This window comes from Tachyglossus aculeatus, chromosome 19 (assembly GCF_015852505.1).
Source record: "Tachyglossus aculeatus isolate mTacAcu1 chromosome 19, mTacAcu1.pri, whole genome shotgun sequence".
Lineage (NCBI taxonomy): Eukaryota > Metazoa > Chordata > Mammalia > Monotremata > Tachyglossidae > Tachyglossus > Tachyglossus aculeatus.
Window position 1 is genome coordinate 18,799,605 of NC_052084.1, and position 72,089 is coordinate 18,871,693.

Consider the following 72,089-nt stretch of genomic DNA (forward strand, 5'->3'; position numbering starts at 1 on the left):
CCTTCGGTCTTCCAGGCTATGCTCTATCCACTAGTCCTCATGGCTTCTTATGGTTAAGGAGAGTGTGGGTAATCTAAGAGGACTCTCTGGAGGAGGCAGGCATTTAACATCATCTGGAGGGAGGGAAGAGGTACTGAAGGGGAAAAGCCAACAGAGATTAGGGTTCCAGGGCTGACCAGGGCCCTAGTCATTTGCCCCACAGCCACAGCAACCTCCTCAATCAATTAATCAATAAATACGATTGATTGATTGAGGAGGTTGAAGAGATGTCTTCTATGCAGGTGGCTGGGCACAGCGCTTATGCCCTCCTCACCAAGGAGTTGCAAAGATGTCACTGAGGTCACGATTGTCAAGGACGCTTTCTCAGGACCCCGGATTAAATGGCCGAGAGGCCTGGCAGGGAAGTCCAATGGTTAGCCCTTACTTTGGGCCTAGAAGAAAGCATGACATAGGGAATTCAGTTCTCCAGCTAGGAAAATAAAAAAACTAGATTTGGCAACCCTGGAGCAGGCAGAATGGAAAGGGTCTAGGGAAGGACAGGAGGGATTTCTCTGTTCCTGGAGAGTACTCAGAAAAGGTGAGACCTTGACCCCACCCATCAGGGAAAATGGGGAAGGGAGAATGGAGAGACCCTGCTTGGAGGCAGGATAAGAATCTATGTTCGGTCTGGTCAGCTCTACAACCCAATCAGTTGATATTTACTGAGTACTTACTCTGTGCAGAGCACTGTACTGAACACTTGAGAGAGGACAATACAACAAAATTGGCCGACAGATTCTCCTCCCATAATGCACTTATGGTCTAGAGGGAGAGACAGGCATTAATATGAAGAAATAAGTCTTTTATGATATATCATTTAAAGATTTGTACATAAGTGCTGTGAGTTTGGGATGAATATCAAATGTCCAAAAGTCACAGATCAAAGTGATGATGACGATGGCATTTGTTAGGCGCTATGTGCTGAACATTGTTCTAAGCTCTGGGGTAGATACAAGGTAATCAGGTTGTCCCACGTGGGGCTCACAGTCTTAATCCCCATTTTACAGATGAGGTAACTGAGGCACAGAGAAGTTAAGTGACTTTTCCAAAATCACACAGCTGGTCAGTGGTGGAGTTGGGATTAGAACCCACGACTTCTGACTCTCAAGTCCATGCTTTTTCCACTATGCCATGCTGCGATGACCCAGAAGGGACAGGAAGCCAAGGAAAAGAGGGCTTAATTGGGGAACGCCTCTTCATTCATTAAATCATATTTATTGAGTGCTTATTGTGTGCAAAGTACTGTACTAAGCACTAAGGAGAGTACAATATAACAATAAATTGACAGATTCCCTGCCCACCAAGAGCTCAGTTGAAGGAGATGTGACTTTAACAAGGTTCTGAAGGTGGAGAGAGTGGTGGTGTGGTGTATATTGAGAGAGAGGCAGTTTCAGACTAGGGGAAAGAGGTGGGAAAGGGGTCGACAGCAAGATAGAAGCAATAGGGGCATGGTGAGTAAGCTGAGGCTAGAGGAGCAGAGTGTGTGGGTTAGGCTGGAGTAGGAGATCAGTGAAGTGAGGTAGGTTGGGGGTGAGGTGATCGAGTGCTTTAAAGCCGATGGTGAGGATTTTCCATTTGATGCAGAGGTAAAGTTTTTTTTTTGTTCCAAACTACTCTGCGGTTGATCCACACAGCTAGTCTTGGATTGAGGCCTAATGGCAAGAACATGGGACTGCAAATCAGGACACCTGGGCTCTAATCCCAGCTCTGCCATTAGTTTGCTCACCTTGGGCAAATCACTTAATTTCTCTGTGCCTCAGTTCCTCATCTGTAAAATGGGGCTAAGATCCTCTCTCTCCTTATCTCTGAGATGACAGGTCCGCCATGGCTCAGAGACCAGATCTATAATAATAATAATAGCAGTAATAATGGTATTTGTTAAGTGCTTAACATGTGTTGAGCACTGTTCTAAACTCTGGAGGACATACAAGGTAATCAGGTTGTCCCACTTGGGACTCACTGTCTTAATCCCCATTTTACAGATGAGGTAACTGAGGCACAGAGAAGTGACTTACCCAAAGTCATACAGCTGACAAGTGGCAGAGCCGAAATTAGAACCCACGACCTCTGACTCCCAAGCCCGTGCTCTTTCCACTATAATAATTAGGGTATTTGTTAAGTGCTTACTTTTCTATGTGCTAGGATAGTTACAAGATAATCAGGATGGACACAGTCTCTGTCCCACATGGGGCACACAGTCTTAAACCCCATTTTACAGATGAGGGAACTGAAACCCAGAGAAGTGAAGTGACTTGCCCAAGGTCACAGCAAAGACAAGTGGCAAAGCCGGGATTAGAACCCACGACCTCTGCTCCCAGGCCCATCCGCTTTCCACTAGGCCATGCTGCTTCCTGATCTGATAATCAGCTCTGATCTAATTATCCTGAAGCAACCCCAGGGCTAAACACAGTGCTTAGCACATAGTGAATGCTCAAAGAGTTCCAACTGTTAAAAACAGAGCCTGAGATTTGCTTCTGTCCCACAGAGTCAGCAGGCAGAGGACAGACTCTATCATGGTAGGGACCTGACAGAGACTTCGGCTGGTCCTAACCCAGGAGTCTCAAATCCATCATCTTCCAAAGCGCTGGGTCCTTCACAATTCAGACGGAAGCAGAGCAGGCAGAGGAGAGGCAGCATAGCCTAGCGGATTGAGCACAAGACTGGTCATGGGTTCATTCATTCATCCATTCATTCAATCGCATTTATTGAGCACTTACTGTGTGCAGAGCACTGTACTAAGCACTTGGGAAGTACAAGTTGGCAACATATAGAGACGGTCCCTACCCAACAATGGGTTCACAGTCTAGAAGGGGGAGACAGACAACAAAACAAAACATATTAACAAAATAAAATAAATAGAATAAATATGTACAAATAAAATAGAGTAATAAATATATACAAACATATATACACATATACAGGTGCTATGGGGAGGGGAAGGAGGTAAGGTGGGGGTGATGGGGAGGGTGGAGGAGGGGGAGAGGAAGGAGGGGGCTCAGTCTGGAAAGGCCTCCTTCCCAGAGGTTCTAATCGCAGCTCCACAACTCGTCTGCTGGATGACCTTGGGTAGGTCACTTCACTTCTCTGTGCCTCAGTTCCCTCATCTGTAAAATGGGGATTTGAGACCGTGAGCCTCACATGGAACAGGGACTGTGTCCAACCCAGCACTTAATACAGAGTCTGGCACATAGTAAGTGCTTAACAAATATCACAATTATTATTATTATTATTATTATTATTATTATTATTATTATTAGAAGAGGGGAGGAGGCTTCTAGGAGAGGGATGTCCTCCTTATTACCAACTCCCCAGGCTCCCTCTCCTAAGGGCATACAGTCCGCTTCCTCGTGAGCCAAGTTCTCGGCACCAATGGCCTTGGTTAAAAATCACCTTTCCCTGGAGATGTCTGAGCCGTGCTGGGAGATGGATAGATATGTGCACTCACCAGACAAAATGTCTTTCAGATTGCTCTGATTTCCCTCTTTCATACTTCATTTACTCCCAGACACACAATCGGAGTTCACGGGAATGAGACTTCTAGAAAACAACAACCCCTATCATCTCAGCCACCAATAAATACAGTAATGATCCTTCAGGGAACAATTTGGGGGTGGGGAAGAGGGCTCAGATGGAAGGTGTTTGAAAAGTGAATTACATTACGAGGCAGCGTCTGGATCAACAGAAAGCTTCATTGTATGGGAGATTTGGGCATCAGAGCAATTTGTTACATAGGGGTTTTATTGTAAATGAACCTGGGAGAAAGAAGGACAAGCAAGGGATGGAGACCAGTGGAATTCAAGAATGATTCTCCACTTTCCTCTGGCTTCTGCAGAGACCAGAATGAGTTCTGCTAGTTGGACAGCTCCAACATCCGAGGTGTTTCTGGATTTAAAATACATATTTTATTGTTGTTTTTATTACTGAAAAAGCAAACAAGTTGTGCAAAAGTCGGTGGTGGTGGTGATGATGATGATGGGAATAATGACAGTGATGTAGTCTCCTGTCAGGAATGACTGAGAAGGCTCACTCCTGAGATTTCTGGATCAAGACCCTTTGTGGAAGAATTGATAATAGTAATATTTATCAAGTACTTACCCTGTAAAAACTATAATAGTATCTGTTAAATACTTACTCTGTTCCAAGAACCAAGGTAATCAGGTTGGAAGCAGTCACTAACTTGCCTGCATCAGCAAGAAGTGAGCCTGTTAAACACCATTACTGCGGACAACCACCCTCCCTCGACAACATACCAGAATTACTATACAAGACCCCTAAAAGCCATGATCCCTCATTATCCAGTATCCCGGCATAGATACCCAAGGAATGAACTGAGAGGTCAAAGTGTCCACAGTAATGTCATTTGCTTGAGACAGATGAATTAGCTTTTGGTTAACCTACACTCTCCCCCACCCCCAAGCCAATGGGGTCTGGAGAACCCACCTGATGAGGGGAGACAACTACTATCCCCTAAATCCCCCTTTTACCCCTTCCAACATCCCCCACTCTTCCCCTGTTCTGCTCTGGAGTTTGCTTTCCTCGACCCTGACAGCACTTTGAGGTGTTCTGGGACATTTCTGAGGTGCGTCTTTGGGTCTTCCCTAGATGTGATTCTGCACAGTCCTGACAAGACATCTTCACCAGTTCAGCTGTCATGACCTCTGTGCCTGGAAAATCCTCTCATCCTATTATACAGATATTGGAGGCACCTTCTTGTCACCCCAGAATTGCTGCTTTCCATTTTCCCCTCCCACATTCCTTTTTTGTCTGCGGTTGACTCTTTCTTCAGAGATGATAATTCGTGTTTGGTCTAGTCAGTCAGTCATATTTATTAAGGTCTTACTGTGGGGCGAGCACTGTACTGTTTGGGAGAGTACAATATAGCAGACATTCCCTGCCAACAGTGAATTTGCAGTCTAGAGAGGGAGACAGACATTAACATAAATCAATTGCAGATCATCTAGTGGTCCTTGGCTGTAATAATCTCTTCATGATTCCCGGTTGCTGCCAGTAACTGACCTGATCCCATCGTCCTGCCTTTGGCATGTCATTCACTCCTGAACCTCATCCCTTATCTACCCCCTCCATCCTTCTGCACCCTTTATTCCATCCCCCCAATCCAATCTGCGCACCCCAATTCTCCTAAGCCCCCGCATCACCTGCATTACCCAGAATGCCCAGGGTTGAGACCCAACTAGCTACTTGGATGTTTTGGATAGGTGTGCTTGGTTCTCTCTTTTTTTTTTCCATCAAGATTTCATTGCATTTTTGGCTCAACACCTGTAAGGAAGATGATATATAGAATTAAAGGGCTGGAAAGTGCCGCATTGCAGACATTTCCTTGATTCCCGCAGGCTCGGCAACTGGAGGTGCAGAACTGAAATGATGGGGCTGGGTATCACCCGTCCCCTCAATGACCCTCTGCTGTTGGCTGGGGGACCCCCGACCCTAGATAGCAGGCCTAACTTGTCACTGCCATTGCAGTTCCTCCTCAGAAGTGTCTATTCTAGCTGCCTCCCTCAATATCTCTCTCCCTCTTTCTCTATTTCTCCCTCTCCCCTTACTGACTGCTTCAGCAGATGCCCATCTAGAGCACAGGTCTTCTGAGAGAGCACTCTGTGCCTGTAGAGAAATGTGCTGGAGATTCCCAGACTTCTAGCCCCACTGTTTCCTGGAAATCACTGGAGGTCAAGACTTGGCAAGTTGGAAACAGTTTTCTCACAGGAACAATGTGATAAACTGGGGAACTGGTTCCTGAACCGAGGTCGGATCCCCTATTTTGACCCAATTATCCAGTTGTTTATTCATTAAGTTACTGATGGCTAATAGAGCTGCAATTATGTGCTTAGATTTAGTCAGAGAGATTCCTCAGTAGGGTTGCCATTTTTTCCTGCATCAGAGGTAAATAAGTGTGTGAACCATCCCTGAAGACATCACCTATCTCTGCCCCCTAGACCTCTTCTATTCCACCTCACCTTTTTAATCTGTCCTCGCCTTTCTCTCCCTCTTGGTTTTTCAAATTATTTCCTGCACCCACACTGTCATATCTCTGGAGCCCCACACACACACACTCCTTGGAGCCCACAAAAATACACACATATACACATGGCACATACCTCTGAAGCACCACACAAACACACACATTAACACCCCAACCCCACACTGTCCCCCTCCCTGGAGCCCACACAAACACACACAACAATCTGCACACCACACACACTCTACCACCCCCTCCTCCCACTGCCCACATCTCTATAGCCCACACAAACACACACTTCTCTGGAGTCTGGGCCATAAAGAAAGCTACTGAATATAAGCCGAGTGCTCTGTTCTCTTTCCTAATGCTTCTCACTTGTCTCTTATTCTTAGAGCCATTCAAAGTGCTTTCCTTTGCTACCGTGACTTTATTCCAAGTCTGGTTCAGGGAAAGCTTCACAATCTAATCATTAAAAAAAAGTCTTCCAGTCTACTTAAGCAGATTTTTGAACAACTATTTCAAGAGAGAATTCGTGATTTTAGTCCATCATATTGGTGAAGGCCCTGCCTCTGTTCTGTATTTTTTCTTGACAAAAGAGAACTGGTCAGAGTGACATGATTTGTAGATATAGGCCCTCTTTCCAATTTCCCAGGGACAAGGACCTTCCCCACAATTCAGTGGCAGGGATGAGGATAGTTTCTGTTCTGGTTATTTCTCACTAGTCTGCTGTGACCTTGGGCGAATTCCTTAATTTGTCGTACCTCAGTTTCTTCATCTTTAAAAGAAGGATTAAATGCTTGCGCTGCCCCAACCACATGCCCCACCATATGGGGCAGGGACATTGTCTGATTTGATTATCCCGTGTCTACCCCAGTGCTTAGCACAGCGCTTGACAGATAGTGAGCACTTAATACGAGATTTCTTTCTTTCTAGTGCTACCAAATTCTTAAATGTAACCAATTCTTCTCTGCAGCAGGTCACCTCTCGGGATGGGTCATGTCCCTGGCATGGTCTGTTTTTAGACTCTCTCATTGGTGGAGCATGCAAGGGGTCATTGTTCTCGTTGGTGTCTGTATGAATCGACAGACTGCCCTGGGTAATTTCTGCTTCTGGCTACTCTCAGAGAAAGGCAGGTGGTTTAGTGGGCAAAGAAGCAGCAAAACCTGCTGGATAGAACATAGGCCTGGGAATCAGAAGGACCTGGTCTCTAATCCCAGCTCTGCCACTTGTCTGCTGTGTGACCTTGGACAAGTCACTTCTCTTCTCTGGGCCTCAGTTACCTCATCTGTAAAATGGGAATTAAGACTGTGAGCCCCAGGCAGAGCAGGGACTGTGTCCAACCTGATTAGCTTGTATCTACCCCAGCATTCAGTACAGTGCCTGGCACATAGTAAGAACTTAATAAATATTATTTAAAAGAAAAAAAGTGCACTGAGAGGAAAATCAGGAATTATTCTGCCCTTGACCTTCTCTGTGACCCTGAAGTAATCACTCCACTTCTCTTTGCCTCAACTATTCCATCTGTGAAATGGAGTAATAATCTACCCTCTCTCTACCTCACAGGGCTAGAGGCACATGAGAATACTGATGTTGTGGAGGAGCTTTGGGAATAATAAAAGCTCCCTGCCTAGTCACAGCTTCCAGAGAAATGAAAGGCAGTCCCAAGCTGAAAGCCAGGGTCCTGAAGATTCTGGGAGAAGCCACAGAGATGAATAACTATTTTCAGTCAGTCAGTCAATCGTATTTATTGAGCGCTTTCTGTGTGCAGAGCACTGTATTAAGTGGTCGGGAGAGCACAATATAACAGACACATTTTCTGCTCACACCAAGCTCACAGTCCAGAGGGGAGACAGAATTAAGATAAATAAATTACAATTTTAAGTTTTCCTTAAAAAGTCCTGGGCAACAAAATCTTAACATCAGTAGGCAGGCAAGGCAGGCAGAATTGGAGTGGTAGAGGCTCTTTTTGATGCTTTGAAACTTCATGAGACTAAGAGGCAGAATCCTGAGCAGTGTCAGGCTTTGCCAAGAGCCTAGGAAACTGCACAGTGAAGAATACTTGTTACAGGTGCACGGGGTAGGAGAGATTGTGCATTTGTACATTGACCTTTTCAGCAATACTTATGTTAATGGGAAAATTCTAAATCATCTTTGAAGACCGAGGACAACAACGATTCTTTCAAACTCTGCCACAGAAGACTACTGGAGAGATTGACACCCTAAATAAGTTTTAAACTCTTCTGGCTCCCAGGTGGGAGAGGAGATGATGGGGATGAGAATCAATCAATAAAAATGTTTTTAAGATCATTATTCTTCAGGATATGAATTTTACCTGGTGGAAAGAGCAGTTCGATACCAAGCACCCAGAAAGAGAAACTGAGCCTGAATTCCAGAGCAACTGATCAGTCAATCAATTGATGACATTCCTACTCCACCATGTCTGCTGTGTGATCTTGGGCAAGTCACTTCACTTCTCTGGGCTTCAGTTCCCTCATCTGTAAAATGGGGATGAAGAGTGTGAGCCCAATGTGGGACAGGGATTGTGTCCAATCTGACTAACTTGTATGTACCCCAGTGCTTAGAACAGTACTTGGCACATAGTAAGCACTTAACAAACACCATAATTAAACACCATAATTATTATTGAATGTTTTCTGGGTGTAGAGCACAGTACTAAGTGCTTGGGAGAGTACAATGCAACAGAGTTGGTAGACACGTTCCCTGCCAACAACAAGCTGATAGTTTAGAACAAACAGTGTAATGTGTACAAGGTTGGGTTCTGTAATGTGACCAAACAATTTATAAATGTTTACAAGGTTGGGTTCTGGATCAAAAGAAGGAAAACAATGGGATTGTGTGGGACAGGAACTTTGAACTCATTGTATTTGCATCTGCCCAGGGCTTAGTGCAGTGCTTGGCACATAGTAAATCCTTAACAAAAATTATTATTAGTATTATTAGGGAGTGGGGTTTACTCTTCACCAATGTTACCGGCAGGGTGGTCACTGATGGATCTTCTGAATACTAGACAAGAAGACTAATGTGTCATTATGCACCAGACAGTTTCCTTGAAGGAAACATGAAAACACTATATAGTCTTCCAATATTATGTGGAAGAATTCCAATTTTGTGTGTTTCCCCGTGTGGAACTCTGATTCCCCCCGCTTTGATCCAAAACCTCTGTATTTCCTCCCCAGTCCATTTGTACTCTTGCAACCCTTTTGCTGTAGCCCTCATCAGCAAGGGATGGGGCTGAAACTATTCCAAATGGATATCAAATGGTCTGGTTTTGCATCCGTTCCACACAGGACATAGAAAAGCAGGAAAAGAGACCGTCCATTTGAAGAGAAGCAGGATGGCCTAATTGAAGGAGCACCAGCCTGTTCTAATGCCTGCTCCTCCACTTCAATGCTGTGTGACCTTGGGCAAGTCACTTCACCTCTTTGGGCCTCGGTTTCCTCATCTGTACAAATGGGGATTCAATACCTGTCCTCCCTATTTGACTCTGAACCCTGCTGACAATCAATCAATATTTATTGGGCACTTACTGTGTGCAGAGCACTGTACTAAGTGCTTGGGAAGTACAAGTTGGCAACATATAGAGACAGTCCCTACCCAACAGTGGGCTCACAGTCTAGAAGGGGGAGACAGAGAACAAAACCAAACATATTAACAAAATAAAATAAATAGAATAGATATGTACAAGTAAAATAAATAGAGTAATAAATATGTGCAAACATATATACATATATACAGGTGCTGTGGGGAGGGGAAGAAGGTAAGACGGGGGGATGGAGAGGGGGACGAGGGGGAAAGGAAGGAGGGGGCTCAGTCTGAGAAGGCCTCCTGGAGGAGGTGAGCTCTCAGTAGGGCCTTGAAGGGAGGAAGAGAGCTAGCTTGGCAGATGGGCAGAGGGAGGGCATTCCAGGCCAGGGGGATGACGTGGGCCGGGAGTCGACGGCGGGACAGGTGAGAATGAGGCACGGTGAGGAGATTAGCGGCAGAGGAGCGGAGGGTGCAGGCTGGGCTATAGAAGGAGATAAGGGAGGTGAGGTAGGAGGGGGCGAGGTGATGGAGAGCCTTGAAGTCGAGGGTGAGGAGTTTCTGACAGGGATTGGGTCCAGCTTGTATCAACCTCAGAACTTAGAATAGTGCTCGAAACAGAATAAGTGCTTAACAAACACCAGATTAATAATAAAAGTAACTTCGGTCACAACTATAATGTGGGCTTGGTGACTGCACACAGTGTGGAAAGGATCACACACATCCCCCCAAATTATGACATCTTTCAACACTGTTTGAACATTGCTAATCAGTCCTCTTCTAGACTGAAAGTTCTTTTCAGTTGGTCAGTCAATCATATTTATTGATCTCTGTGTGAGGGACACTATACTTGGCACTGGGGAGAGTATAATCCAACAATGAACAGACACATTCCCTGCCCATAGTGAGCTTACAGTCTTAAAGTCGCCTTTAGATGGAGACTTCCAGGATCCCTATTTTCCTGTATCTCCAAAAAGTGACCCTCTTTCCCTCCCACCTTGACTGCCTTTCCATCCTACACCTCCTCCCATCTTCTCTGTGCAAGTGCCAAGAGAGAGAGCCCAATTAATGATCTTAAACAGAGAGAAGTCTCAGTAATGGAGAAGGATTCTACAAGCAAGCTAATAAGCTTCATGTAATATTAAGCCAATGAAACTCTCTAAGGTGATGCTGAGTTTTTAGTAAAGGGACAATCCATCACTGAAAGATGAGTTTTGTTTTGTTGTCTGTTTCCCCCTTCTAGACTTTGAGCCCGTTGTTGGGTAGGGACCATCTCTATATGTTGCCAACTTGTACTTCCCAAGTGCTTAGTACAGTGTTCTGCACACAGTAAGTGCTCAATAAATATGAATGAATGAATGAATGAGTTATGTTTAAGGCAAGACGTGTGTCAGAGGTATCCTGATTAACCAATAGGAAATGCCTTTACTCTTGGGGACATAATTTGGACCTTCAAGGAGCAAAACGAATGAGTTCAATGAATGAATCAGATAAAGGTGAAACATCTCTGTTCTTCTGAATTCCTCCCTCTCACATTAAAGGGCCTCTGATTTGCTTGGGAATTAATTTAAGTCTAGGACTCCCCGTCTTATCTCCAGGACACCAGTGCTGAACCGAATATCATTGAAAAACGTGTCTTCCTCTCCCGCAGACTTTCGAGTCATTAAATTATATTACATTCCCATAAATGGTCTGGGAATGACATGGGGATATTCGGCTTTGAGACTTTTAATTATCTGCCTGGAAACAAGGTGTGGGGATAAAGCTGGGGGTGAGATGTTGTCATACATCCAGAGCTGCAGGGAGACAAAATTGTGGTGGTCCCTTCAGAGCTTGTCTTTAATGGTTAACACACCTTTGTGTATCCAAACCCTAGCTCCATCTAACTCTCAACCACATAAGAGAAAGCCGTGGACTGGTGAGAAGAGAAAGCTGGACCACTCCTTGCAGAGAGAAGGAGGGAAGGAGAGTGAAAGAAAGAGGCAGAGAGAGGAGGCAGAAGAGAGAGAAGGTGAAAGAGAGAGGAAGAAACAGGGAAAGACAAAGGTAGAGGAGAGAGAAGATGAGAGAGGAAGAAAGAGAAAGAAGAGGAAAGAGAGAAGGTAGAAGATAAAAGGGAAAAAAAGTGGGAGAGGGGGAAAAGGAGGGGGAATAAAAAGTGAGAGGATGAAGAGGGAGAGAGGAGAGAGGCAAAGAGAAAAAGGAGAGAAAGAAAGGATGTGAGAGTAAAGGAGAGAGAAAAGCAGGGGGAGAAAAGGAAAGAAAGAAGAGAAAGAGGGAGGGAAGAAGAAAGAGAAAGGGAGAGGAGGATAAAAGGATGGGGTGTGAATTGAGAAAGAGAGGGGTAGGGGGAGGGTGGTTAGGAGTAGAAGAGAAAATAATCAATCTAATATTTACTGAGCATTTACTGAGTGCAGAGTACTGCACTAAGAGCTTGGGAGACTATAGAGAGATGCTTCTTCTGTCCACAACAAACTTACAGACTAGAAGGAGGGAAGATGAGACTGATAGAGTGTGAAATGCACAGGAAGGTAGGGAGAAAAGGGGGGAGAACAGAGTGAGGGGGGAAGAAATAAGGACTTTTGGTTATAATGTTGGTTGTTAGTACTAGGGCCCTGTTCTAGCTCAGCTAGGCTGTGCTGTGACTAGAAGCCAAAGGAAGACGGATGCCAGTTCTGCTGGTCACAAATGGAACCGCTAGCCCAGCCACAGATTGGCCAGAGCCCAGCCATTCAGGAAATTACAGAGACTCAGGTTCTTTGGGTGCTGTAATTCCTGTTAAGCATTGCCAAGGGTTACAACTGTCCTTGCTCACCTGGATTTATCCACTAGGCTTTTCCTTCTTGCCTCCTCCAAATATTACTTTCTCATGAAAAAGATATCTCTATTTGCCTCTAGACTGTGAACTCACCGTGGGCAGGGAACATGTCTACCAACTCTGTTATACTGTGCTTTCCCAAGGGCTTAGTACAGTGATCTGCAAACAGTAATAATAGTAGTAATGGTATTTATTGAGCACTTACTATGTGCCAAGCACTGTTCTAAGCACTGGGGTAGATGCAAGGTAATCAGGTTGCCCACATGGGGCTCACAGTTTTTAATTCTCATTTTACAGATGAGACAGAGAAGTTAAGTGATTTGCCCAAGTTCACACACCAGACAAATGGCAGAGTAGGCATTAGAACCCATGTCCTCTGACTCCCAAACCCATGCTCTTGCCACTAGGCTATTCTGCTTCCTCACACAGTGAATATGATCAATGTATTGATGGATCCATCTGTTGCCAAATTATATTTTCCAAGCATTTAGTATAGTGCTCTACACATAGTAAGCGCTCAATAAATATGATTGAATGAGTGAATCTGACTCTTCGCAATCTCAGTCTCGCGATTGGAGAAGACAGAAGGCGGCAGAGGGAAACCTGTTTAAGTGCTTCCATTTCCATATCCCATTCCTGGTTCCCACTATCATTATTGGTAAGTGGACCAATTTCCTCTCCTGACATCAGTAGCACTCACCAGTGAACATATTTGAAAAACCCTGTATGATTATTGGAAATCTTCCCTGCAATTTGACTTCTGATATTTCACTTTGCTCCACAGATGATTCTTTTAACTCATTCTTCTTCTAACCCTGGAGGTAGCTCCCTGGCTTTTCCACCAAACTATTTAAGCTCTGCACATAGAGGAGTTTGAATGGGAGCAATCTTCTTACATTCAGGTGACTGTACTGCTGTCTCCAAAGGACACCTAATTATCATACTAATGGTATTCGTTAAGTGCTTGCTATGGGCCAAGCACTGTGCTAAGCACTGGGGTAGATTCAAGATAACCAAGTCAGATGAAGCATCGTGGCCTTGTGGAAAGAACGTGGGCCTGGAAATCAGAAGACCTGGGTTCTAATCATGACTCCACCGCTTGTCTGTTGTGTGATCACAGACAAGTCACTTCACTTCTCTGTGCCTCATTTACCTCATCTGTAAAATAGGGATTGAGACTCTGAGCCCCGCATGGGACAAGGACTTTGGACAACCTGATTAACTGGTGTCTACCCCAGCCCTTAGTACAATGCCTGGAACATAGTAAGCTCTGTAGAAATACCACAATTATAATTATTATTATTGCAGCTCCCTCCTGTATACCAAAAATGAGGTGATTCCAGGGCTTGGGGCTCAGTCATTTTGCCTGCTTTCTTGACAAGTGAGGTTCCTTAAAGTGTCAAAATTGCTGTGTTCCCTTCCCTGTCTCTGTGGATTGGATCTTCATCGAAAGTTGCAGCTCAAATGCTCATTCATTCCATCATTCATTCAATTGTATTTATTGAGCACTTACTGTGTGCCGACTGTTGTACTAAGCACTTGGGAGGTACAATGCAGCAATAAAGGCACATTCTGTGCCCATAATAATAATGATGGTATTTGTGAAAAACTTACTATGTGCAAAGCACTGTTCTAAGCGCTGATGAGCTTACATTCTACAGGCCAGGAGGCAAATACAAGTGCTATGTGGCTGGGAGGGGGAATGAATAAAGAGAGCAGTTCAGGGCAACTCAGAAGAGAGAAGAGAAGAGGAAAGGAGGGGCTTAGTCTGGGAAGGCCTTTTGGAAGAGATATGTCTTCATTAAAGCTTTGAACTGGAGAAGAGTAGCTGTCTGTCAGATTTGAGAAGGGCGGGCATTCCAGGCCAGAGGCAGGATGTGGACTAGGGGTTGGTAGTGAGACAGGCAAGATCAAGACACTGTGAGAAGGTCAGCAATAGAGGAGCAAAGTGTGCAGGTTGAGTTGTAGAAGGAGAGTAGCAAGGTGAGGTAGGAGGGGGAAAGATGGTGGAGTACTTCAAAGCCAATAGTGAGGAGTTTTTGTTTGATGCAGAAGTGGATGGGCAATCACTGGAGTTTTTTGAGGAGCGGGATGACATGTCCTAAATGTTTTTGTAGAAAAATGATCCGGGTGGTAGGGCCCAGGGCTGGATATGAGACCTAAAATGGAATGACAAAATCTGTTCATCATTCATGGTGGGGAGGGAGAGAGAGAGAGAGAGAGAGAGAGAGAGAGAGAGAGAGAGAGAGAGAGAGAGAGAGAGAGAGAGAGAGAGAGAGAGAGAGAGAGAGAGAGAGAGAGAGAGAGAGAGAGAGAGAGAGAGAGAGAGAGAGCACACACACACGCACACGGGGGTGTCTGGTTGGCTCCCTAAGAATGAGTCACATATTTCTCATTTATAGGTCTCTGATACAATCAGACAGAAATCCTTTCTTTAGTGATAAATGGATACGTTTAACCCAGAATTTTAAGCAGGCCTGCTAAATTGCTATAATTAAGGGAAATAAAGCAGTAGTGAGAAGTGTTTCCTCAGGCAGGCACCCGCATGCTTTAGTCGGTCCCAGGAATACACTAACACACACACACTCACATGCATGCGCACAAACACATGATTAGCAGTGGCCACAAAATTGGGGGAGAGACAGACAGCAGACCCGCTAAGAAAGTTCGAAGTTTTTCCCTTCCATTCCACATACAGCAGACCTCAGCTCTGCCCATGTTTCAAGCTTCAAAATTCCACCTCTTCCAATAAGCCTTCCCTGATTACCTCCTAACTCTGGAGTCGTAACAGCCCAAAAGCCACCTTCAGGTCATATAGATGTATTTTTGTCCTTCCTCAGTGCTTGCATCTAGATTTACATTCAAGCACACATTTAATATTTACTCAGATGAATTGATCTATAAATTTATCCTGCTTCTGCCACTTGTCAGCTGTGTGACTTTGGACAAGTCACTTAACTTCTCTGGGCCTCAGTTCCCTCATCTGTAAAATGGGGATGAAGCCTGTGAGCCCTACGTGGGACACGCTGATTACCCTGTATCTACCCCAGCACTTAGAACAATGGTTTGCATGTAGTAAGCACTTAACAATTGCCATCATTATTATTCTTTATGGCTGTTTTCCCCATTAGGGTGTAAGCTCATCATGAGCAGGGCATTTGTCTCTTATTTCTGTTCTACATTGCCAAGAACTTAGTACAGTGCCTTGAACCCAGAGGGCAGTAAAATATTAATCAATGTCATATTTATTGAGTGCTTACTTTATGCAGAACAATCTACTAAGTGCTTAGAAGAGGACATTACAGCAGCATAAGCAAACAGGTTCCCAGCCCATAATGTGCTTACAGTCTAGAGGGGGACACAAACGTTAATACAAATGTCATTTATAATGCGTAATTTAAAAATATGAGTAGACATGCTGTGGGGTTGGGGATGGGGCAAATATCAAGTGTCCAAAGGTCACAGATTGAAATGCATCTCGGAGACAAAAGGTAGACAGAGCCGGGGAAAAGAGAGCTGAATCAGGGAAGTCCTCTTGGAGGAAATGTGCTTAGTAAGGTTTTGAAGTTGGAGAGAGTGATGGTCCGGAGCCTATGAGGGAGGAGGAGTTCCAGGCTTGGGGAAGGATGTGGGAAAGGGGTCGGCAGAGAGATAGATGAGATCAGGGCACAGAGAGAATGCTGGCCTTAGAGGAACAGAGTGTGCAAGGTGAAATAGGAGGGGGCAGGCTGACTGAGTGCTTTAAAGCTAATGGTGAGGAGTCTCTGTTTGTTGGAGAGGTGGATGGGCGGGCACTGGAGGTTTTTGAGGAGTGGTGAGGCATGGACTAAATGTTTTTGTAAATAAATGATCCATGCAGCAGAGTGAAGTTATGGGTTGGAGTGGGGAGAGACATGAGTCAGGGAGGTCAGAGAACACTAATAGTAGTAGTAATAATAATAATGAAGGCATTTTTTAGCACTTACTATGTGCAAAGCACTGTTCTAAGCGCTGGGGGGCTACAAGGTGATCAGGTTGTCCGACATGGGGCTCACAGTCTTAATCCCCATTTTACAGATGAGGTACCTGAGGCTCAGAGAAGTTAAGTGACTTGCCCAAAGTTACACAGCAAATGTGGCAGAGCCAGGATCAGAACCCATGACCTCTGACTCCCAAGCCCGTGCTCTTTCTACTGAGCCATGCTGCTTCTCTCAATAAAATGACTGAATGAATGAATGAATGAATTATGGTATTTGTTAAGCACTTTATGTGCCAGGCACTGTACTAAGCATGGGACTGGAAACCAGCAAATCTGGTTGGACACATTCCCTTTTCCTTATGAGGCTCACAATCTTAATCCCCATTTTACAGGTGAGGTAACTGAGGCACGGAAAAGTGAAGGGACTCGCCCAAGGTCACACAGCAGGCAAATAGCAGATCTGGGATTAGAATCCAGGTCCTTCCAACTTCTAGGCCCGTGCTCTATCCACCTTGACTAAGCCCTGTAAATTAGCACTGGCCCTTAGGCTTGGAGAGAGTACAATATAATAGTCTAGTAAACACATTCCTTGCCAACAACAAGCTTATACCAATCAGTCAATCAATGGTATTTACTGAGCACTTACTGCAGAGCACTGTACTAAGCACTTGGGAGAGTACAGTATAATAGAGTTGGTAGACACATCCCCTGTCCACTAGGAGCTGACAATTTAAATGCTTAATACTATAGATTGACTGATGGTACATATTATGTATATATCCATAATTTGTTTATTTATATTAATTTCTGTCCCTCTCTAGGCTGTAAAGCTCACTGTGGGCAGGGAATATGTCTGTTATATTATTGTGATGTATTCTTCCAATCCCTTAGTACATTGCTTTGCCCACAGTAAGCGCTGAAATGATTGATTGATGTTGCACAGTCAACCCCAGGCAAAACCTGTCAGTTACGTTGAACCCAGAGCTAGTCAAAACAGTTACCCAAAGCACAGTCCTATGAACAGAACACCCTGCCTGCACCTGCTCAACTTAATGCTAAATCTATTGTATCATACTCTCCCAAGCACTTAGTACAGTGTTCTGTACATAGTAAGTACTCAATAAATATCACTGATTGATTGATGATGCATTTGAGCTTAAACAGACTCATTCCATGTTCCAACCAAGTTATACATTTTGAAAATGTGGTTGCTCAGAGAAGGGTTGTATTTTTTTAAATCATATTTGTTAAGTATTTACTATGTGGCAGGAACTGTACTACGTGCTAGGATAGTGTCCCAAGGTGACCCTTGGGTACCAGCCATCTCAAGGTCAAATGCTATCTCGTGGCCACCTGAGCCAGCAGGCAGAACTTGGGAGTGAGGGTAGGATGCTGCCCCCACAACCAAAACTGCTAGACTGATAGCCCAAACTGGGAATACAGAAGGTGTCCCTCATCCCTGTGCCAATCAAATTAGGTACAGAGGAGGGGGAGGGCAGAGATTGGATAAACTAAGGCCAGAAGCTGGAATGGCCTAGGAGCACAGGTAATAAATACTTGCTGCTTCTGACCCTCTATGCAGAGGATCGAGACTTGCAGCAGATGGCTGCAGGGTGCCTCTGTCCAGAGCTTCTGCCTGCACCAAGTGAGGAGCCCTGGGATGGGGAAGTGTCCCGTCCCACTGGACGCTCGTGGGGCTGGAAGCCAGGTGCTTCACCATGGGTATGTAATGAATGAATGGATTCCTCCCAAATGGAATATCCTCGTTGGGGGGAGCTAGGGGTTTCCCCCCATGGGTGCGTAACTCAAGTGGATTCCTCCCGAGTGGGAAGTGCACATGAGAGCAAATCAACTGTAAGGGAATTCCACCTGGGTGGGACCTGGGGATTCTGCCATGCACAAGTAATGTGTGTGTGCTCCCATTAGGGAAGCTCTAATATTACTAATTGATTACATTCCTCCTGAATGTAATGTAATGCAATGAATTGCCCCTTCCTTCCTCTCCCCCTCGCCCCCCTCTCCATCCCCCCATCTTACCTCCTTTCCTTCCCCACAGCACCTGTATATATGTATATATGTTTGTACATATTTATTACTTTATTTATTTATTTTACTTGTAAATGTCTATTCTATTTATTTTACTTTGTTAGTATGTTTGGTTTTGTTCTCTGTCTCCCCCTTCTAGACTGTGAGCCCAATGTTGGGTAGGGACTGTCTCTATATGTTGCCAACTTGTACTTCCCAAGTGCTTAGTACAGTGCTCTGCACACAGTAAGTGCTCAATAAATACGATTGATTGATTGATTGAAAGTGGAGTTCAATCCATTGCGCCTAAAAAATTAAATAATTCAATTCACCTTGCGGAATAAATTTTATATAAAACTCAGGTTTCCCATCCCCCGGCCTCTCTCTTTCTCTTTCTCGCCATGCCGATTACTGAACGAACGCATCCCTGGACAACAGGTGGCAGATACATACAAGCTAATCAGGTTGGACACAGTCCCTGCCCCACATAGAGCTCACAGTCTTCATTTCACTGATGAAGAAACTGCAGCACAGAGAAGTGACTTGTCTCAGGCCACACAGCAGAGAAGTGGAGAAGGCAAGATTAGCACCCAGATCCTCTGACTCCCAGGCTTTTATTCCTTCCACTCGGGCACCCTGCTTCTTGCCTGGTGAGGCATGCTTTCTCTAGATTTCTATGTTTTCCAGTAGGACCCATTTCTGATCTTCTGTAAAAGGAATACAGAATTGTTTCTTGTACTAGATACTGTAATGATCAAAGTCAGTTGTTTAGTCTTTATTAAACCCACCACTGAGCACTTTTGAACTCTTCATCACACTTTTCTTCTTTCATCACAAATCAAATTGTTTTTTTAATTAATATAAGACTTTTTAATCCCCAAATTTTAGCTGAAGCCTGACTTTTTCTTCTTGGGTTTCAGACATATTGAATGATGTGCTACCTCATAAGCATTCGATGAGGTCTTGAGAATGAGATGTGAAGAATTCATTAGCATCTGGATTAACTATTTCTAAATTAGTGGCCTTCCCAGTCTACCAAATTTGGTTATCTGCTCAGGATTCTCTTCAGTTTCTGATAGGACATTACCCCCACTTTTTTTTTTGTGGTACTTGTTAAGCATTTATGTGCCAGGCACTAAGCACTGGGGTAGATACAAGTTAATTCGGCTGGACATAGTCCCTGTCCCACATAGGGTTCACAGTCTTTAATCCCCATTTTACAGATGAGGTAACAGACACAGAGAAGTTGAGTGACTTGTCCAAGGTCACACAGCGACTTCCAGACCTGGAGTCAATGGTATTTACTGAGTGCTTACTGTGTGCAGAGCACTGTAGTAACTGCCTAAGTGCCTTGAGGACACTGTTTCATTCTTTCTCTCTTTCTCTCCTCCTCTCCCTCACATATACACATATGTTCTCTCTTTCCTCACCCACCCCCTCCCTCCAAGTTTGGTGTGGGGAGAGAATCTGGGGGTGCTTGCTGCCAAAATCTGTAGGGAGCCCCTGAAGAGGGCTACATTGAACTTCCTCTCTTACACCTGCTGAAGGTCATTCAACACGATGTTTTTTATGTGTTCTTGTTCAGTCCAGCCTCCCTAAACCTTCCAGCACATACCGTCCTCACTCTCCTCATCATCCTCTAATTACCTCTCTCCAGTGACTCCTTCATGTCCCCCTTCCACTTCCTAACCAAGTTGCAGACAGACTTCAGAGATTTGGTGGGGACGGCGCTAGCCGGGGGAGAGGGAGGAGGTGATGGGAGCAAGGCCTGAGTCAAAAAGAATAAAACAAGGCTTTGCCAGACCACAGAAGGCAAGGTCACATTGAGTCATGCTCACCAGGGGTGTGAGAGAAAGTGAAAGATTCCCAGTTGTCATGGACCAGGAGGAGAGATCCAGATCTGGAGATAGAGCACTGGGGAAGTGTGATAGGACAGTTCCCATTCTGTTACTGGTATACACTTCAGAGTAGGAATAGGGGTCCCTGGATGGGTATTTTAATCACCATCCTACAGGGAGAGAGCCCCCCTCTCAGGGTCACACCTGAGAGCTTCCAATAGGCTACCAGTCTTGATTACAGGAGGGAAAGTCAAGCAGAGGCCTACGCATTCCATTCCTAGCTCGGCCAGTGGCTAGAGAGTGGAAGGCAATCAGCTACAAGTCAAAACTCCCCCGTGCTGGGCAGCAGCAGCAGGGGAGATAGTCGATGGCGGAGACTCAAGTTGACTGCGCAGAAGGAGGCAATGGTAAACCATTTCGTATTTTTACCAAGAAAACTACCCATCAGAACTATTGCAGATGGAGATGGGGTGTTCGGGGAGAGACGTGTCCATGATGTCACTACGGGTCGAAGATGACTCGATAGCATAAGACAAGACAGGGAGAAGCATTAAAGACATGAATTCCAGGATGGAAAGAAGCAGACATACGTCACAGCTGGGACGAGACGGCACGGCTCGTACGTCTTCCCGGAACTGCTTTCTTTCATTTTTGTAATGCTTTCCTTCATTCCTCCTTTCCTCTCTCTCCTTTCCAGAAATAGAAGCCATGGCAAACATTTATCAGAAAGGCTTTAATTAAAACGTTAAATACTCAGCCGTAGAGAAATCTCCTTTTCCAGCAATAAGTCCTCGTGGCAGTTAATTATTTAAAGTAATGTGTTTGCCTCTCTCTTCCTGTATATGAGAGATTAACATATTAATGGGAATGTAATGATGTTGTAACATTCTGGTTTATGTGCTCTGTATTTCAGGACTCCGTGTTTCCACGAAACCAGCTTTGTAGGTGTCTATTCTCAACTCATTGCCGAAAGTGACGTTTCCATCCATCACTGTTTCTGCAGAAATGTAAACGCCCCTGGGATCAGAGAAGCCCTTCTGCTCATAGCTCTCCTTAAGAGACAGGGAATGGACTTTGTTCCCATCAGCGCAAACTCCTGACCATCAATTTTGAGGGGTTTGATAAGCTCTCTTCCTCCTGCCACCCCTCACTCTGTTGATATTGCAACCAAGTCTGCAAACTTTGCTCCTCAACCTACTTTCTCTAATCAATCTTGTCTATCTCACCATTGACCCCCTTTCCTCACTATCCCCCTTCCTCCAGGAACTCCCTCCCCCTCATATCCAACAGCCCACCCTTCTCCCCATCTTCAAAACCCTCCTAAAATTATATAATAATAATGGTATTTGTTAATTGCTTATGATGTGTCAAGCACTGTTCTAAGAGCTGGTGTAGCTACAAGCTAATCAGGTTGGACACAGTCCCTGTCTCACATAGGGCTCACAGTCTTAATTCCCATTTAACAGGTGATGTCACTGAGACACAGAGAAATTAGGTGATTTGCCCAAGGCCACATTACAGACAAGCAGCAGAGCTGGGATTAGAACCCAAATCCTCTGATTGCCAGACCCATGCTCTATCACCTAAAGCCACACTACTTCCCTTCTGCATATATGTAGGCCCACAAGTCTACTTGAAGCCCTTCAGCACTTAGTGCACTTCCCCCTCCCTGTAATTTATTTAAATGTCCCTCTCCCCTGCTAAAATCCTAGGGAGAAAGGAAGGGATTGCATCTACTATCTCCACTGTATTCTCCCAGGCATTTAGTACAGTGACCTGAACAGAGGAAGCTCCCAATAAATAGCATTGATTGATAGCTTCTACCTACTGGATCTGAAAATAATCTTCAGGTTACCATTGGGAAATATTTATTCTGAAGGCAGGGCACTGCCTGGAGGATGGATTAGGGGCAGGAAGGAGGATTTGGAGACTATATTTTTCAGTTACAGATTTTTATCTTTAAGTGGATGAAGACACTGCGGATGTTTTAATTTCTGGATCCATCGCAAACTCCTGTCTCCCGAGTTTTAAATCAGACCAAAGCTGACTGGGGGGTTGAATCTGTTAAGCCAGGTTTTCCTGGTCCTAAGAAAGTAGGGTGTGGGAAGATTCCTAAATCTTGCTTAAGTGCTTAACAAAACTTTCAGAATCACTATTATTAACATTGCTTTTGAAAGGACCTTGAATGAGAGTCTCAGACTTCAATTTCAATCAGTTGGTGGTATTTTATGTCTCCTCCTCTAGACTCTAAGCTCATTGTGGGCAGGTAACATGCACTGTACTCTTCCAAGTACTTAGAACAGTTCTCTGCATACAGTAAGCACTTAAAAAATACGAATGATTGATCTGCAAAACAGGAATTCAGTGCCTATTCTCTTCTTAGACTGTAAGCCCATGTACGATCTGATTATTTTGTATCTACCCCAGTGCTTAGTACAGTGCTTGGCACATAGTAAGCACACTATAATTAATAATAATAATAAATTCTACCACTGCCACAGGTTCCAGTTTCTTTCATTGCTCTCTTTCTTTCCAATTTCAGAAGAGTAAGTAAGTGAGGGTTTGTGGAGGAAGAGGGAGAACCAGGCTAGGGAGTCAGTCATGGGGATTGATGAAAATCAAATTGAACCTCTGGCAGGTGGGGAAAAAAAAAGGTGTAGTTACTTTATACCTTTATTGTCAGAAAGGTAGTGCCTTGCTCTATTCAGGAACAATGCTGGCTAACACGTGAAGCAAATAGTTACAGGCCAGTCAATGCACAATTAGTATTCTAAACATGAAATTAATTTGTCCAGCGAATATAGGAACCTTGTAATTTGCTTCACTTTTATTTTAGTGTCAGATACGATTCATTTTCTCCATGATTTTATGGTTGGATAGGATTCATTAGAAATTTTCCACAAACTACCTCGATTAAAAAAAAAAAAAGCTCCAGATCCTCCTCATTGAGGATATTGTGATGTCTTTCCTTTGGAAAATGAACCCCTTCACATAGTGCACATCAACATAGCCTCAGGTCTTGTTATGTAGTATGTCTAATTTTCAGCTCTAGAGAGAATATTCCCAGTCAGGTATTTGGATGGAGATAAATCTTTCTAGAAGCTTGATGTTTTGACTCTTCATAATAGACAGGCTGCATTCCTTTTGTGTTGCTCAAATTCTCCTTGTTGTGAGCTGATTAGCCCCTGCTCCTTATATATGCCATTAAGTCTGTGAACCCATGGTTCATTGATCAAGGATATCATGCTTGTTTAGTGTAGTTGTCTACTTTTTTTCCCTCCTTTGCAAAGTGGTTGCCCCCGTTCTGGTTCGCTCTGCCTCCACATCTAAGTACGAATCGAATCTTCCCATCCAGTACCCTGCCTCCAGGCAAGACTGTTCTCAATCCAATACTGGCAGAGATTCATTCAATCGTATTTATTGAGTGCTTACTGTGTGCAGAGCACTGTACTAAGCACTTAGCACTGCACTAAGAGATGTGTCCCCCTTGCCTCGACTTTCAGAGTTCTGTAAGTCTTCCCAGCACTTAATGCACCAGGACCTGTTACTAATGAAAGTGGCATTTGTTAAGTCCTTATTATGCTCCAATACCAAGGTAAATACAATTGTGGATTTTTTTAAGGGCTTACTAGCTTACTAAGCGCCAAGCAGTGTTGACTAGTAGATACAGCACAGGCCCAGAAGTCAGGAGGACCTGGTTTCTAATCCCAGCTCCGCCACTTTTCTGCTATGTGATCTTGGGCAAGTCACTTCACTTCTCTGGGCCTGTTACCTCATCTGTAAAACAGGGATTAAGACTGTGAGCCCCATGAGAGACATGGATGGTGTCCAGCCTAATTAGCTTGTACCAGAATGACTGCAGATGGAGGTGGGGCGTTCTGGGGGAGATGTTTCCACGGAGTCACTATGGGTTGGAAACAGCATAAGAAAAGACAAGACCCAGCCTAGCTCATAGTGAGCACTTAAATACCACAAAAGAAAACAAAACAAAACAACAAAAACCCCACCACTGTACTAAACACTAGGGTAGATGCAAGATAATCAGGTTCAACATAGGGCTTCCAGCCTATGTAGGAGGGAAAACTGGTATTGGAGCCCTCATTTTGCAGATAAGTGTACTGAGGCACAGAGAGGCTAAGTGGCTTGTCCAAGGTCACACAGCAGGTAAACGGAGGAGCTGGCATTAGAACCCAGGCCCCCTGACTCTTGGAACCATGGTCTTTCCACTAGGCCATGCTGCTTCTCAGGTACAATCCTTGTCCCACATGGATCTCAGAGTCTAATGGGAGAGGGAGAACAAGTACTGAATTCCCATCTTAGAGGTGATGAAACTAATGCACAGAGAAGTTAAAAATCACTTGCCTAAGGTCACACAGTGGGCAAGAGGTGGAGCTAGGATTAGAACCCAGGTCCCCTGGCTCTCATTATTATTATGGTTCTTGTTAAACACTTACCCTGTGTGAAGCACTGTTCTAAGCCCTGGGGTAGGTACAAACTAATCACGTTGGACACAGTACCTATCCCACATGGGGCTCAGAGTCTTAATCCCCATTTTTTACAGATGAGGTAACAGGCACAGAGAAGTTAGGTAACTTGCTCAAAGTCACACAGAAGACATTTGGCAGAGCTGGGATTAGAACCCATGACCTTCGGACTTCCAGGCCCATGCTCTATCCATTATGCCATGCTGCTTCCCATGCTTGGGTTCTTTCAAATAGGCAGCACTGACTCTCTGGGAAGAGAAAGGAATTACTTCAGTCAGTTGTATTAACTGAGCACTTACTGTGTACAGGACACTGTACTAAGTGTTTGGCACAGTACTTAGAACAGTGCGCGGAACATAGTAAGTGCTTAACAAATACCGTCATTACCCTAACAGTGTAACAGACATATTCCTAGTCCACAGTGAGTTTACATTCCCTTATCCAGCCTCCTCCAATCTCCCACATTTGAACCATCCCTACCGTATTATTTCCCCAAAACTGGTTCATCCCCATTCATTCATCCAATAGTTACTGAGCACCTACTGGGTATAAAGCACTGTATCAAGACACAGTGGAGGATAAATTAGACACTGTTCTTAGCCCACAAAGGGGCTCACAATTGGAAAATACAACAGAAGGAGAGTGAGGGATAAAAGCAACAGGTAGACAGAGAAGGATGGAAGCAAAATAACAGAAGAAAGTCAAGGTAACAACAAATAATAGCAATAATAATAATAATAATAATAATGGTATTTATTAAGCACTTACTATGTGCAAAGCACTGGTCTAAGTGCTGGGGAGGTTACAAGGGGATCAGGTTGTCCCACAGGGGGCTCACAGTCTTAATCTCCATTTTACAGATGATGTAACCAAAGCCCAGAGAAATGAAGTGACTTGCCCAAGGTCACACAGCTGACAATTGGCAGAGCCAGAATTTGAAACCATGACCTCTGACTCCAAAGCCCATGCTCTTTCCATTGAGCCACGCTGCTTCTGGAGCTAAAGAAAGCTAATGTAAAAATGCAGAGAAGCAGCATGGCCTAGTGGATAGAAGACGGGCCTAAGAGTCAGAAGAACCTGGGTTCTAATCCTAGTTCCGCCACTTGTTTGCTATATGACCTTGGACAAGTCACTTCACTGCTCTGGGCCACCTCCTCTGAAAATGGGGATTAGGACTGAGAGCTCCATTTGGGACAGGGACTGTGTCCAACCTGATTACCTTGTATCCACCTCAGCGCTTAGAATAGTGTTCCTGGCATAAGTGCTTAACAAAATACCATTAAAAAAAAAAAAGATGAGAACGTTTTCAGGCGTCTTACTGCTATGACAGGTCAGTCCACTGGTCACTCAGAGGCAACAGTGCTCTGCGCTTAGTAAGTGCTCAATAAATACGATTGACTGATTGACTCATTTCTATGGAAGGAGGTATCAGTCAAAGATTAATGATGGCATTTATTAAGCACTTACTATGTGCAAAGCACTGTTCTAAGCACTGGGGAGGTTACAAGCTGATCAGGTTGTCCCACAGGGGGCTCACAGTCTTAATCCCCATTTTACAGATGGGGGAACTGAGGCCCAGAGAAGTGAAGTAACTTGCCCAAAGTCACACAGCTGACACTTGGCGGAGTTGGATTTGAACCCATGACCTCTGACTCCAAAGCCCGTGCTCTTTCCACTGAGCCACGCTGCTTCTCGGTCACGTTTTAAGTCTCCACTGTGGTGAATGAGGCATCTTTCTCTAGGACAGGATTTCCCCTCAGCTGGGCAAAAAGAACCGGTGTCCCTTTAATCTGCAGATTACATAATGCATGTATCCACTGGGTGATGATTATCTCTTATTGGAGATGTCTCTAAATAATCTATTATTAATATGGACCGTGGCCTTTCTCCACAGAAAAAGCAATATAAATGAAAGACTATATTCCAGGAAATGGAAGTGAGAGGCCCGATCCACCCAAATTTGGAAAGTCAAAGCCATTTGAAAGCTTCTGAGATTCGCAGCCGCTGCCCTAATGGAAACTTGAAGTGAACTTGAGTCGCAATCGTGTCAAGGAAGGGAGTGTTTTCACTAAGTCTCAGGCCCAAGTGACAGAGATTTTTTTTGTCAGCTCTGAGCTCATTATGGTCAGAACCCTGTTCATTCAATCAAATTTACTGAGGGCTTACTGTGTGCAGAGCTCTGTACTAAGCACTTGGGAGAGTGTAATACAATAATAAACAGACACATTCCCTGCTCACAGTGAGCTCACAATCTAGAGGGTGACAGGCAATGGACAGAGGAGATGGAGACAATGCTTTCCTGGCCATAATGGACCTGACAGAAATATGACATCACTGCACCCAGTTTTAATTTTTAGGTGAATTAGAATTGCCTCTGCTGCATCAGCCTCCTTGCTGACCTCCCTGCCTCCAGCCTCTCCCCACTCCAGTCCATGTGTCATTGGGCTGCCCAGATTGTTTTTCTGAAAAATCATTCTATGAAGATCTCCCTACTCATCAAAAACCTCCAGTGGCTACCCATCCATCTCTGCACTGAACAAAGACTCCGCACTAACGGATTTTAGGCAAGCAATCAACTCTCTCCCTCTTAAATTATACGTTATAATTAATTTATATTAATGTCTGTGTCCCTCTCTAGACTGTAAGCTAGCTGTTTATAGGGAACATGTCTGTCAACTCAGTTGTACTCTCCCAAGTGCTTAGTACAGTGCTCTATACACAGTAATTCCTCATTAAATACTACTGATGGATTGACTGATTACTTAACCTTGCATATTGCTGATCTGATTATTTGGTATCTTCCCCATTGCTCAGACTAGTGATTGACACATAGCAAGCACTTAAATATCACAGATGCTATTATCATTATTATTACTGTTATTGTAATTACTTATTTCCCATTACAACCCAACCCACATACTTCACTCTTCTAACCCCAACATATTTATTTGAATCAAGATCACATTCCATCATCATCAACCCTTGTTCACTGCCTTCCTCTTTTCTGGATCTCCTACCCACTGACCAACCACCACTCTTCCCATCCTCAGAGCCATAGTAAAGTCATATCTCCTCCAGGAAGCCTTCCCTGCTTCTCCCCAGTTCTTCATGACATCATGGCTGGATGGTCAGAAGCAGCCTGGCATAGTGCAGTATGGCATAGAGCGTGGGGAGTAAGAAGGTCAGAAGGTCATGGTTTCTAATCCCAGCTCTACCATTTATCGGCTGTGTGATCTTGGGCAAGTCACTTCACTTCTCTGGCCTTCAGTTCCCTCATCTGTAAAATGGGGATAAGAGTGTGAGCCCCATGTGGGACAGGGACTATGTCCAAACTGATTAACCTTTATCTACCCTGTGCTTAGAACAGTGCTACACCTCTCAATCACTGAATTTCACCCACTGTGGAGTCTTAGAAAACAAATACACAGTATGTGATAACTTCCAGAGCACAGGCTTTGGAGTCAGAGGTCATGGGTTCAAATCCTGCCTCTGCCAACTGCCAGCTGTGTGACTTTGGGCAAATCACTTAACTTCTCTGTGCCTCAGTTACCTCATCTGTAAAATGGGAATTGAAATTGTGAGCCCCCCATGGGACAACCTGATCATCTTGTAACCTCCCCAGTGCATAGAACAGTGCTTTTCACATAGAAAGCACTTAATAAATGCCATCATTATTATTATTATTCCATGGAGGAAGAAACCCTCAGGCAGATTTCGAGGGAGGGAAAGGGTGCGGCTTGAAGAAACTCCAGTCGGAGGAATAACAGAAGCAATGCCCAAGAGAACACAAAATTGTACATTAGGGCTTGTGTACAACAATTGTGTGCAGGCTTTTTGGCTGGAAGGGAGAGCATAACAGAGATGGAGTGAGTTCAATCAATCGAAAGTATTTGTGGAGTACTTACTGTATTCAGAGCACAGGACAAAGAGCTTGGGTGAGTACCTTAGAGATAGCTGACATGATTCCTACCCTCAAGGAACATATAGCAAGGGGAGAGAGATGGTGGATGGGATTTTGAAGTTTAAAATTTGACTTTAGAATCAACTGGGAAGCAGGCTAAGTTTATAATAATAATAAAAAAATAATAATAATAGTAGTATTCATAAGTATTCATTAAGCACCTACTAAGCCCTGGGGTGTAGATACGGTGAGTGTACCTACCCCAAAAGGCTCACAGTCTAAGCAGGAGTGGAGAATGGGTATTGAATCCCCATTTTGAAGATGAAAGAACTGGAACACAGAGAAGAGAAGTGACTTGCCCAAGGTCACAGAACAGAAAAGAGGCAGAGTCAGGATTAGAACACAGGTCTTCTGACTCCCAGGCCTGTGCTCTTTCCACTAGGCCACATCGCTTCTCACCTCTCATCAGGCCTGCAAGGAGATGTGTGGGAGAATTTGTCAAGCACCACTGAGATCCCATTTTACAAGCAGTCAACAGGCCGGCCTATTCTACCCTTTGCCCAAGGAACAGAGCCGATCCTCTTGCCCAGATCCCCAACCTCATGACTTTTGCAGGACACAGAGGGCTAGGTAAGAAGGAGATAGGGTTAGAATTTCTGAGGAAAGGGAGAGCTGCAATAACTCCATCTCCTCTCTCCTGATTGCTCCAGACATTCAATCAGAGCCTAGTAAAGCCTCCTGCCGGGCATCAAAAACCTTGCAAGATGAAAGTCACTTTTTGTTGCATAATTCAGAAAGCTGCTGAGCTACAGCTTTCTTTGCCCATTCGATTGGAGTGAATGTCCCCAGGCAGACAGGAGTATTGGCCACACCTCAGCTTCTCCACAGCCTGCACCACAGGAATTGTTCCTACTAATACTGAAGCAGCATGGCTTAGTGGAAAGAGCCCAGGTTTGGGAGTCAGATGTCATGTATTCTAATCCTGCCTCCGCCACTTATCAGCTGGGTGACTTTAGGCAAGTCACAACTTCTCTGTGCCTCAGTTACCTCATATGTAAAATGGGGATTATGACTGTGAGCACCACTTGGGACAACCTGATGACCTTGCATCTACCCCAGTGCTTAGAACAGTGCTTTTCACATAGTAAGCACTTAACAAATGCCATCATTATCATTATTACTGAAGCTCTCCCTCCTCTGCTGCCCACTGATCTAATGATAATAAGAACAATAATAATGGTATTTGTTAAGCACTTACTATGTGCCAAGCACTGTTCTAAGTGCTGGGGTAGATACAAGGTAATCCAACATGGGACTCATAGTCTTCATTTTGATTTTACAGATGAGGTAATTGAGGCACAGAGAAGTTAAGCAATTGCCCAAAGTCACACAGCTGGAAAGTGGTGGACCTGAGATTAGAACCCATGACCTCTGACTCCCAAGCCCGTGCTCTTTCCACTAAGCCATGCAGCTTCTCTTATGCTTACGTTATTTCTGCCCCAGAGCTTAGTACAGTGTTGGACACATAGTAAGCATGTAATCCCTTAATTTTTATTGTTATTAATTCTTATTCCACTGACCTTTCAAGTTCTTCAATCTAGATATCTGATCCCCCACCAAGAGAATCATCCAGCAATCAGGATCCACACCTGACAGTATCTAACAGGAAGACCAGAGAGGAATGGAAAGGGAGGAAAGAGGTACAACTCCAAGTTGAGAGAACTTTCCACACACCCAGTAGGCCCTATCTCTAAAGCAGCCTGGCCCAGCTGGACCCCTGGGATTCCCCCTCTAGACTGTAAACTCGTTGCTGGCAAGGAATGTGTCTATTTATTCTTATACTCTAATCTCCCAAGCGCTTAGTACCGTGCTCTGCACACCGTAAGTGCTCAGTAAATATGTTTATTATGAAATATGATTGAATAAATCTCAGCAGCACAAGCAGCAAGAGTTCTAGGTTGGGGGAGGAGGCGCAGTGACAGATGAATGAGGCTGGGGTTTGGCTAGCCAGATGTTTACCTTCTCTCTGGTCTCTAATCTCTGTTCATGTTTCAATCAGCTTCTGAGCATCTCTGGAAGGGGCTAGGGATGGGATGCACAGATGGGCAGCATCCTGACTTGCTGATCCAGGCTGGGTAAGCTGACTGGAAATAAAAATGGGGCTAATACCCAGAACCCAGCTGGAAATGTGAGCAACTCCATTGACAAATACAGGAGCAATAAATAACTTTCAGCAGTCTGGGTGGTGGCTGGAATGCAAAAGGGAATGGTGGACTCTAGCACATGAATGTATAATAATAATAATAATAATAATGAGGAATAGTTGTTTTTATTATACGTCAAGCATTTACTATGCATCAAGCACTGTATTCTATTTATTTTGTTAATAATGTGCATCTAGCTTTAATTCTATTTGTTCTGTCGACTTGACACCTGTCCACATGTTTTGTTTTGTTGTCTGTCTCCCCCTCCTAGACTGTGAGCCCGCTGTTGGGTAGGGACCGTCTCTGTATGTTGCCAACTTGTACTTCCCAAGTGCTTAGTGCAGTGCTTTGCATACATTAAGTGCTCAATAAATACGATTGAATGAATGAATGAATTTTCTAAACACTTGGATAGATACAAGTTTATCAGGTTGGACACAGTTCCTGTCCCACATAAGGCTCAGCATCTAAAAGGAGGGAAAACAGGCATTGAATCTCCATTCTTTTTATGGTATGTGTTAAAAGCGCTTTCTATGTAACAAGCTGTGTAGTAGATACAAGTTAATCAGGTTGGACACAATCCCTGATCCATGTAGGATCAGGGTCTAAGTAGGAGGGAAAACAGGCATTGAATCCCAATTATTTTATGGCACTCGTTAAGAGCTTGCTATGTGACAGGCACAGTACTAAGCGCTAGGGTAGATACAAGTTCGTCAGGCTGGATGCCATCTGAGTCCCACATAGGACTAGCGGTCTTAATCCCCATTTTACAAATGAGGAAACTGAGTGATAGAGAAGTCTAATGACGACCAAGGTTACACAGTAGGTAAGTGGCAGAACCCAGGTCGTTCTGACTCTCAGGCCCATGCAATTCCTCACTATAGAACCACAGGACCCCTTCTCCAGAGGTGAACTTGGCAATTCTTCTTCCTCTTGGCCGATTTAACCTCCTCTGCCCACAGCAGGGGTCCATCTGGTACTGAAAGACCTCCAGCAGACAAGGCCCCCCTCCAGCCTTTGTTGTAAGTCCAAACCCAGTGTCCTCCAGATCCCATTGCTGCTTGGTATCAGAGAACCTCTAGGAACAGTAAGACCCTATCTGTCCCCTCTGACCATTATCTTTCTTGTATGGTTGTGGACTCTGAGGAGTTCCATGCTATTTTCAGGGCTCTGATGTAAGTGGAGGAGAGGATGTTGCTGACTTGTACTTCTCAAGCTCTTAGTATAGTGTTCTGCATACAGTAAGCGCTCAATAAATACAACTGAATTAATGAATTTGGAAAAGGAGAGGAGGAGTTCGGTTTGGGACATGTTGGACTTGAGAAAATAATAATAATTATGATATTTGTGAAGTGCTTACAATGTGCCAAGCACCATACTGAGCACTGGGATAGATACAAGATAATCAGGTTAAACACAGTCCCTATCCCACATGGGGCTCACAGTCATAATCCCCATTTTACAGATAAGGTAAATGAGGCCCAGATAAGTGTCTTGCCCAAGGTCACACAGCAGACAAGTGGTGGAGCAAGGATTAAAACCCACATCCTCTGGATCCCAGGCCCGTGCTTTTGCTACTAGGCCATGCAGAGGTGTCCCGAGTATTTACTGAGCACTTATTGCAATAATAATAATGATGATGGTATTTGTTAAGCACTTACTATGTGCAAAGCACTGTTCTAAGTGCTGGGGTAGATACAAGGTGAACAGGTTGTCCCATGTGGGGCTTGCAGTCTCAATCCCCATTTTACAAATGAGGGAACCGAGGCCCCAGAGAAGTTAAGTGACTTTGCCCAAAGTCACACAGCTGACAAGTGGTGGAGTCAGAATTCAAACTCATGACCCTTCAAAGCCCTACTGAGAGCTCACCTCCTCTAGGAGGCCTTCCCAGACTGAGCCCCCTCCTTCCTTTACCCCTCCTTCCCCTCCCCATCCCCCCCACCTTAACTCTTTCCCCTCCCCACAGCACCTGTATATATGTATATATGTTTGTACATATCATACTCTACTTTACTTGTACATATTTATTCTATTCATTTTATTTATTAACATGTTTTGTTTTGTTGTCTGTCTCCGCCTTCTAGACTGTGAGCCCATTGTTGGGTAGGGACCGTCTCTATATGTTGCCAACTTGTACTTCCCAAGCACTTAGTACAGTGCTCTGCACACAGTAAGCACTCAATAAATATGATTGAATGAAAAAAAATGAATGAGGCAGGAGAAAATGGGAGACTGCAGAGAACAAAAGGTCCCGGGGGCGGGGGAGGTCCGGTGCTAGTGATGAAGATTTGGAAGTCAACAGTGCCTGGATGGCATTTGAAGTAGATGCCATCTACTTCTGAGGGAGTGAGGGGACATTACTAAGGCAAGGGGACTCCGGACACTGACAGTTAGACAGATTTTTCTCTGCCTCTAAAGCCTGGAATCTTGGCATTATCATCAATTGTATTTATTGAATGCTTACTGTGTATAGAGCACTGTATTAAAGACTTGGCAGAGTACAGTACAGCAGAGTTGATAGAGGCCATCCCTGCCCACAATGAGCTTACATTATCCTTGACTTCTCTCTTTCACATTCATTCTGTCACCAAATCCTGTTCGTTTTTCCTCCATACCATTCCCAGGATTCACCTCTTCCTGTCCATTCAACGGCAACCACGCTGATCCAGGAACTTGCCATATGCCATCTTGGCAATGGTATCAGCCTCCTTGCTGATCTCCCTGCGTCAATCTCCCCTGTCCAGTCCAGACTTCACTTTACTGACCAGATCATCCTTCTAAAATGTTCAAGATCTCCCCACTCCTCAAAACCCTCCAATGGTTGCCCACTTCACTCTACAGCCAATAGAAACCCCTGATTATGGGCTTTAAAGAACTTCATCAGCTCTCTCCAGCCTTCTTATTCATTGAATCGTATATATTGAGTGCTTACTGTGTGCAGAGCACTGTACTAAGTGCTTGCTTATACCCTCTCTTCTACCACTACAGCTCTGGTTTCTCTCAAGCTAACTGCTCTCAATCAATCGATCCATCAGTGGTAATTTTTGAATGAGGAACACAATAGCAAGCATGGTGGAGAGTACAATACAATAGAATTGGTAGCCATAACTCCTGCTCACAAGAAATTTACAGTCTACAGGGGGAAACAGATATTAATAATTATGATGGTGTTTGTTAAGTGCTTATAATGTGCCAGGCACTATACTAAGCACTGGGGTGGATACAAGCAAATTGAGATGGACACAGTCCCTGCCCCATGTGGCGCTCACAATCTCAATCCCTATTTTACAGGTGAGGGAACTGAGGCTCAGAGAATTCATTCATTCATTCAAGCGTATTTATTGAGCGCTTACTGTGTGCAGAGCACTGTACTAAGCGCTTGGGAAGTACAAGTTGGCAACATATAGAGACGGTCCCTACCCAACAGTGGGCTCACAGTCTAGAAGGGAGAGACAAATTAACAAAATAAAATAAATAGAAGAAATATGTACAAGTAAAATAGAGTAATATGTACAAACATATATACATATATACAGGTGCTGTGGGGAGGGGAAGGAGGTAAGGTGGGGGTGATGGGTAGGGGAAGGGGGGAGAGGAAGGAGGGGGCTCAGTCTGGGAAGGCCTTCTGGAGGAGGTGAGCTCTCAGTAGGGCTTTGAAGGGAGGAAGAGAGCTAGCTTGGTGGATGTGCGAAGGGAGGGCATTTCAGGTCAGGGGGAGGACGTGGGCCGGGGGTTGACAGTGTGACAGGTGAAAACGAGGCACAGCGAGGTTAGTGGCAGAGGAGCAGAGGGAGTGGGCTGGACTGTAGAAGGAGAGAAGGGAGGTGAGGTAGGAGGGGGCTAGGTGATGGAGAGAAGTGAAGTGACTTACCCAAGGTAGACAAAAGGCAGAGCCAGGATTAGAATCCATGACCTTTTGACTCCCAGGCCTGTGCTCTATCCACTATGCCATGCTGCTTCTCTAAATTACCATCAGGGGAAATTGCAGTATAAGGATACGGACACAAGTGTTGTAGGGCTGAGAGTGGGGTGAATATCAAGTGGTTAAGAGGTACAGACCCAAGGGCATAGAAAGCACAGAATTGAGAGTTAGAGGAAAAGAGAGCTTAGTTGGGGAAGGCTTTTTGGAGGAGATTTTAGAAGGGCTTTGAAGGTGGGGAGATTGGTATTTTTATGAGGGGGAGGGAGTTCCAGGCCAGAGAGAGGACGTGGACAAGGAGTCAGTGGCAAGATGGATGAGATCAAGGTTCAGAGACTAGGTGGCTATTAGAGAAGCAAAATGTGTGGGCCAGATTGTAGTAGATCAGCGAGGTAAGGTAGGAGTGGAGTGAGGAGAGCTGGTTAAGTGCTTTAAAGCCATTGGCGAGGAGTTTCTCTTTGATGTGGAGGTGGATGGGCAACCCTTGGAGGCTTTTGACATTTTTGAGCAGTGGAAAGTCGTGAGCTGAACCAATTTTTCAAAAAATAATCCTGGCAGCAGTGATGAGCAAGCCAGAGTGGGGAGACGCAAGTTGGAAGGAGGTCAGCTTGGAGGCTGATGCGATAATCAAGATGGGATATAAAAAGTTTGGATCGGTGCGATAGTTTGGATGGAAAGGAAAAGACAGATTCTAGGATGTGTTGTGAAGGTAGAACCGACAGGATTTGGTGACAGTTTGAATATTTGGGTTGAATGAAAGAGTTGAGTCATCATCATCAGACAGGTGCAAGACAAGGATCAGACTTCACGGGATCAAATAGCCCCATGGGTACAGTGGAATTGTCCTTAGTGGGCTCACTGAGAGTCAGAAGGTCATGGGTTCTAATCCCGGCCCTGCCATTTGTCTGCTATGTGACCTTGGGCAAGTCACTTCACTGGGCCTCAGTTACCTCATCTGTAAAATGGGGATTGAGACTGTGAGCCCCACAAGGGACAGGGGCTGTGTTCAACTCGATTTGCTTGCATCCACCCCAGTGCTTAGTACAGTGCCTGGCACATAGTAAGCACCTAACAAATACTACTGTGTTGGATGGACCCCATGGTCTGTCATTTACTGTGCAGAGCAGTGGAGTGAGCACGATTTCATATAAGGGGCATTTGATGAGCTCATTTGTCTGCTAAACTCTGGCGAAGATTCAGCAGAGACAAGACACTATCACTGCTCTTCAGGAGTTCACAATTTGACACAGGACAGTGCTCTGCACACAGCCAGTGCTCAGTAAGTACCATCGATTGATTTGGATGGAGATGAGTGGTAAATTCCTTACAACTAGCTGGGAGAGGAAGGAGTGAGAAGCGAGAAAAAGCAGGAAGCAGCTCCCTGAGGAAGAGAGACAGAGCTCATCGGACACTGCCCTGCAGGGGTAGGTAGAAGCAGTGGGCTGAGGCCTGCAGCAGCAGGGGTGGCCCCTCCCTGACTTGACCAGGATCACTGGACACCAAGCACTGCACTGAGCTCTCCTGGGAGGGGGGATCAGAGAGATGGAGAGGACACTGTCCTGGCTCTTGAACTCGTGGAAGCAAGAGACACCCAGAGACAAACACACACTCACACACAGACATAGAGATAGAGCCAGAGCCTGCCCCACCTGACATACACCCAACCCATCCCATGCATCATCAGTGCAGTGTCATCTGTCTACATGTTTTGTCTTGTTATAATAATAATAATGATGATATCTGTTAAGTGCTTACTATGTGCGAAGCACTGTTCTAAGTACTGGGGAGGTTACAAGTTGATCAGGTTGTCCCACGGGGGGCTCAAAGTCTTAATCCCCATTTTACAGATGAAGTAACTAAGGCCCAGAGAAGTGAAGTGATTTGCCCAAGGTCACACAGCTGACAGTTGGTGGAGGTGGGATTTGAACCCATGACCTGACTCCAAAGCCTGTGCTCTTTCCACTGAGCCACACTGCCTTTGCTTTTGTTGTCTGTCTCCCCTTCTAGACTGCGAGCCCATTGTTGGGTAGGGACCGTCTCTATATGTTGCCAACTTGTACTTCACAAGCGCTTAGTACAGTGCTCTGCACACAGTAAGTGCTCAATAAATACAATTGAATGAATGAATCTGTCTCGGCCCCCCAGGACCCTCAAGCCCAGGTCCGGCAGTCACTTCTAAAGCAAGCCTGACCTTCCGTAAGACCGAGGCCAGATGATCCCAAAGTCTTCCCCCAAGCCCTCCCCACCTGCTTATTATGCCCTCCACCCCCAGCCTGAATAAACCAGGGCAGTTCTCAGCCTCCACCCCTTCTTCCCTCAGATCTCCCCCCAGCTCATCCAGCAGCGCTATCAGAAACATAATCAAATCTACAACAGAATCATTACCTCAACCCTTCCCCACTTTCCCTAGTGCCCCCCAACCAGGCAATGCACAATATAGAGAAGCAGCATGGCTCAGTGGAAAGAGTGCGGGCTTGGGAGTCAGATGTCATGGGTTTGAATCCCAGCTCAGCCACTTGTCAGCTGTGTGACCTTGGACAAGCCACTTAAGTTCTCTGTGCCTCAGTTAAATCCCCATCTGTAAAATGGGGATTAAGACTGTGAGCCCCACGTGGGATAACCTGATCAACTTGTATCCCCTCAGTGCTTAGAACAGTGCTTCACACATAGTAAGTGCTTAACAAATACCATCATTATTATTATTGTTTATACACATTAATTAATGACGGTATTTGTTAAGTGCTATGTGCCAGGCACTGTACTAAGCGCTTAGGTGGACACAGGCAAATCAAATTGGACATGGTCCCTGTCCAATGTGGGGCTCACGATCTCAATCCCCATTTTACCAGTAAGGTCACTGAGGCACAGAGAAGTGAAGTGACTGTCCCAAGGTCACACAGCAGACTAGTGACAGAGCCAGGATTAGAACCCATGACCTTCTGACTCCCAAGCCCATGCTTTAGCCACTAAGCCATGCTGCTTCACACATTATTATCAGTGTCACAGCCCATCAGTGTCAAGCACCCCAACACCTCACCCTTTCTCCCCAACCTGCCCCAATGACCACAGTTCAACAACATGTACCCCTAAATCATTTCTGAAACCCTGGAATAACACTGCCTCCATCCCCCTCTCCACCCACCCAGCCCAACCCTGACAACCTTGACTCCCCCAACCTCACATCATCATCACCAATACACTAGACATCAACAATCCCAGCAACCCCAGTCCCAGACCCACCCTAAAAAAAAAGAGGAGGGGAGATAGCTGAAGCAGCCAAAGCCCCCTACTCACCCCAGCCCTGGGCCAGCCATGCTCTGTCTCCTTTCCACTTGCAAACTCAGGTGATCAGGGCTCAGGAGGCTTATATAGGGAAGGGAAGACCCAGCAGTCTCTGGGGCTTTAAAGGGGCAGTTCTTCATGACCCCACTCAAAGACACCCTTTGGGTCCACTTGAAATTGAGCGACTGAAGAATGTGATCAGGGAGTGAAAAAGGGAGAGGGCAAGTGTTTCTATAAGTGTAAAGCAATGACATCACCACCAAAGGCCTGCCCTGACTAAGCCCTAATTTCCCCTTCTGTGTCACACACCTAGATCTGTATCCTTTATGCACTTTAACCCCACCTCAGTCCCACAGCACAGCACATATCCATAATTTCTTTATTTATATCCATGTTTGTCTCCCCATCTAGACTTTAAGCTCCTTTGGGGCAGAGACTGCATCTACCAATTCTGTTGTATTGTTCTCCCAAGCGTTTAGCGTGCAGCGCATTCAATAATAAATAAATCATTGATTGATTGTAGTAGCTGAAATAGAAGTAATAATAGTAGTAGTAGTAGCAGCAGTGGGAGTTGTATTAGTAGTAGCAGCAGAGTAGTCATAGCAATAGTAGAATGCTCAATAAACGCAGTTGAATTAATTAATTAATTGATAGCGGTGGTACTAGTAATTTTGCAGCCGGTTCGGCCACTTGTCTGTTGTGTGATCTTGGGCAAGTCACTTCACTTCTCTGGGACTCAGTTACCTCATCTATAAAATGGGGATTGAGACTGTGAGCCCCACGTGGGACAGGGACTGTGTCCAACCTGATTTGCTTGTCTCCACCCCAGCACTTAGTACAGAGCCTGGCACAGAGTAAGCGCTTAACAAATGTCCTCAAACCCAGGAAGTCTCCAAGTCTCAGCCAGAGAACTCTGGTGCTCCCGGTGAGTATGGCAATAGAACCAAAGGCAGTTAATTTGTTAATGCACCATGAATGACAGGAAGTGTGATCACAAATAATTTGAATTTAAGCAAGTTCGTTGAGATCAACAGAATCCATTTGGTGCTGCAACCCCCTGAATTCATGGCCCGTGTTCGATTACTAAATCATCTGTCAACATTTAGCCGAGTGCCGGACCCCAGTCCCAGCAGCCCCTGGGGCAGTTGTAGCAATACCAAATTCCCAGAATCCATCAGAGCATCTGGGGCTCCAGGTCTGGTTGTGAGTCTCAGTGACAAGTGTCGCATCATGAGCAGCAGACTCCCTCTGAATCGCTCGTCTCTCTATCCAAGCCAGTGTGCACAAAGATGCATCCATCTCAAGAGGGGACAGGAACTGTTGACTCTTGCATCGCTCTTAAACCTTGCCATCTATCATCGGCAATGGCTCCCATGCCAACTACCAGTTACGTAACAACATATCGTATGCCATCATTCCACCCCACATAGTTTCCTCTCCATGATACATCCTCACATTTCCTGATGTGTGACTGAGTCGCAGAGGGTGAGAACAGGTGGAAAATGAAAGCTTGAGAACCGAGAAGCTGGGTTCTTTTGTGAAAGCCAATGGCCGGGATGGGTTAAGTCTCCACAGGGATCTGGAAATCCGGAGATCGGAACGGATACCTGAACTTTAAATCACCTTGTCCAAACCTGCAACCTTTAATAAATATGTCGTAGGGCGATTTCTCACTCGCTCCTGGCAAAGAAAAGGGCAGCATTCCCGATAAGCGGTAATATGCCAGAGCACAAAGAAATCACTTCTTCCTCTGTCTTATCAGACTCTATTATCATTCCTTTAAGCAATAAGGCACTGTTTTTTTTCTCTCTGCGAACACTATTAACTCGATACCGCATTAAAAACATCAAAAGAACTTGATACGTGCACTCCCTAGCAAGTTTCTCAGCAGCCAGTTTGCCCAAGAAGCCCGGCCAAACAATAAAATATGCTGAATTCATTTTTGGAGGGAAAATCTGGACCAACTTCACCACAGGAGGATATTTGATGCTGCTCAGCTCATCTCAATGAATGAGGGATTCGGACATGGGACATGGACTGTGTCCAACCTGATTATCTTGTATCTACTCAGCACTCAATGCAATGCCTGCCACATAGTAAGCACTTTTTTATATTTATATATAATGATGATGGTATTTGTTAAGCGCTTACTGTGTGACAGGCACTGTACTAAGCACTGGGTTAGATACTAGCAAATCAAGTTGGATACAGCACCTGTCCCTTGTGAGGCTCGCAGTCTCAATCCCCATTTTACAGGCAAGGTAATTGAGGCCCAAAGAAGTGAAATGAGTTGCCCAAGATAACACAGCAGACAAGTAGTGGAGTCAGGATTAGAACACATGATGTTCTGACTCCTATGCCTGTGCTCTATCCACTATGCCGTATCTAGGTTTGTCAATGCTGCAGCTGTTTACACAAAAGACTAACTAACCAAGGATAGGAATTCACAGCTTCCCTGTAATAAATACATCTGTAACATATTCCACCACCTTTCCTACACCCTTTCTTTCCCAGTTATTCCGGGAAAGATTCTCTCCATCCAGGGATGCCCCGTTCCCCCCCACCACTGCCCCCCCAGTGAGGGTTAATTCTGATTTGGGGTGATGAAAGACAGTAATGGCAAAGGGGCTGAGATATAGGACCATAGACAGGAATTCCAAATTCATTCATTCATTCAATCGTATTTATTGAGCACTTACTGTGTGCAGAGCACTGTACTAAGCACTTGGGAAGTACATATTGGCAACATATAGAGATGGTCCCTACCCAACAGTGGGCTCACAGTCTAGAATAATGAATAATAATAATAACATATATTAAAAGCTTTACTATGTGCCAAGTACTGCCCTAGGTTCTGGGGCATATATCCATCTAAAGAGATAGGTAGATAAGTAGATAGATATAGATATAGATCTATATAGATTGATAGATAGATATACATCTATATAGATCAATAGATAGATATAAAGAGAGAGAGAGAGAGAGAGTAAAGCAGATCAGCCGTGGTCCCCATCCCACATGGAACCCACTCTCTAAAGGGGAGGGAGAACAGGTATTCCATCCCCATAGCCACAGATGAAAACACCTTGCACAGAAAAGTTAAGTGACTTGTCCAAGGTCTCGCCGCAGGGAAGTAGCAGAGCTGGGATCAGAATCCAGGTCCCTTGACTCCCAGTCCCAGGCCAGTTCCACAAGGAAAGGAGTGAGGCTCAGAATCACGATGATAGAAGCTATAGGTCCTCCACAGGTCAGATAAGGCCCTGCTGAGCAGTTTGCTTTATATGGAAACCCGAGTGTTTCTGCTGCTTACTTGAAATCCTTTTTAGCCTCACCTGCTCCCTCCAGGGGCCACAGCTGTCTTGTTTAGACTGCGTTTCCCCTCTCACCTGTCTTCTGACACATGGATTTTTCTGTCCTGAAATATGTCTTCAGTCCCCTAGAGCCACAGTAGGTGTGGGCCTGAACTGCGTTGTGCCTTTATTTCCCTGACAGACAGATTCAGCCCCAAGTGGCTGAAAAATCAACAGCCTGTCAAATCCACTCCTCTTCCCATGCCTGGTTATTAACGAGGAAGCTTTCTCCTCACCGGTTCTCCAGGTTTGTCAATGCTGCAGCTGTTTACACAGAAGATTAACCAACCAGGAATGGGAAATTCATGATTCTACTGAAACAAACACATCTGTAACCTCTTCCACCTCCTTTCCACCCCCTTCCCCAGTTACCCCAAGAAAGGTTAGGGACCTATTTCCAACCAGACCCCTGCCACACCCCAGAGCAGGGCTAATTCTGATTTGGGGTGGTGAAAGGAGGAAAAGCCAAGGGGGCTGCGATATTAGGACACAGGCAGGAATTCCAAATGAATTATTATTATTCATTCATTCATTCAATCATATTTACTGAGCGCTTACTGTGTGCAGAGCACTGTACCAAGTGCTTGGGAAGTACAATTTGGCAACATATAGTGACGGTCCCTACCCAACAACGGGCATTATTATTATATGATTGCTATGTGCTAAGCACAGTATTAAGAGCTCAGGTAAGCACAAAGCCAAGGAGGCTGAGATACCAGGCTACAGGCAGGAATTTCAGAATAATAATAATTATTATTATGTGCTTACTATGTGCTAAGCACTGCATTAAGAGCTGGAGTAGATACAATATAATCAGGTCAGATGCAGTATCCTGCATGAGGCTCACAGTCTAAGTAGGAAGGAGAACAGGTACAGATGAGGAAACTGAGGCCTAGAGAAGTGAACCGATTTGTCCAAAGTCACAGAGCAGGCAAATGGCAGAGCAGCCTGGACAGCCTAGGTAGCAGAATTGAGTGGTGCTTTAATCGTATTGTAGTGTTCAGGATAGTGATTGGGATACTCAGAGGAGTCACTGCAAAACCTTTCCAGATTCAGTCCAGTAAGGGCTCAGTTTTCCCATCTTTAAAATGGGGCTAGTTATTTGCTAATCTTCACTGTGGGCAGGGAACGTGTCTACCAACTCTATTATATTGTACTCTACCAAGTGCTTAGTACAGTGCACTGCACACAGCAAACGCTCAGTAAATATGATTGATTGATATTAAAGTGAGTGTGTGCAGGGGCTTTGAGTTGGTGGAATTGAAGAGCTGAGTCCCAACTACTGAAGAAGAAGAAAAATGTTACACCTCTGGCTAAGTCGGTCTTAATTTCACCCAACACCAACCAGAGCTGAAAAGATTCTTAGAAAAAATACATTTTTTCAGATTTTAAAGTTTGCGAGGAGTCTTGGAAGGTTTAGGTAGGTGCTTGCAAACTGCAGCCACAGTGTGAGAAGCTGGTAGCAGAGTGAGAGGAATGATTAAGGGATCAGAGGGAATGACTTCCAAAGGTAGAAAGTGCTGAGGCCACAGATTGGGGCTGAACAAATATCGAAAAGCAACACGTCAGCAAATGCTTCACGTTATCTGAGGAAGGCTGAAGAGCTCTGGATGGGAATGAGAGAATCGGCAATGGAAAATGAATTTGAAGGGAAGCCTTAAGGGGAATGAGTGGGGGAAAAGTTTCTCCCAAGGGAGCCTGAAAATTCCAATATTGAAGGTGACGCAGCTAAATGACTTTGCCAAGGAATGCTGAAGGAAGCAGAGATGTGAACATGGCTTCCACTCGGCTTTGGTGATGGTGTCTAAATGTGGCGGAGGAAGAAAGACCCCCCCCTCCTGCCCGCCCCAACCTGGGGCTTAATCCAGGATGACTTCCTGAAGAAAGTGAATTTTCATTAGCCTTTTGGAGGATTAGAGAGTCACAGTTCATAGATGTGATGACGTGGCTTGAAGAATAATGTTCTTCTACTCTGGGTTCATCTGTCCCTCTGCATCCATGTTTGTGGCTGACTTTGTTCTCTGTTGGTTTTGACTCAGAATCTGGTGTGTAGGTGACTGTACTTGGCTTATGTGTGTGTGTGTGTGTGTGTGTGTGCGCGCACACATGTTTGCATGTATGTGGGTGTGTGTTCATGTTTCCTATCTTTGCTGGTAGCCCTGAATGAGAAAATTGATTCAAGCTGTGAGGGTCCTTGATTACACAAAATACATTCCTTTTTCCAACAGGGAAGGAGCATGGCCTAGTGGATAAAGTACAGACCTGGGGGTCAGAAGAACCTGGGTTCTATCTGGCTCTGCCTCATGTCTGTTGTGTGACCTTGGTTAAGTCACTTTGCTTCTGTGTGCCTCAGGTACCTCATCTATAAAATGGGGATTAAGACCGTCAGCCCCATGTGGGACATGGATTGTATCCAAGTTGATTAGCGTATATCTACCCCAGGGCATAGTACAGTGCCTGGCACATAATAAGTGCTTAACAAATATGATTAAAAAAACAAAAAACAAAAAAACACCTTTCTGGTCATTTCCTCTACAACTCATTTCGAGGTGTGGGGCAGAATCTATTTCGTAAAAGTAGTGTGGTGTCTGCCACAGACCAGAAGTGAGGGAGGATGGTACATCAATGACCTCCTGAAAGGTAACAGTTATTTTCCAGAAGGGGCTGGAGCACTGGACAGAAAATCAGATAACCTGCATCTTCCCCTGACCTTGTGTCTTTTCACTTTCTCACCCTTATTTTTCCTCTTTCTACATCTTTCATTGTCTAGACTGTCAGTTCCTTATTGGGCAGGGAACATATCTACCACCTCTATTATATTATATTCTCCCAAGGGCTTAGAACAGTGCTCTGCACACAGTAAATGCTCAATAAATACCACTGATTGATTGGCTGATTGTCTTGAACGATATTATGAGTGCCAAATACTCAGAGCCCTGCAGAGAAAGATGTTTTGTACTGCTCTAAACCATTTTTTTTCCCAGAAGACTACCCTCATACAGCCTCCCTACCCCACCTCCTATTCACCCCCTCCCCATATGAGAGAGTGGCCAAGTGGATAGAGCACGGACCTGAGAAACAGGAGGACCTAGATTCTAATCCCAGCTCTGCCACTTGTCTGCTGTGTGACCTTGGACAAATCACTTCACTTCTCTGTGCCTCAGTTCCCTCATCTGTAAAATGGGGATTAAGACTTTGAGCCCATGTGGGACAGGGACTGTGTCTGACCTGACTAGCTTGTATCTACCCCAGCGCTGAGGATAGCACTTGACACATACCATCATCATCATCATCACTCCCTTTCCTGCCAACCCATTGTCTTTCACTCTTACTCCTTCTTCAAATCTTCTTCTTTGTCCAGTTCTGGACCTGGGTATTGGGAGTGAATGTGTGACTTTGCCAAGTTCTCTACCCATATTACAGATGGGATAAATGAGGATACTTTTTAGGGCATTTGTTAAGCACCTATTATGTTCTAGGCACTGTATTAAGTGCTAGGGTAGATAGAAGCTAATCAGGTTGAACACATTTCACGTCCCACATAGGGCTCATGATCTTAATCTCCATTTTACAAATGAGGAAGTGAAGAACAGAGAAGTTAAGTGACTTGCCCAAAATCAAACATCAGACATGGTGGAGCTGGGATTTGAATCCTGGTCGTACTTGGCTTCCGGAGTCAGAGGGGTTGGGAGGAGCTGTGAGTCCCTGGAGACCTTTTCCCCTGATCTCTGTGTCCACCAAGTTATTCCTTTCTTGCATTCTTGACTCATATATCTGAGGAGCACACTTCTAGCCCCTGTAGCTTGTTTGTTTTACAGTACTTGTTCAGTGCTTACTATGTGTTAAACATTGCTGGGATAGATACAAGTTTATCAGGTTGGACACAGTCCCTGTCCCATACAGGGTTAACAGTTGAAGTAGGAGTGAGTAGGATTTAAGCCCCATTTTAGAGTTGAGGAAACTGAGGCACAGAAAAGTTAGGTGACTTGCCCAGAGTCACACTGAAAGCAGTTAGCAGAGTCAGAATTGGAACCAGGTCCTCCAACTCCTAGGCACATGCTCTGTCCTCTAGGCCATGCTGCTTTTTTTCTCCCTGGATTTATTTTGTGAACTAAATCAATTTATGATCACTCCAATAGTCTTCCCCTCTCCAACCCTTCCTCTCCATGTCTCCTCTCACTCTGCTTGTTCTCCTTTTCTCTTACCTACCATCTTCTTCTCTCTCCTTACTCCTCTCCCTTCCTTCTCTTCCTATCCTTCCCTCTCTTCCAACTCCTCTTTTGCCTCCTCCATTTTCCTCTTCTTTCCTTGCTCTTTTTCCTTTTCTTTGCCCATCATCCTCCCCACTCTTTCTCCTTCCCCTCTGTTCCTCTTTCTTCCCTCTGTTTCTCTCTCTCCTTGCCTCCTTCCCATCATCTGACCTTCCCTCTGTTCACCACCCCGGACACTTATCTCACCCTCAGCCCACCTGGAGGCTGTCCTTAAGAAGGACCAGAGCAGCCTCCTGTTCCACTGAACTGCTGGTGAGCAGAGAACTCTCTGGAAGCTGCAGAATTCAGCTCAGTTCTTCTATATCAACTTGTCAGAGATCTCTCTCCCCTAGAGAGTTCTTTTCTTCCTCAGAGACAGAGGAGATATTCCCTGTGACTAATCCACAGCTCTTAGAGCTCATAAAAAGCAGAGATTAAGCATCCACTGAGTCAAAAAGCCAAACACAACTCCAAGCCTTTGACTCTGCACTCAATCACTCTGCCCTTGTTTAATGCCATTGTGGCTTGTGCTGAATTCTCCAACTCTCATTTTCACAGAAACACACTATTCAATCCTATTTATCAAGTGCTTGCTGTGTGCAGAGCACTGTACTGAGCGCTTGGGAGAGTACGATACAGCAACAGATACATTCCCTGCCCACAGCAAGCTTATACTCTTCAGCTGTGGCACAGGGAAAATAGTATTTCTTCTCCCTCTCATTTTCTTCTTCACCAAGAAGAGAGAGTGAAGGAGAGAAGGAGATAGAAGCAGGGAGCAGGAAGGAAGGACAACAGGATGGATGTGTTGGAGCAGGCCTGCCTTCCATCCTGTCAGCCTTCTGTCCTTTAAAATACAGCAGGAAGAGGATGAAACAGAAGAAGCAGGTCTTGATCCTCACTGACAAGGAGCTGAGAGCTATCACTGAACTCTCTTTAGGGGATGGGATTATCCCTGGACTCCCAGGCACCTGGAGGGAGGACTTGGAAGGATCCTGGATGAGGCCACAGCTGGGATAGAATCACCCAGGGAAGAAATAAGCCTGGGCTTTAAAGCCCAGTTTCCACAGCAGAAATGCCCATTTATTGATTACCGAAGCAGGGGTCGGGGGCCAGGGGCTTCTGATCATGAGTCTAGGGTCTCTGACCAGTAAGGCCAGGGGCCAGAAACACAGTGCAGGTTAGGGAAGCAGTGTGGCTTTGTGGACAGGGCACAGGCTTGGGAGTGAAACTCCTCACCCTCGGCTTCAAGGCTCTCCATCACCTCACCCTCTCCTACCTCACCTCCCCTCTCTCCTTCTACAGCCCAGCCCGCACCCTCTGCTCCTCTGCCACTAATCTCCTCACCGTGCCTCATTCTCGCCTGTCCCGCCATCGACCCCCGGCCCACGTCATCCCCCTGGCCTGGAATGCCCTCCCTCCCCACATCCGCCACATCCTCCCTTCAAGGCCCTACTGAGAGCTCACCTCCTCCAGGAGGCCTTCCCAGACTGAGCCCCTTCCTTTCGCTCCCCCTCTTCCCCCTTTCCATCCCCCCCGCCTTACCTCCTTCCCTTCCCCACAGCACCTGTATATATGTTTGCAGGTATTTATTACTCTATTTTTTACTTGTACATATTTATTCCATTTATTTTATTTTGTTAATATGTTTTGTTTTGTTCTCTGCCTCCCCCTTCTAGACTGTGAGATCACTGTTGGGTGGGGACCGTCTCTATATGTTGTCAACTTGTACTTCCCAGGTGCTTAGTATAGTGCTCTGCACACAGTAAGTGCTCAATAAATATGATTGATTGATTATTATTATTACATACATATCTGTCATTTATTTACTTAGATTAATGTCAGTCTCCCGCTCAAGACTGTAAGCTCATTGTGGGCAGGGATTCTATCTGTTGTATTGTTATATTGTACTCTCCCAAGCACTTAGTACAGTGCTTTGCACACAGTAAGCACTTAATAAATACAACTGACTGACGCCTACTTCAAACTGTGAGCCCCATGAGGCATCAGAGTCTGTGTCCAATATGATTCACTGTAACTCCCCCAGCACTTCATTCATTCAACCGTATTTATTGAGCGCTTACTGTGTGCAGAGCACTGTACTAAGCGCTTGGGAAGGACAAGTTGGCAACATGTAGAGACGGTCCCTACCCAACAGCAGGATCACAGTCTAGAGGAGGGAGACAGACAACAAAACAAAACATATTAACAAAATAAAATAAATAGAATAGTAAATATGTACAAGTAAAATAAATAGTGTAATAAATCTGTACAAAAATATATACAGGTGCTATGGGGAGGGGAAGGATGTAGGGCGGGGGGGATGGGGGGGAGAGGAATGGGGGGGCTCAGTCTGCTCACTTAGAACAGAACAGTGCTTGACACATAGTAAGTGCTAAACAAATGTAATACTACTACTACTACTCATAATAATAATACTGGCACCAGTAATAATAATAATAATGATAACCCATGACTCACTGTGGCCTCCAATCCAAAGAGGAACTTTTGTTTAATCAAGAATCCAATTTGTGTCTGTTGGAGAAGGCTCCATTCCTTCTCATCATTGCTGACAGGGTCTCAAGCAGAGAGCCGTTGATCCTCTCCTGTCTACCTAGAAGCAGCACGGCCCTAGAGCATGGAGCATGGGCCTGGGAGTCAGAGGACCTGGGTGCTAATCCTGACTCTGCTACTTGTCTGCTGTGTGACCTTGAGCAAGTCACTTCGCTTCTCTTAGTTCCCCAGTGACCTCATCTGTAAAATGAGGATTAAGACTGTGAGCCCCATGTGGCACAGGATCTGTGTCCAACCTGATTATCTTGTATCAACCCCACCACTTAGTACAGTGCCTGGAACATGGTAAACACATAACTAATACCACAATTATTACTACTTCGAACCAGTTTGGCAAGGGTTTTCATGCACAGTGTTTGTCCATGAAAGGTAGCGTGGCATAACTGATAGAGCTCAGGGCTGGGAGCCAAAAGGACCTGGATTCTAATCCTAGTTCTGCCACTCATCTGTTATGTGACCTTGGGCAAATCACTTCACTTCTCTGGGCCTCAGTTACTTCATCTGTAAAATGGGGATTGAGACTGTGTCCAACCTGAGAACCTTATAGCTACCCCAGAGCTTCCGTCTCCCACTCTAGACACATTCTGCCTGACACCTAGTAAGCGATTAACAAATACCATAATCATTATTATTATTATTGTGCTGCCAAACTCCAAGGTCAAGCCAACCCAGTAGCCCAGGGGTTGAGCAAACATAACAGGAGATGGAGACATGCCCAGCTCTAGCTTCTCTGGTGAAGTTACAGGTCTCTGCAAACAAGCCTTAGTCATAGATATAATGAGAAATAATCACTATCTTATAGAAAGGCAGAATGGCTCAGTGGAAAGAGGATGGGCTTGGGAGTCAGAGGTTCTAATCCTGGCTTCACTACTTATCAGCTATGTGACTTTGGGCAAGTCACTTATCTTCTCTGTGCCTCAGTTCCTTCACCTGTAAAATGGGGGTGAAGACTGTGAGCCCCACGTGGGACAACCTGATCACCTTGTATCCTCCCCAGCACTTAGAACAGTGCTTTGCACATAGTAAGTGCTTAACAAATACCATTATTATTATTACTATTATTACATAGGGCTCAGAATCTAAGGGGTAGGGAGGAGGCACATAGTAAGAGCTCCCCATCCCCCCCGCCTTACCTCCTTTCCCTCCCCACAGCACCTGTATATATGTTTGTATATATTTATTACTCTATTTACTTTACTTCTACATATTTACTATTCTATTTATTTTATTTTGTTAATATGTTTTGCTTTGTTGTCCGTCTCCCCCTTCTAGACTGTGAGCCCGCTGTTGGGTAGGGACCGTCGTTATATGTTGCCAACTTGTACTTCCCAAGTGCTTAGTACAGTGCTCTGCACACAGTAAGCGCTCAATAAATACGATTGAATGAATGAATGAATGAATGAATGAAGCCTGCATTGTACCAGACCAGCCCTTGAAATAGGGTGACATCCCCTTGAACTTTCCCGGAGCCTTCAGGTCACAATTCCCCTGTCATGGTAATTGAGAATTTTCTCAAAGACCTCTGAGGTCCTTTGTTCCTTAGCAGCAAAATCAATTCCAACCTTGGTGTCAGTGCGATGGAGCAGAGATTTTGAGCAGTGGAGTCTGTTGCAGTTTATATGAATTGTCTGATGTCTGTTTTGCGTTGTCTATATACCCAGGATGCTTTGGGCCAAAGTTGTGTATGCATCCTGGCTGATCCTCTCTGGCTTAATGGAAAAGGACAGATCTGGGAAGCAAGGTACCTGGGTTCCTCCCTCCTCAAATCTGACAGTTACACTCCCTCTTTTCAAAGTCTTACTGAAGGCATATATCCTCCAGAAGGCCTTCCCTGATTAAGCCTTCCACTTTCCTCTTCTCCTACTCCTTCTGCATCATTCTGACATAATAATAATAATAATAATAATAATAATAATAATAATGGCATTTGTTAAGCGCTTACTATGTGCAAAGCACTGTTCTAAGTGCCAAATTGCTTGACTTGCTCCCAGCCCCACAGAACGTATTCATTCAATCATATTTATTGAGCATTTACTGCTCTGTGTGCAGAGCACTGTACTAAACACTTGGAAAGTACAATTCAGCAACAGAGACAGTCCCTACCCAACAACAGGCTCACAGTCTAGAACTTATGTACATATCTGTAATTTTTTTATATATTAATATCTGTCTCCCCCCAACTAGACTGTAAGCTCATTGTGGGCAGGGAACATGTCTGTTTATTGTTGTACTCTCCCAAGTGCCTAGTACAGTGCTCTGAAAACAGTAAGGGCTAAATAAATATGATTGAATGAATGAATGAATGAATGGTGCTAATTCCTGGCTCTGCCACTTGCCTATCATGTGCCCTTAGGCAAGTCATTTAATTTCTCTGGACTTTAGTCTCCTTGTGTAAGCTTGTTATGGGAAGGGAACATTTCTGCTAATTCTGTTTGAATTGTACTCTCCCAAGTGCTGAGGACAGTGTTCCATAAATGCAATTGATTGATGAAGATAAAATACCTGTTCTCCCTCCTCTTTAGGCTATGAGCCTCGTATGACACAGGTGGCGCTTCTGATCAGACTGAATTGTTTCTACACAAGTGTGGAGCACAGTGCTTGGCACATAGTAAGTGCATAACAAATACCATAGCTATTATTATTTCCCCAACTAAACCCTAATTTCCTTTTCTAATCTACCTTAATTTAGCCCAGCACTTAATACAGTGCCTAGCACATAGTAAGCACTTATGTACATAGCTTTAAACTATATATTATACATTACTCACTTATTTATATTAATGTCTGTCTCCCCCTCTAGACTGTAGGCTTGTTATAAGCCGGAAAATTGTCTGCTAATTTTGTGGAATTGCATTCTTCCATTCATTCATTCATTCATTCAATTGTATTTATTGAGCACTTACTGTGTGCAGAGCACTGTACTAAGCGCTTGGGAAGTACAAGTTGTCAACAGATAGAGACAGTCCCTACCCAACAACAGGCTCACAGTCTAGAAGGAGGAGACCAACAGCAAAGCAAAATAAGTAGACAGGTGTCAATAGTAAGTGCTCAATAAATACCATTGACTAAATACCATTGATTGATTAATAAATATCATTAAAAAAACCCAGTCCCTTTCCCACATGGGGCTCCCAGTTTAAGAGGGAGAGCAGGCACTTTATATCCATCCATAAGGTTGAGGAAACTGAGGCACAGAGAAGTGAAGTGACTTGCCCAAGGTCACATTCATTCATTCGTTCATTCAATCATATTTATTGAATGCTTACCGTGTGCCGAGCACTATACTAAGCCCTTGGAAAGTACAATGCAGCGATAAAAAGAGACAATCTCTGCCAACACCGATCTTACAGTCACAAAGGCAGGAGACAGAGCCTGGATAAGAACCCAGACCTCCTGATTCCCAGGACCGTGCTCTTTGAGTTGGGTGTAAGTTAGAGAAGCAGCATGCTCTAGTGGATGGAGCATGGGCCTAGGAGTCAGAAGGACCTGAGTTCTAATCCCAGCTCCACCCCTTTCCTGTTGTGTGACTTTGGGCAAGTCACTTAACTTTTCTGTACTTCAGTTCCTTCATCTGTAAAATGGGGATTACGACTATGAGCGCTTTGTGGGACAGGGACTATGTCCAACCTGATTATCTTAACTCTGCTCCAGCACTTAGAACAGTGCCTGGCACAAAGTGCTTAACAAATACCATTATTATGTTAGCCCCAACTGAACACTGGCACCCAGGAGACTGAAGATTCCAGATTGAGAGGCTTTCCCAGGTTTGTGTCAATTTCACAAGGGTCAAGAAGATGAAAATGCTGCTTTTGTAGGAACGAGTGAGAAACAGCTTTCCAACAGTTCTGGGTTTTTGCTGATGCAGACCAGAGATCTGAGGATCATCCTCAGACCAGATCTGAGCTGGGAGATCCAGAAGACTACAGATCTGAACATCTCTCTCCTCCTCTGCAATACAGACAGAGGGATCCACAGTCCCTCTTTACCTTGAATACCATTTTTTTTAGTACACCAAACCCTGTGCCACAGAAGCAGTAATTGGAAAAGCTTTGTTCCACAAGGCTCTGACAAGCATTCCCATGATGCCTGAGCTGACTCCACTTTCCTCCCTGAAAGAACATTTATCTTCAAAAAGAGAGAGATGGAAGCAGAGACAGAAGCGGGCAGGGGAGAGGTTTCCAGGGAAAAGGGAAGAGTGAGAGAGAGAGATAGAGAGAGAGAGAGAGAGAGAGAGAGAGAGAGAGAGAGAGAGAGAGGGCAAGGGAGAGAGAGAGAGGGCAAGGGAGAGGTGCACGATGCAGAGAAGGGGAGAGAGAAAGTGAAAAAGGAGAAAAATCTCTGGCAGCATGCACACCTACCCTCCCAGAATGCTAATTCCCTCCATTACTTCATGGTTCTACTCCTCTTGGATCAGTGGCATTCCTGAAACAGGGATTGTTCCACCACAGCCAGGGCTCTGAGATCCTAGAGAACTTGTCTGCTGTGTGACCTCTGGCAAGTCACTTAACTTCTCTGTGCCTCAGTTACCTCATCTGTAAAATGAGGATTAAGACTATGAGACCCATGTGGGGCAGGGACTGTGTCTGACCCGATTTGATTGTATCCACCCTAGCACTTAGTATAGTGTCTGGCACATAGTGAGCGCTTAACAAATGCCTCAATTATTATCAGTAGTAGTAGCAGTAAGCGCTTGGGAGAGTACAGTATAACAGAGTTCGTAGTCATTGTCTCTGGGGTGGCATAGAAGGCTAGCCCTGATTTCCATCTTGTTGGTTCAGGATGTGAAGGATGCAAGAGGCATCAACTAAGGAGACTGTGATCTCCCCTATAGATTGCAAGCTCCTTGTGGCCAGGGAACTGTGTCTACCAATTCTGCTCTATTGTACTCTCCCAAGGGCTTAGCACAGTGCTCTGCACATATAAGCACTCGATCAATACCACTGATTGATGGATTGGTCACTATTTTCTTCTATGCCTTCTTCTAGAGCTAGGAATCTAGTTTCAGAATGAGAATGGGGCTTGATTGTGCAAATATGCACACCAGAGTTTAGAACACCATCTCAGACATAGTAAGCATTCAGCAAAGGCCATAATAATAATTATTATTATTAGGAAAAGAGGCCGGTTGCAGAAATATATCCATTTTCCCACGTCTGGTGGATCTGAAAGGAACTGAAAGTGCCTGATGAAACCCGCTCTCCCCTTAGCACAGCAGACAAGACCCCCCCAAGCTCTGGACATGTGTTGTTCTGCAGTCTTTTCCTTAGGAAGACATCTCCTTCAGCTCCTTTCATCTCCTTCTCTGGCCGGTAGCATCCACAGCTGAGGCTTAAAGACCCTGGGGTGATGGGGAACTGCAGCACCCAGCTGGCTAATCGTTCTCTGGGAAAAAGAAACAACCAAAAAAATTGACTACCCACTGATCTCTGAAGACTATACACACTTGGTTAATCACCATAGCAACCCCTGAACATCAAGTACCTTTCTATCCCTGCCCACGATGAGAATAGTCTGTGGAATGCGAAGAGAGAAGGTGTCAGGAGATTGAGTAATTATGATAATAATAATAATAATAATAATGGTATTTGTTAAGCACTTACTATGTGCAAAGCACTGTTCTAAGTGCTGGGGAGGTTATAAGGTGATCAGGTTGTCCCACAGGGGGCTCACAGTTTTAATCCCCATTTTACAGATGAGGTAACTGAGGCACAGAGCAGTTAAGTGACTTGCCCAAAGTCACACAGCTGACAGTTGGCTGAGCAGGGATTTGAACCCATGACCTCTAACTCCAAAGCCTGAGCTCTTTCCACTGAGCCACACTGCTTCTATTTGTTAGGCATCTACTATGTGTCAAGCACTGTGGTAGACATAAGATAATCAGGTTGGTCCACATGGGTCTCACTGTCTTAATCCCCATTTTACAGTGAGGTAGCTGAGGAGAAGTTAACTGACTCACCCCAGGTCACACGGGAGACAAGTGGCAGAGCAGGATTAGAACCCACATCCTCTGACTCTCAGGCCCGTGCTCTTTCCATTAGGCCATGCTGTCTTCTATATGAAGGTCTGTGACACAGGTCTAGTGACCACCTGATCTTCAGTTCTGCTGGGGAAGGAGAGGAACTGGAGAAGCAGTGTTGCCTATTGGGAAGAGCACGAGCCTGCGAGGCAGAGGATCGGGGTTCTAATCCCACCACCACCGCTCATCTGTGTGTGAACTCGGGAAAGACATTTCACTGCTCTGGGCCTCAGTTCCCTCATCTGCAAAATGGGGATTTAAATCATTTTCTCCGTCTACTTAGACTGTGAGCCCCATTTGGGACTGGAGTGTCTTGTACGTACCCAAGCACTTAATTTGATATTTGCCCTACCCTCAGCGCCTCAGTATTTATATACATATCCCTACATTTTATATTGTAAATTGTTTATTTATATTAATGTCTGTCTTCCCTCTAGACAGTAGGCTTGCTGTGGGCACAGAACGTGTCCACCACCCCTGTATACTGTACTTTCCCAAGTGCTTAGTACCGCGCTTGCACTGCAATAGATGCATGGCCTAGTGGCAAGAGCATGGGCCTGTGAGCCAGAAGTTCATGGGTTCTAATATCAGCTCAGCCACTTGTATGCTGTGTGGCCCTGAACAAGTCATTTCACCTCCCTTTGCCTCAGTTACCACACCTGTAAAATGAGGATTGAGACTGTGAGTCCTATGTGAGACAGGGACTGTGTCCAACCTGATTATCTTGTATCCAGCCCAGCGCTTAGTACAGTGCCTGGCACATAGTAAGCGCTTAACAAATACCATCATTATTACTATTATTAAGTGCTCAATAAATGTCATTGAGAAGCAGCCTGGCTCAGTGGAAATAGCACCGGCTTTGGAGTCAGAGGTCATGGGTTCAAATCCCAGCTCCGCCAATTGTCAGCTGTGTGACTTTGGGCAAGTCACTTCACTTCTCTGTGCTTCAGTTACGTCATCTGTAAAATGGGGGTTAAGACTGTGAGCCCCACATGGGACAATCTGATCATCTTGTAACCTCACCAGAGCTCAGAACAGTGCTTTGCACATAGTAAGCACTTAGTTAATGCCATTATTATTATTACTGCTGACGACCTCTAGTAAGCGCTTAACAAATGTCACAATTATTATGATAATTCAAGTTCATCATGAAGAATTTAAGCTAACTCTAAGAATGAACTTACTGACCATAAAGGGTGAGAGACAATGGGAGGGTTGTCTGACAGACATCTTCTCTGAAGCAGTGTGGCCTAGTGGATAAAGGTTGGGCCAGACAAACAGATGACCTGGGTTCTAATCCTGATTCTGCCACACATTCATTCCCAAATTCCCTGCCTACAACAAGCTTGCGGTCCCACATGCCTAGGTTGGTCATTCGATCAATCAATCATTCAATCCATCAATCGATCGATCACATCCACTGAGCACCTATGACATGCAGCATATTCAGTGTTTGGGAAAGGAAGAATACAGGTGCCAGGATTCTTTTCTCAATACGTGTAACCTCATGTAGATGAGGCACATTCAAGCTTTTGTGTGTCAGGTCTTTGTGTGTTCCTGAGGCTTTTAAACTGAATCTAGTCCTATGTGTACCTTAACCTCCATATTAGAACCTCCAGGGACCAGCCTACTTTCATTCACAAATTCATTCATTCAATCATACCTATTGAGTGCTTACTGTGTGGAATGCACTCTACTAAGCTCTTGGAAGGGAACAATGTAACAATAAATAGACACATTCCCTGCCCAAGAGGAGCTTACGGTGTAGATGCAGAGACGGACATTAATAGAAATAAATAAATTAGAGATGTGTATGTAAGTGTTAAGGGGCTGGTGGGGGGAATGAATAAAGGGAACAAGTCAGGGCAATATAGAAGGGAGTGGGAGAAGAGAAAAGGAGGGTTTAATCTAAGAAGACCTCTTGGAGGAGATTTGCCTTCAATAAGGCTTTAAAGTAGGAGCGAGTCATTGTCAAATATTCCAGGCCAGAGGCAGGACTTGCACAAGAGATCGGAGGTGAGATAGAATGAGATTGAGGTACAGTGAGAAGGTTGGAAAAGTGTCTATCATTTTGTTATATTTTACTCTCCCAAGAGCTTAGTACTGTGCTCTGCACACAGTAAGAACTCAATAAATACGATTGACTGACTGCCTGACTCCAATTTGGGCGGTTTAGTTGGTGTCCTGCCTGGAGGCAGAAGGATGGGCTAATTCCCTCTGGAGGGTCTTTCAGCTCCCGGAGATGTCCACAGGGCCATGTGGGAATGACATTCCAGAGCTTCTGGTAATGGGGAGGGGCTCAAGCCAGAGTAGATCTCCAATAAACCATCAGCAGAAAAGAGGGTAAGAAAAGGAGGGCAAACACTTAGGCTGGGAAATTATCAGTAAAAGCAATGAGAGAGGGGATTTTTACAGTCACCTTTCCCCCCTTCACCACCACCACCATCACGTCCATCACCTTCTCCTCCATTTCCACGACCCCCACCTCCACCTCCTTCATCACTAACACCTCTACTATCATCACCTCTATTGTCTCCTCCACCTCCACCACCACCAAGAAGTCATTTGGAGCCTCTCCAATCCAATCTAGAGGCCAGCACTCCTGGAAATCCCTCCATCCTTCCCTCTCCCTCCTTGTAGCCAGGCTGAAACCCAGATGTCAACAGTACAGGAAATAGAGTCTGCAATGATGTAGCAGAGTGAATGGGGAAATCTCATTAATGTAATGAGAGCCAACTTCCTCTAAGTAAATTTAGATCCAAGTATCACTGTGAAAAATGACAAACACAATTAGTGAGGAGGAGCAGTAGAGGGAAGACACCGAAGAGGTTGAAATTTGACCCTCCTCCCTGCCTACTAATCAACAAATAAATCAGTCGATGATTGCATGCCAACTGTGTGCAGAGCACTCTTGCATAAAATGTACTCAAAATGCTATATGAATTAGATGTTGACCCTGCCCTCCAAAGGATAACAATCCATTAGGTGGAAAACAAATATAGAAAAAAACAAGCATTTCAAGATTAAATCATAAGTGCCACCGATTGGAGAAGATGCATGGTGTAGTGGATAGAGCATGGGCTTGGGAGACAGAAGGTCGTGGGTTCTAATCCTGGCTCCACCACTTGTCTGCTGCATGACCTTGGGCAAGTCACTTCACTATTCTGTGCCTCAGTTATCTCATCTGTAAATTGCTGGATAAGACTGGGAACAAATCTAACCTGATTTGCTTGTATCCACCCCAGGGCTTAGTACAGTGCCTGGCACACAGTAATCACTGAACAAATACCGCAGTTATTATTGTCACACAAAAGAGAGGGCTTGGGGTGGGCAGGAGGAAGAGGATGGGGAGGGAGGTGAAGCAATCAGCTCAGAGTGTATCTCAAGGGCTGGCTCAGGGTGTGACTCTGGGAATGTCAAATACAAATCCTTTTATAACTTCTAATGAAAGAAAACAGGTTTGATTTATTAAAACATACTTTTTTGGGGGGAGTGGAATTTTTCCAAGATGGTTTGAGGGAAATCCTGCTGAAAGGCAGTGGGATGGGCCACATGATCTTTGAACCTACTTCCTATTCAGGCTTGGATTCTAATGATTCGTTGAAAGCTAAAAACTCTGGATATAGTTAATCATTCAATCATATTTACTGAGCACTTACTAAAAATAACAATAATAATGGCATTTGTGTGCCAGGCACTGTTCTAAGCACTGGGGTACATACAAGGTAATCAGGTTGTGCCATGTGGGGCTCACAGTCTTAATTCCAATTTTACAGATGAGGCAACAGAGGCACAGAGAAATTATGTGACTTGTCCAAAGTCACACAACTGACAAGTGGCAGAGCCAGGATTAGAACCCACGACCTCTGACTCCCAAGCCCTTGTTCTGCAGAGTCTAGTCCTACGTTCATTCATTCATTCAATTGTATTTATTGAGTGCTTACTGTGTGCAGAGCATTGTACTAAGCACTTGGGAAGTACAAGTTGGTAACATATAGAGAAAGTCCCTACCCAACAGTGGGCTCACAGTGTACCTTGGCTTCCATACTAGAACTTCCAGAGACCAGCCTACTTTATTCAAACATTCATTCACTCAATTGTATTTATTGAGTGTTTTACTGTGTGCAGAGCACTGTACTAAGTGTTTGACAGGATACAATATAATAGACACATTCCCTGTCCACCACCAGTTTACAGTCTAGAGGGGGACACAGACATTAATATCAATAAATAAATTATGGATATGTATGCAAGTGCTTTGGGGCTGAGTGGGATGGATGTTGCCAACTTGTACTTCCCAAGCACTTAGTACAGTGCCCTGCACACAGTAAGCACTCAATAAATACGATTGAATGAATGAATAAAGGGAGCAAGTCAGGGAGACAAAGAAAGGAGTGGGAAAAGAAGAAATGGGGGCTTAATCAGGAAAGGTCTCTTCGAGGAGATGTGCCTTTAATAAGTCTTTGAAGGTGGGGAGAGTCTGTCCGTCGGATATGAAAAAGGAGGGCGTTCCAGACCAGAGGCAGAATGTGAGTGAGAAGCCGGCCATGAGATAAATAGGTGAGATGGAGGCAGAGTGAGTAGGTTGGCATTAGAAGAGCAAAGTGTGTGGTCTGGGTTGAAAGAAAGTAGTGAGGTGAGTTAGGAGGGGGCAAGGTGATTGAGTGTTTTAAAGCCGATGGTAAGAAGTTTCCATTTGAGGCAGAGGTGGATGGGCAATCGCTGGAGGTTCTTGAAGAGTGGGGAAACATGGAATGAAATTTTTTCTAGAAAAACAATCCAGGCAGCAGAGTGAAATATGGGAAGAGACAGGAGGCAGGGAGGTCAGCCAAGAGGCCAAAGCAGTAATCAAGGCGGGAGAGGATAAGTGTTAGACAGTGACAAACAAATGATATTTCTTTAAAATTCAACAGGGAAATGTACATTCAAAGGACCAAAACTGCAGGTGGAGGCTATGAAGGAGGAGAAAAGAAAGGAGATAAAAAAAAAGAAGGAAAGAAAGGAAGAAGGGAAGGTACTTGACATTGTGTCTCTCACTTCCATTGTCCTCTTCCAAGGGCTGTATACAACAGGCACTCAGTGAATTTTCTATGGCACATTTTACGTGCTTACTTTGTGCCAAGCAGTATACTAAGTGCTGGGGTAGATACAAGATAATCAGGTTGGGCCTCCCAGGCTGCCCCCTCCCAATGGGGCTCACAGTCTAAGTAGGAGGGAGTAGGAGTGAATCCCCATTTTACAGATGAGAAAACTCTCCTAAGTTCTTAGTACAGTGCTCTGCACATAGTAAGTACTCAAGCAATATGACTGAATGATGGATGGATTAATTGTCAGCCATTCTCCCAGTAGCTGGGATACGATGAGCCTTACTTCAATGCCGGGATGTTGTTCAATGCTGTTTGTTGTTATATTGAGCTTTCCCAAGCACTTAGTACAGACTTCGCACCCAATAAGCGCTCAATAAATACAACTGAATGAATGAATGGGATTTTAGGGCCCTTACTGGAAGTGAGCCTACCTTGCCATGCAGTAGTAAGCCTGGCATGAAACGGAACTTTGGAAGTCAGAAGAAGCATCCATCACAGCTCCAGACCTCAATCCTAGAGAAGGTTGGGCAGTATAATCGCTCTGCAGATCTCAGGTTCGGTCCAAATGGATCGGTGGAATTGACTGAGTGTTTACCACCTGCAAAGCACTATACTAAGCGCTCTGTTCAATAGAACAGAGTGGGTAGACACACTCACTTTGATTCATTCTTTCATTCATTCAGTCATTTTTGTTGAGCACTTACCATGTGCAGAGCACTGTACTGAGCGCTTGGGAGAGTCCAATCTAACAATAAACAGACACATTTTATGTCCACAAAGAGCTTACAGTCCAGAGGGAGAGGCAGACATTAATATATGTTTCTTCATTTATTCATTCAATTGTATTGATTGAGCGCTTACTGTGTGCAGAGCACTGTACTAAGCGAATATGAGCAGTGAATGGGTTGCTCTATGAGGCAATATTTAAGACTGGGGATTAGAGCCCTACCAGAATACACCCCTTGAATGGTTCCTCCACTTTCTGGTCTCCCCAGTTATCAGCCTACCTCTTTTGCTGACTCTTTACATGACTCTCTCTGTGGGCTTCTCTCTTGGCTTCTGGGCACCTAGCTCTATCTCCCACATGCACAACTATGGCAGCTCCCCAGGGGTTCCCCAGAGACCCACCCTGGGTTCCCCAAACTTGTGCTCTGGTATCTGAAGGCCCTACCTCTTCGCCTGGTCCTACCCCTCCAAGGATGCTCTAGCACAGGCCAACCATTGATGTGCCTGGCATGTAGTTAAGCGCTTAACAAATACCGTTATTATTATTATTATTATTCTTTATTTGGGGGTTCGTGTGTATGTGTATCTGTGGTTGTGTGTCTGTGAGTGTGTGTGTGTGTGTGTGTGTGTGTGTGTGTGTGTCAGAAGTCGCCAGGACTGAACTGCTTGACTTCCTGTCGCTAGGCAGTTGCTTAGCAACCCAGCCCTTTTCTGCCTGCTTGCTGCCCTGAACCTTGAGCTGAGTAATTTTTAGAAAGAGCCAACCAAGGAAATGGGAATGAAGTCAGATTTAGATTTGCCCGCCTGGCTGGGTAAAGAGATTGTTGGGCAGGGGACACACACTCACACATACACACATACAGCCACAATCAGGAAAGACACACAGTGTCATGCACTCTCATGGAGCCCTACGTATGACACAACACAGCACCTGTGACACAACACATGACATACATTCAGAATCACTGCATAGTCAAATATGCACAGAGGCTCACACACACACACCCCCACACACAAGAAAAATCAGGAATGAAGACATACACACAGAGACTTAACACTCCCACATGATACAGCATACAGCGCAGCACAACACCTACAAATCACACACATTCAGAATCACATACATAGCCAAAGATGCACAGAGGAACACACACACACTCACACACACACACACACACATCCATATGTTTTAAAATTACTTCCAAGTACCCACAACTGCATACACATTCTTACATAGTAGTACTAAATATGCAGTGCTGCATTTGTTTATTCTGTATCTTGACATACTGCTTGTCACATACTGCTTTAATTATTACTCCAAGGTGTGCATGTGTGCTCTCTCTCTCCCCCTTTTCTCTCTCTTTTCTTTCTCTTTATTTCTCTTTCTCTCTCTCTCTCTCTCTCTCTCTCTCTCTCTCTCTCCCTCTCTCTCACTCACTCTCTCTTCCAATTGAAGATTTTCTTTAAGGGAAGAGTCCGGATCTCAGCAGTATTTTCCTGCCTAAGCAGCTTGAATCAGTCCTGCCCCAGTTGGGGACTTCCTTATCTGCCTTGGGGTGCTGAGTTCAATTCCCTCACCCCTGCTGGGAAGAATGCATGCACTAGAGGCCCAGAGATGCTGTGAAGGCAACACAGATTCATCCAGAATAAGCTCATGGACAAGGACAATAGAAGCTCAGGGAAAGCAAGAACTTGTCTTTCAGGCTAGAAAGGCAGAAAACATGTACCAGAGGAAATGCAGGAAGGACCTCTAAGATTATCCTCACTGTACCTCGCTCTCGCCTGTCCCGCCATCGACCCCCGGCCCACGTCATCCCCCGGGCCTGGAATGCCCTCCCTCTGCCCATCCGCCAAGCTAGCTCTCTTCCTCCCTTCAAGGCCCTGCTGAGAGCTCACCTCCTCCAGGAGGCCTTCCCAGACTGAGCCCCTTCTTTCCTCTCCCCCTCGTCCCCCTCTCCATCCCCCCGTCTTACCTCCTTCCCTTCCCCACAGCACCTGTATATATGTATGTATGGTTGTACATATTTATTACTCTATTTATTTATTTATTTATTTATTTTACTTGTACATTTCTATCCTACTTATTTTATTTTGTTGGTATGTTTGGTTCAGTTCTCTGTCTCCCCCTTTTAGACTGTGAGCCCACTGTTGGGTAGGGACTGTCTCTATGTGATGCCAATTTGTACTTCCCAAGCGCTTAGTACAGTGCTCTGCACATAGTAAGCGCTCAATAAATACGATTGATTGATTGATTGATTGATTATGAGTTTGAAGAGCTGGATAAAAGGAGAAACAGAGAGCAGTAAAAAGGAAAAAAATACAGTCTTATTTCTTCTCTTCTCTGAGTCTCTCCTCTGTCCAAGGGCCCTCATTCTGATCAATCGGTACAAGCAATAATAATGGTGATGGTATTTGTTAAGCTCTTACTATATTCCAGGCACTGTACTAAGCTTGGGAGAGTACAATACGACAGAGTTAGTAGACCTGTTCCCTGTCCACAAGGAGCTTACAGTCCAGAGGGGATACAGACATTAAAATAAACTACGGATATGCACATACGTTCTGTGGGGCTGAGGATGGGGGGAATATCAAGTACTTAAAGGGGACAATTCCAAGTGCAAGACCATCACAGAAGGGAGAGAGAATATGGAAAATGAGGACTTGGGGAAAACCTCTTAGAGATGTGATTTTAATAAGGCTTTGAAGGTGAGAAGAGTGGTCTTATTTTAGTTTGACTATTTCAGAGCCATTTGACTGTTTCTCTGAGCCCCAATTACTATTCAGAAGATGGGTGATAAATATTCAAAGCAGTTTCTATTTCACTTTTGGCTTTGGCTGGATCAATCAATCAATCAGTGGTATTTATTGAGTGCTTCCTCTGTGCAGAACATTGTACCAAGTGCTTGGGAGAGTGCAATACAACAGAATCAGTGGACATTGTGGAAGAAACCTTCGCGGGCCCTGTGTTGTGTTTGAAAGGGTATGTCAGAGACAAGTTTATTACTACTAATGCTTTTTCTCTCTCCTATGAATAATAATAATAGTAATAATGATGGTATTTTTAAGCGCTTACTATGTGCCAAGCACAGTTCTAAGTGCAGGGGGAGATACAAGGTAATCAGGTTGTCCCACATGGGGCTCACAGTCTTAATCTCCATTTTACAAATGAGGCAGCAGAGGCACAGAGAAGTTAAGTGACTTGCCCAAAGTCACACAGCTGACAAGTGGTGGAGCCAGGATTAGAACCTACGACCTCTGACTCCCAAGCCCGTACACTCTTCACTAAGCCATGCTCCTTCTCTTGAATCAACACCTTCGAGTGGCAGGAGGGTTTGTGTACTTTGATGAAGCTTAGAGCTATGCCACATAGGGTTACCCATAATGGAAAGTTCTAAGCCGAAACATCAGACAAAGTCTATTCACCTGTGCTGGGTAGCGGCTGCATGGGAAAGAGTCAAAAGTGAATGATCAAGTGATGAAACCGTTGATCGAGGACAAAGGCAGAGAATCGAGTTTTTACGGCGCAGAAGAAGGCAATGGCAAACCACTTCCACGTCTTTACTGAGAAAACTCTATGGATACACATGCCAAAACAACTTTATGATAGAAGATGGTACGTTCTGAAGAGGCTGTGTCCACAGATTCACTATGGGTCAAAAACAACTCTACAGCATTTGAAGAAGTACGCCTTAGAATAAGCACTAGTAGAGGTTGGTGGTTGATGAGCTGACTTTCCTCTAGTATTCAAGGCCAGCTCAACTCTACACAATAGAGTTTCTTTATATACAGTTATTACAGCATTCTAGCTTCACATGGATCGAAGAGCACAAGTCTATACAAGTCATTGTATAGACCAGAACCCTGAAACCAATATAGCTCAAACCAACCTTCTCATCCTTTTTTTTTCTTAATGGTATTTGTTAAACACTTACTTTGTGCCAGGCACTGTTTGAAGCTCTGGGGCAGATACAATGTAATCCAGTTGGAAACAGTCCCTGTCCCACATGGAGCTCACAGTCGTAATCCGTGGTTTACAGATGAGGGAACTGAGGCAGAAAGAAGTGAAGCAACTTGCCCAAAGTCACCCAGAAGACAAGTGATGGAGCCAGCATTTGAAACCAGGTCCTTCTGAATCCCAGGCCTGTGCTTTATCCACTAAGCCATGCTGCTCCTAATTTTCACATTCAGTGACCTATTTTTCTTCAACATTTTCCCAGATCAGACCCTTTCTGGCCCTTCATATGGCCACTGCCCTGGTACAGTGCTTCCATTCTATCAGTGCTTAGTATAGTGCCTCATACATAGTAAGCACTTAACAAATATCATAATTATTATTATTTCTGGATTGGTATCCTCATTGGTCTCCCTGTTTTCTGGTTCTCCCAGACCAGATTGTAAGCACTCTGAGGACAGGGATCAGTTAATCAATGAATCAATCAATCTACCTATTTATCATATACATTGGGTGCTTACTGAGTGAAGAGCACTGTACTATATGCTGCAGAAAGTATTCATTCATTCATTCATTCATTGGAGAAGCAGCATGGCTCAGTGGAAAGAGCACGGGCTTTGGAGTCAGAGGTCATGGGTTCAAATCCCAGTTCTGCCAATTTTCAGCTGTGTGACTTTGGGCAAGTCGCTCAACTTCTCTGTGCCTCAGTTACCTCATCTGTAAAATGGGGATTAAGACTGTGAGCCCCCGTGGGACAACTTGATCACCCTGTAACCTCCCCAGTGCTTAGAACAGTGCTTTGTACATAGTAAGCACTTAATAAAAGACATTATTATTATTATTATTATTATTATTATTCATTCAAAGTACAATACAATGGAGCGGGATGATATCTTAACTCCACTGCACTCTCTCAAGGAGTAATACTCGAACTTGAGAATACTCGTCACAGAAAGGTGCTCAATAAATACTATTGATCAATTGATTGATTGAATTTCTGAGTTCCTGCCCATTTGGGATGGATATTTTCAAGTCCTCACTGTCTCTCTGGATTTATCCATCTCTGTCCTCAAAGAACTCACTGTGGGCAGGGAATGTATCTACCAACTCTATTATATTGCACTCCCCCAAGTGCTTAGTACAGTGCTCTGAACATGGTAAGCTCTCAAAAAATACCACTGATTGACTGGTTGGTGCAAGCTTGTTGTGGGCAGGGAACGTGTCTACTGACTCTGCTATATTGTACTCTCCCAAGTGCTTAGTACAGTGCTCTGCACACAGTAAGCTCTCAATAAACACGACTGATTGACTGATTGATTGATGACAGCTCCAGGGACATTCTGGACATAAATATACTCTCACCAGCCCCCTACGGGTTTGCTAATGACTATTCTTGTCTCCCTCCCTCGGGCAATGTTAAATTTAATTAATGCCAGTAGAAGTACCTTGATGGCCATAAGTGCTAATGATGACGATGATGATGATGATGATTTCATTATTCATTTTCAGGGCACGAAACTTCTTCTCAGACCGCTACTGCTACAAGAAGACAAGTAATCAGAGGAAGAGGAAAGAAAAGAAGGAAATAAGAGCAACTGTCTTGGCCTCCAGTGTCCCAGACCCTGAGGAATGGAGTGGCAGATAGGATGTCATGAGCCATGGCTAGTCTCAGCAGAGAAAACGTAGACCAAAAATACAGTCGAAGCAGGGCCGTGATTCATTCATTCATTCCTTCAATCATATTTACTGAGCAATTACTGTGTGCAGAGAACTACAGTAAGCGCTTGGCAGAGTACTATATAACAATAAATAGACACATTCCTTGCCCACAAAGAACTTACAGTCTAGGCAGGGGGGAGAAAGACATTCATATAAATAAATAAATTACAGATATGGACATAAGTGTGGTGGGACTGGGAGTGGGAGAAGAGGAAAGGAGGGCTGAGTCAGGGAAGGCCTCTTGGAGATGTGCTTTTAATAAGGCTTCGAAGAGGGGGTCGTTGAGATTATTTTCCTTGGATTTACCTCATCTTGATGTTTGGAGGAGCACAATCCAGTGAACCACCCAACATCCCTAATTCCCTGTCTCCATTCCTGATCAATTGGAAGTATTTATTGAGCGCTTACTGTGTGTAGAACACCGTACTAAGTGCTTGGGAGAGTACAATGCAACAGGGTTGGTAGACATATTCCCTGCCCACAGTGAGCTTTCCCTACAATGACCCAGCATGGACACCCCTGACTCCCCCTTCTCAGTCTCTGATTCTTCCCTCAGTGACACTGATGGACCATCCAAAGCCCCTAACTTTTCCCCTTGCCATCAGTCAATCAATCAATGGTGTTTATTGAGTGTGTACTATGTGCAGAGCCCTGTAATTGGGAGAGCCCAAAACATGAGTTAGCAGGCACATTCCCTGCCCACATGGAGTTTACAATCTAGAGTCTTCCCCTTACAATCCTTGCCTAACCCCACAATGACCCAGGGATGGACCCACCCCCGACTCTTAACCCTCCGCTTTCCAGTTACTGGTGCTCAGAGCTCAGAAGAGGGCCCGAAGATCAAAGTAGGCAAGATGAAAACAGGACTGGCTCCAGATGGTAAGAGAAGCATAATAAATACCATTATTATTATCATTATTATTACTAGAAGTAAACTATTGCCTCAGGGTGTTACATGATGTTAATCCCATGAGACCACTTATTATTTTTAGGGGGAGGGTGGTATTTGTTAAGGACTTAACTATGTGCCAGGCACTGCTCTAAGCACTAGGGTATATCCAAAGTAATCAGGTTGGATACAGTCCATGTCCCACGAGGGGCTCATAGTCTTAATCTCCATTTTACAGATGAGGGAACTGAGGCACACAGAAGTGAAATGACTCACCCAAAGTCACATAGCAGGCAAGTGGCGGAGCCGGGATGAGAACCTACATCATTCTGTTGCGTGCTGTGTGACCCTGGGGAAGTCACTTAACTTCTCTGAGCCTGAGTTACCTTAGCTGTAAAATGGGGAATGTAATATTGGATCTCCCTCCCCCTTAGACTGTGAGCTCCTCATGGGACCTGGAACAGGTCTGACCTGATGATCTTGTATACTAAGCACTTAACAAACAGCCCAGTTATTATTATTTACTCATTCATTCATTCATTCATTCATTCGTATTTATTGAGCGCTTACTGTGTGCAGAGCACTGTACTAAGCACTTGGGAAGTACAAGTTGGCAACATTTAGAGACGGTCCCTACCCAACAATGGGCTCACAGTCTAGAAGGGGGAGACAAACAACAAAACAAAGCAAGTAGACAGGTGTCAGTACCATCAGAATAAATAGAATTATAGCTATTCAGATTCATAATATACTCATATTAATGTCTGTCTCCCCCTCTCACCTGCAAACTCATTAGGGGCCGGGAATAGGTCTGCTAATTGTATTGTACTCTCCCAAGCACTCAGGACAGTGCTCCACACCTAGTAAGTGCTCAGTAAATATGACTGATACTATCAACAGGTCATTGGCTCAAGGTGGAAGCCCACCTGTTGCCCAGCTCCACTGGGAGCCATGGAGCGGAGATGCGGGACATTAACGGAGAAGTGATTTAGATTTAACATTAAGAAGAGCTTCACAATAGCGACGCTTGCTAATTACTGGATCGATTGAACCAGAGAAAGCAGAGACTGGGTCTCCCCGGAGATATTCAGAAACGGGAAAGTCACATCTGTCTTAGGCCCAGGTGGGGCTAATCTGTCCACAAGCAGAGGCTCGCCTTAGGACATCAGTCACCAGTAAGCATTTGGAAGCTAAAGTGATTGATTTCTGTTGAATCCCAGCCTTTTCTCCAGCTCCCCTAGCTAGGTAACTTTTCCGAGAGGATCCATCCATCCTGTGGCCTCTGCGGGATCTGCAGCATGGCTGAGTGGAAGAGCACAGACCTTGGAGGCTCTTTGGTTCTAATCCTGGCTCCGCCACTTTTTCATTCATTCATTCAATCGTATTTATTGAGTGCTTACTGTGTGCAGAGCACTGTACTAAGCACTTGGGAAGTACAAGTTGGTAACATATGGAGATGGTCCCTACCCAGTAGCGGGCTCACAGTCTAGAAGAGGGAGACAGACAACAAAACAACACGTATTAACAAAATAAAATAAATAGAATAGTAAATATGTACAGGTAAAATAAATAGAGTAAAAGATCTGTACAAACATATATACATTTGCTGTGGGGGGGCAAGGAGGTAGGGTGGGGGGATGGGGAGGGGTAGGAGGAGGAGAGGAGAGAGGGGGCTCAGTCTGGGAAGGCCTCCTGGAGGAGGTGAGCTCTCATTAGGGCTTTGAAGGGAGGAAGAGAGCTAGCTTGGCGGATGTGCGGAGGGAGGGCATTCCAGGCCGGGGGATGACATGGGCCAGGGGTCGACGGCGGGACAGGCGAGAACGAGGCACAGTGAGGAGGTTAGCAACAGAGGAGCGGAGGGGCGGGCTGGGCTATAGAAGGAAAGAAGGGACGTGAGGTAGGAGGGGGCAAGGTGATGGAGAGCTTTGAAGCCGAGGGTGAGGAATTTTTGCCTGATGTGTAGGTCCACAGAAACTGCCCTCTCAAAAGTCACCAATGACCTCCTGCTTGCCAAATCCAACAGCTCGTACTCTATCCTCATCCTCCTCGACCTCTCAGCTGCCTTCGACACTGTGGACCACCCCCTTCTCCTCAACACGCTATCTGACCTTGGCTTCACAGACTCCGTCCTCTCCTGGTTTTCCTCATCTCTCCGGTCATTCATTCTCAGTCTCTTTTTTCAGGCTCCTCCTCCCCCTCCCATCCCCTTACTGTGGGGGTTCCCCAAGGTTCAGTGCTTGGTCCCCTTCTGTTCTCGATCTACACACACTCCTTTGGTGACCTCATTCACTCCCACGGCTTCAACTATCATGTCTACGCTGATGACACCCAGATCTACATCTCTGCCCCTGCTCTCTCCCCCTCTCTCCAGGCTCGCATCTCCTCCTGCCTTCAGGACATCTCCATCTGGATGTCTGCCCATCACCTAAAAGTCAACATGTCCAAGACTGAACTCCTTGTCTTCCCTCCCAAACCCTGCCCTCTCCCTGACTTTCCCATCTCTGTTGACGGCACTACCATCCTTCCCATCTCACAAGCCCGCAACCTTGGTGTCATCCTCGACTCTGCTCTCTCATTCACCCCTCACATCCAAGCCGTCACCAAAACCTGCCAGTCTCAGCTCCACAACATTGCCAAAATCTGCCCATTCCTCTCCATCCAAACCGCTACCCTGCTCGTTCAAGCTCTCATCCTATCCTGTCTGGACTACTGCATCAGCCTTCTCTCTGATCTCCCATCCTCGTGTCTCTCCCCACTTCAATCCATACTTCATGCTGCTGCCCAGATTGTCTTTGTCCAGAAATGCTTTGGGCATGTTACTCCCCTCCTCAAAAATCTCCAGTAGCTACCAATCAACCTGCGCATCAGGCAGAAACTCCTCACCCTCGGCTTCAAGGCTGTCAATAACCTCGCTCCCTCCTACCTCACCGCCCTTCTGTCCTTCTACAGCCCACTCCGCACCCTCCGTTCCTCTGTCGCTAATCTCCTCACCGTGCCTCGTTCTCGCCTGTCCCACCATCGACCCCCGGCCCACGTCATCCCCCGGGCCTGGAATGCCCTCCCTTTGCCCATCCACCAAGCTAGCTCTCTTCCTCCCTTCAAGGCCCTACTGAGAGCTCACCTCCTCCAGGAGGCCTTCCCAGACTAAGCCCCTTCCTTCCTCTCCCTCTCGTCCCCCTCTCCATCCTCCCCATCTTACCTTCTTCCCTTCCCCACAGCACCTGTATATACGTATATATGTTTGTACATATTTATTACTCTATTTATTTATTTATTTATTTATCTATTTTCTTTGTGCATATCTATTCTATTTATTTTATTTTGTTAGTATGTTTGGTTTTGTTCTCTGTCTCCTCCTTTTAGACTGTGAGCCCACTGTTGGGCATGGACTGTCTCTATATGTTGCCAACTTGTACTTCCAAAGCGCTTAGTACAGTGCTCTGCACACAGTAAGCGCTCAATAAATATGATTGATTAATTGATTAGGTTGATTGGTAGCCACTGGAGATTTTTGAGGAGGGGAGTAACTTGCCCAGAGCATTTCTGCACAAAGATGATCCAGGCAGCAGCATGAAGTATAGACTGAAGTGGGGAGAGACAGGAGGATGGGAAATCAGAGAGGAGGCTGATGCAGATGGGAATGCACACTTGTCTGCTGTGTGCCCTTAAGGAAGTCACTTAACTTCTCTGTGCCTCAGTGCCCTCAACTTTAAAACGGGGATTAAGACTGCAAACCCTCTGTGGGACAGAGACTGTATCCAAACCGATTATTTAGGAAAGCAGCAGCATCTAGTGGATAGAGCAAGGGCCTGGGAGTCAGAAGGACCTGGGTTCTAATCCTGGCTCTGCCACTTGTCTGCTGTGTGACCTTGGGCAAGTCACTTACTTCACTCTGCTGCCTGGATCATTTTTATACAAAAAAATTTAAGACGTGTTATCCCCCTCCTCACAAAACTCCAGTGGTTGCCCATGCACCTCTGTATCAAACAAAAACTCCTCACCATTGGCTTTAAAGTCCTCCACCTTGCCCCCTCTTACTTCACCTCGCTTCTATCCTTCTACAACCCAGCCCGCACACTTCACTCAAGTGCTAACCTTCTCACTGTGCCTCCATCTTGCCCACATCCTGCCTCTGGCCTGGAAAGCCCTCCCTCCTCAAATCCAATAGGACTCTCCCCAGCTTCAAAGCCTTATTGAAGGCACATCTCCTCCAAGAGGACTTCTCAGACTAAGCCCCACTTTTCCTCATCTCCCACTCCTTTCTGTGTTGCCCTGACTTGCTCCCTTCGTTCTTCCTCCCTCCCTGTCCCACAGCACCTATGTATATATCTGTAATTTTATTTATTTGTATTAATATCTGTCTCCTCCCCTCTAGACTGTAAGTTCGTTGGGGGCAGGGAATGTGACTCTTTATTCTTGTATTGTACTTTCCCAGGCACTTAGTACAGTACCCCGCACACAGTAAGTGTGCAATAAATATGATTGAATGAATGAACTTAAATTCTCTGTACCTCAGTTACCTCATCTGTAAAATGGGGATTAAGACTGTAAACCCATCTGGGACAGGTACTGTTTCCAACCTAATTAGCTTGCATCTACCCCAGGGCTTAGAACAGTGTTTAATGGAGAGGAAGAGGGGGAGTGGAGGAAGGTAAAGGAGGGGAGAAGAAGAAGACCAGTTTGTCAGGGGCAGGAAGAGCATAAAATCTAATGGGGAGATAGAATCTAATCTGAGGGGGTGGGGGAGGGCAGTCAGGGACCTAGGTGACATCTGGGGCCAGAGTTCAAGCTGGAGAGTGAAAAGAAAATCGGCCACATCTCTTGAGCCCGGTCCCCTGGGGGAAGAGTAGTGGTCGGAGGGGAGGGGCACTCTCAGGATGGGGCTTGTCCAGCCTGGGGAATGGTCTTAATGGAGGTCTCTCACCCCGACCACCCTGCAGAGCTGCCAATCCACCCCCTCGGGCACCCAAAGTGCTAAGGGGCTGGGGAGAGCTGGAAGGGGAAACTTTTGAGATTCAGGAGTCCCAAAATCCAGCCCAGGCTCACTACTCTTTAACCCTCCAGCCCAGGTTTGGGTGGGAAAGGGGAGAATTGGAACAAATCACCGCAATTCAGAGGGGAAATCACCATGCCTTCGCCAGCTCTTCTCACAGAGCAGGATCTGGATAGACCAGTGTTAAATTTCTGTAGTTGACATCTCCTTACACCGGAAAAATTCCCACAGGGATTGAGGGTGGGGGGAGGAGGGAGCAGAGGATGGAGACATTCCCTGGGGAATGGACGAAGCAGAATCTTTCAGCCATGAGGTGAGCTAAAGACTTAGAGAGGAATGTCTGTTCTTTTCTGGGAATGTTGTCAACCAAGTCTGTTCTATTATACTCTCCCAAGGGCTTAGTTCAGAGCTCTCCACATAGTAAGTACTCAGTAAATACCACTGATTGATTGATTGATATGTTTCAACCCAGCCTGCCTTGGGCTCAGTGTGAAAACAGAAAGACCACCTATAGCACTGAGGCATCAGATACTTTGCGACAATCGAGTCTG